This window comes from Heloderma suspectum, chromosome 1 (assembly GCF_057233095.1).
Source record: "Heloderma suspectum isolate Gila_16-S chromosome 1, 16-S_ref, whole genome shotgun sequence".
In the NCBI taxonomy this organism is placed as follows: Eukaryota; Metazoa; Chordata; class Lepidosauria; order Squamata; family Helodermatidae; genus Heloderma; species Heloderma suspectum.
In genome coordinates this window covers 214,364,351-214,436,025 of record NC_139458.1, presented here as the reverse complement: position 1 = coordinate 214,436,025, position 71,675 = coordinate 214,364,351, and the positions used below count along the sequence as shown (strand labels likewise).

At 44.0% G+C, this 71,675-nt stretch overlaps 2 protein-coding genes across 8 annotated transcripts; one reads left to right on the top strand and one right to left on the bottom strand.

Moving 5' to 3' along the window:
- Positions 1–3,679: 3,679 nt before the first annotated feature.
- On the bottom strand, positions 3,680–24,150 carry LOC146358744 (uncharacterized). Of its 7 annotated transcripts, none has more exons than XM_084818928.1 (9): positions 23,812–24,150; positions 21,529–21,686; positions 18,714–18,889; positions 17,744–17,821; positions 17,221–17,312; positions 16,063–16,352; positions 9,736–11,817; positions 5,991–6,123; positions 3,680–5,775 (listed from the first exon to the last, which is right to left on the bottom strand). In XM_084818928.1, exons 2-9 carry the CDS (start codon positions 21,671–21,673, stop codon positions 5,610–5,612), a joined length of 3,162 nt encoding a protein of 1,053 aa, XP_084675054.1. In that variant the 5' UTR covers positions 21,674–21,686; positions 23,812–24,150; the 3' UTR covers positions 3,680–5,609. The 7 variants fall into 7 exon arrangements, with proteins under 7 accessions (XP_084675054.1, XP_084675072.1, XP_084675081.1 ...); XM_084818946.1 differs by having other exon boundaries at positions 18,714–18,869; positions 23,812–24,139; XM_084818955.1 differs by having other exon boundaries at positions 18,714–18,854; positions 23,812–24,119.
- Positions 24,151–29,939: 5,789 nt separating this feature from the next.
- Positions 29,940–50,076, top strand: C1H2orf80 (chromosome 1 C2orf80 homolog). The gene is made up of 8 exons (XM_084818915.1): positions 29,940–30,342; positions 37,293–37,406; positions 37,748–37,829; positions 39,050–39,132; positions 39,844–39,931; positions 42,752–42,829; positions 47,654–47,741; positions 49,014–50,076. Exons 2-8 carry the CDS (start codon positions 37,366–37,368, stop codon positions 49,085–49,087), a joined length of 534 nt encoding a protein of 177 aa, XP_084675041.1. The 5' UTR covers positions 29,940–30,342; positions 37,293–37,365; the 3' UTR covers positions 49,088–50,076.
- Positions 50,077–71,675: the final 21,599 nt, after the last annotated feature.

Here is a 71,675-nt window from a genome sequence, read left to right as displayed (position 1 = left end):
TCAGCCTCACTGGAAAGAGCCAAGGGAGAAAGTCCTGGCTAATCGTCTAGGGGACTTTTCAGAAAGCTTAAGCAACCAGAGAGGCTATAAGGACAGAATGTGGTCAAAATAGTAAAAGAAACAGCACACACCCCACCACCACTATCCCTCAGCCACCTCCTGACACTGAACCACACTGAGAAATTTCTCCCCAAACTCTCCCCTCTTCCCACAATTTTCAGGTGCAATTTCTTGGTGCCTCTTCCCACAGTGAATGGTAAAAAAAATAGATAATTTGGCCCAGTGCTAACCAGAAGTGAAGGATAGCATCCTCTTTTAGAGAGAAAAAAGAAATCTAGGAAAACTGCTTTATCCTGCTTATATCAACAACAAAAAAGCATTGAAATGTGTTATTGTTTATTGCAAATATTTACATTGGGAAAAGAATGGTCTCATCTCTTAACCAAAAGTATTAGAAGCCTATTGACATAATCCATGGGGAACTTCTGTGCAAGTCCATGGAAAAGCACAGGGGCGCATACAGGCACTACCACAGACAGGCAAGACTTCCATGAGGCTTGTGTAAGAAAACCCGGGTGGCTTCAACCCTGTATGAAGAAGAGAGGAAGGGCTGTAGCTCAGTGGTAAAGCACATGCTTTGTGGGCAGGAGGTCCCAGTCTGCTCCCACCCTGGCATCGCCAGAGCTGTGAAGGCCTCTTGTCCGAACCCTGGAGAGCCTCGGCCAGTCAGTGTAGAGTATACTGAAGTAGATGGACCAACAGGCTGGCTCCACATAAGGTACCTTCATGTGTTCCTCATACTGTGAAGAATGTGAAATGAATGACTCTTCACAAAGAGTTTGCCACCATTTGGAACTATATGAAAGCTTTTCAGCTGCCCGCCTTTAAAGCTTTCCTGATTTTTCTGCTGCAATTTGTTTTGTTATTTTATTTACTTGTATTTCAAGCCTTTGTGAACCATTCTGAGTATACTTGTTATAAAAGTGCAGGATATAAATGACAGAAAAGTGTTTTTAACAGCAACAAAAATCTCATTTCACACTAAAACTTTGCTACTCTCCCTTTAAGCATTCTTGGCCTGTGGGGCTTGGGCAGAATACTCCCTTCATTACTATCTGCTGGCCTTACTAACAAGGCAGAGGTGTGGGGATGGGTGAATACAGAACAGCATGTTTTCCTTGCCAGCAGCCCCCTAAAAGGAGGGTCTGAAGCCCATGTCGGAGACCGGGCAGAGGTAGGTCTGTCAGAGAACGGACGCTACATCTCTCTGGACCAGAAGCCAACCCCATGAAGGAATGTAAGGTGCAGGGCCTGTCTGGAGTTTTTGTCTGTACGTTTCAGAGATGCAGGCCAAGAAAAGTGGACAGCTTATAGGTTTTGCTTCTCATTTTTAGTGTATCCTGTTTGCTTCCTTATCCTACTCGTTTTGTTAATCTGTTAATATAATAAAATGTGTTTATTTAACAATTGGGTTCTTGCCATGTAACTTGGAGGTGTCTGACAGACCTCAGGTTGGGGATTACTCCCCACATGGCTAGACCACTCAGAAGCGCTACCCAGAGTAAGATCTGAATTGTAAGAGGATGGTGAAGGATATAAAGTAGGCCCCACTCCTGAGGAAACAATTAAAGGTAAAAGGTAAAGGTGTCCCCAACCAGTCGTGTCCGACTCTAGGGTGCGGTGCTCATCCCCGTTTCTAAGCCGAAGAGCCAGCGCTGTCCGAAGACGCTTCCGTGGTCATGTGGCCGGCATGACCGAACACCGAGGTGCACGGAACGCTGTTACCTTTCCCGCCGAGGCGGTACCTATTTATCTACTTGCAATTTCTTGCTTTCAAACTGCTAGGTTGGCAGGAGCTGGGACTGAAGACGGGAGCTCACTCCGTCACACAGCACTCGGGTCTCGAACTGCTGTCCTGCCGACCTTCCGGTCTGCAGTTCAGCGTCTTAACCACTAAGCCACCGCGGCCCCAATTACAATTGGAATTGGGAAACAATTACAAGAGGAAACAATTACAGTAGCCTTAATTGTTTAAAAATGTTGTGGATAAGATCTGATTTCTACACTTCTGATAGAGAACTTAGTGAGTATGGGTATCAATCCTACATTTTCTGCTTCTTTGGAATGTGGATCATACACAGCAATTTGGTAGCAATGGGTCCCTGGGAATCCAGTGTGCATGAGTACTGTTGATTCACAGCACAGTTTCAGGGGCTGTATGTGCAATTACATATGCAGTCATTACCAGAAGCGCACCTGTATACTTAGAGGCCATCAAGAGCACAACAGGACCAGACTGGTTGATAGTCCTGGGATTAAAGTTGTTGCCCTGGGAATGAACCCCAAAGCCTGAGACTTCGCAACCCCGACAGAATGGATCCTGGCTAGTTCATGATGCCTTAAAACAGGGGTGCTGAACTCTTTGTCTGAGGGCCAAATTCCATTTTGAAGAACCTCTCAGGGGCTGCCTTCTAGTGGTGGGCAGGGGCAAGGCAAAATACCAAACATATTGGTGTATTTTAGCTTAAAGCTCTTCCTGCCAGTGTTGGCTTCTTGTGATAAATGATTGAGGATGGTATTATTATTTCTATACCACCCATAGCAGAAGCTCTCTGGGCAGTTTATAAAGATTAAATTCTTTTCTTCTCTACATCGGGCTTTATTTTTAAAACATTTAGATTGTTTAATTAACTGCTTAGGCTCAAGAGGAACCCAGTTGTGCTTATTACAGAACAGCAGCAACTCGAGAACTTCCAACAACTTTTGCCACCCAAATAAAGCAAGCAGGAAGTTAGCAAGCAGCACATCCCTGACATCAGCTGTGAAATGTGTTTGCAGTTATACATAAATAAATGTACATACAGGAGCCAAAGAGCGGCGCTTTTCAATCTGCCTTCATGCAACATTTTCTACATCAGATTGGCTCACTGAGGGGTCACTCCATGTTGCAATGGATTGTGGGTGGTGTTCAAGGGCAGCAGTGGGCAGACTTCAGGCTTGCATGATCTACTTTGGTTTTTGACATTAACCCCAACGTGCATCAACCAGAGTCAGAGGCAAAATGGCATTTCAGGGGGTGGATTGAGATTGCTTAAAACTGGCACCCTCTGAGCACATTCTCAGGCCAGGGATTTCTTTTCAGTACCACAACCAAGTTCCCATCCCTTCAAACAAAAATCCACTCCTTGTTTCCCCTCAAGCCATCTTAATTTCAGCAGGGTCATTAGTTTGTAAAACAAATCATTTAGGCTACTGTCAAGCTGGAGCTGGTGTAGTTCAATTCCTGCCCCCCTCCCTTGACATCAGTGAGATGGAAACAGTTTAAGAAAACAAACCAGAAAAGGGACCAATACCTCGCATCCCGCCCTGCCAGCCTTATTTCCTGGGGCTCCAAAAAGGGAGCACTCCATCCCAACAGGTAGAATTGCTCCATGAATTGTTGCTATCACTAAGCACAGAGGACTCAGGAGCTCCTGCAGATCTCCTGTAAATCACTGATATATCTATGGATCATGATCTACTTTCTCCCCCACCCAACCCCCGCCTTGCCTTGGCCACCTACTCCATTCACACAGAGCAGTGGCTCCACTTGCTGGGTTTCACTCATTGCCTTGAATGAATTCAGGGAGTGCATCCTTCTATACACCCCTGTCGTTTCACACTTCAGATGAAGATGGGTACTAGTAGGTAATATGTATTTCAGGGAAACATCTTCATAACTATTAATTATATACAGCATTAAAAGCAATGTTATATTAAAACAATCACAATATTTTATTACATTTCTATAACGCCCAATAGCTGAAGGTCTCTGGTGGTTAACAACAATTAAAACGATAAAATAAAACATGATAAAGTACAATATTACAGGTTAAACTACAATATAAAATTACAAACCCAAAATAAAACCTAGAAGCAGTGCAAAGATATTTTTTTAAAACAGATTTAAAACAGAAATTGAAAGACTAATATGCCTGGGAAAATAAGGTCTTCACCTGGCACCGAAAAGAGGACAAAGAAGGTGCCAGGCGCACTTCTGTAGGAAGCTCATTTCACAACCGGGGTACCGCAGCAAACAAGGCCCTCTTTTTAGTAGCCACCCACCTCACTTCCTTCGGTGGGCGCTCCTGGAGAAGGACCACTGAAGTTTATCTTAGGGTCCAGGCAGCTGTGTATGGGAAGAGATGATCTTTCAAGTAACCTGGCCCCAAGCCATTTAGGGCTTTGAATGTTAATACCAGCACTTTGAATGGGGCCCAGACATGGACTGGCAGCAAATGCAGATAGAAAAGTACTGACATAATATGACTACATTGGCCAGTCCCTGTTAGCAATCCTATTTTGGACGAGCTGAGGTTTCCAGACTGTTTTCAAAGGCAGCCCCTCGTACAATGCACTGCAGTAATCCAGACAAGAGATTACCAAAGCATGGATAACTGTAGCTAGGCTATCTCTCTCCAGATGAGGATGCAGTTGGTATATCAGCCTAAACCAATAAAAGCTGCTCTGTACTACCAAGTCCACCTGTGCCTTGAGTGACAGTTCTGAATCCAAGAGCACCAGGACAGGAAGCACCAGCACCTCTTCCCAAGAGGAAATGGTTTTCCCTGTGTAGAAGGGAAAAGGCCATTGTGGTGGAAACAGGTCCAAAAGTGAAACCCCCTCTTGGAGCCCCCAAACATCAGCCATTCCAGGTGAGGAGATGCCCAGGACTTTGGGGGCTTGATAGGGAAGGGAAAATCATCATCATGTGATTGCAGTCTTTGTGGAGCGAGTGCCATTGCTTATATAGCCAAAATGGCACGACACACGCACCTGAGAGAGGTATCAACAGGTTTTGGGGTACCCGACCGGTTGCAGAAGTAAAAATGCATTTAGGAAAAACCGGAAAAGCGGGAGCAGGGGCAAAATGGAAAAGTAGGGGGAGGTAGTAAAGAGTTAAACCTGTTACTAGAGTTTTGTCTTCACTGGCTTACCATTCATTCTATGCCCATTCCAAAGTACTGGTTCTGAACTATGGAGCACTGCATGGCTTGGGAACTTGGTATTGAAAGGAATGACTCTTCCCATACGTACTTACCCATGCCCTAATGTCATCACTGGAGACTTATCTCTGAGTGATATTATTGTGGTACTTTGTATCATATTTACAACCTGCTGAAAATCTTATGTGTACATCACCCAGAGAACTATATTATGGGGGCAATCAACAAATATAAATAAATAAATTTAGAGGAAAAAAGTTTTATTTTTGAAATGGAATAATTAAAACACACCAGCCCAGTTCACATGTAAGGACTAACTAAACAACTCATAGTTAGTTGGGGTCGTGCAGCAATAAGCACATTGCCTCCTGCCCACTCGCCACTTCGGAGTTTGAACTCATAGTGTGTTGTTGAGTTAAAACCCAGGTTGTGTGTCCTTCAACAACCCAGAATTCCAGGTTTGGACTTTTGATGCAAAGCAGATATTGTAAGCAGGTGTCAGGCAGTGTACACAGTGCTCCAGCACAGCCCTCTTATTGGTGTTACGTGCAAACCAGGTCACATTCTAACAAAGACCAGCTAATAGTGAACCTCTAGTTATACAAATAGCAATAAAATTACTTCCTAAGGAATAGCCATGAAATCTGAACAGGGCTGAACTTCCTCCTCTTCAATTTTCTTGGTTTTCCTGGGCTTTCCAGATCCTTTATCCAATTTCTTACTTTTACTTTTGTAGATAGGGGAGCTGAGGAAGTCGGTAACTGTAAATGGGTCACCACGCCTCAGTTTGCTGCAGAGCGGAGAAAGGGAGGGAGGGAGAGAAGGAATATAATGTAGTTTGTCGCATGCAAAATGTTAACTTCATATTCCAGAAAACGGCATCCCCAGTAAGCGACCACAGGCTTCTGGACATAAGATACTTGACTTGTGGCAAAGGTTGTCCACGAACCTTGTTTTGCTTGCCTCTCCTGTAAAAGGGAGCTTGGCATTAAACACAAAACTAACCTGTTGATCTTGGGCTCTGCGTAGGAAATTTCCTTTTTTCTTCGTCTACTTGGGCGTGTTGGAGAGACTGCCAGGGGGATGGAATGACATGAATCTGGGCTGGTGTTAGTCATATCTTTCAATACTTTGTTTTCTGTGAATAGAGTTACATAAGTGATTGTGCTACACCAAAGCTCTCATCATACACACACACACACACACACACACACACACAAAATTCAAAATTGGGAGTTAGTTGGTCATTCCTTTTTGATGGCCTTCCCCTGACCGATTCTCATGAAACACACTTCATTCATTGGAAAGCTCTTGGCATGCAGACTGCATGAATAATAATGGTTTTCACTATAATTCAAAATTGGGAGTTTATGTCCATAAAGCTTTTTTTTTTTTTAAGAATTAGGCTACCTTCTATAACAATGTACTGTAAAGCTTTATTTTTAATATCAAAACAATGTCAAGTATAATTAAACAAACAATTAATTGCAAACTGGAGCAAAATGAAATATGACCCCCCCCCCAAGTCTCTGTACACCTTTATAAACACAGGTGCAAGCCAAAGTACAATGATATGCCAGTAACATATGGCCTGTAAATAAATCATGAAGAGACACCTACAGTTAAAAGTAACCTAGTCAAAGTTTAGTTATTGCTCAGAAAGGAAGTCTCTTGCCGTTAAAATTAACATTTAAAAGTCTCTGTACACCTTTATAAACACAGGTGCAGGCCAAAGTACCTACGGTTAAAAGTAACCCAATCAAAGTTTAGTATTGTGCTTGCCATGCACAATAACTGTCTGCATCAGGAAGCCCTCACTGGACAAGCTAAGGGCAAGCAGATCTTCCTGCCAAGGATCAGCCTTCTAACTCATCTCTCCTCTTCCAGTTCAAGCATCACCAGTTCCCAGTTCATCTGGCCCTTGCCATTAGCATCAACAAGAGCCAGGGAACAGACTGTGGACCAATTTAGCATCTATCTGCCTACACCTGTCTTCTGCCATATACAACTCTACATTGCCATAAGTCATGTGCACTTATTGGCAAACCTCAAGATTCAAGTCGCTAATGGACCAGAACAAGAACATTATGGTGGTTACCTGGAATTTACATGAAGAACACTGTATTTAAGGATGTTTTGTAAAGATAAAAGATGTTACACTTTGAATGTTTCAATAAATGCAGTTATGTTAAACCTTTTGTTAGATCTGATTTTCTGTGAACTTTGTTCACAGATAACCAACTGGTTTAAACCTATTTCTTAACCAAACTGTCTTTAAAGATGTTTTCCAAAGAGATGTAGGAGCATGTCAGCACTCTTTCAGACAGGAATGAGCAAGGTATGATTCTCCAAATGTATTGACCTAAAACTCTAGCACAGCCAATGGTGAAGGATCATGGGAGTTGCTGGCCAAAACATCTGGAGAGCCGCAAGTTGCCCACCCCTACTTTAAGGCATTATTGGCTGCTAATGCTCTCCTGTTCCCAAAGGGGTGGATCTGTTTTCCTTGCATAGGGTACCATCCAGAGCTGTACGCACACAAAACAAATCTGAGTGATCCCCTGTCAAGCAGCAATATCCAGTTCCATCATGGCAGCTGTGCAAAGCCCACACTGATCTGCCTGCTATCCAATCATACATGAGGGGGAAAATCACGTTCCCAAACAGAAGATAAGATATTCTGAGGTGCCTGCAAAAACTTTTTATTATGTCCAGTGCATTTTGGAAAGGACTTTGCTTCCTCAGGGGCTGTAATTAAAATGTAACTGCAAAACATTATTAAGGGTTTAAAACACTCCTTACCATCTATAAACATGCATACAAAGTTACAACAAATATATTCAACTGCATCCACCATTTACAAGCCATAACCATAAAGAAATTTGTTGCTTTGAGTAATATTAGATAAAAGCTCTAATTTATTGCCTTTACCTAATGATATATTAAAATGCACCCACAGGTTGAAATAAAAAGCTTCACCAGTGTATGGCATATGGATACAGTGTACACAGGGGGTGGATGAGTGTATTGTCCCTGCAGTAGGCCTTTCAATTTAGAGGTGCCAAGATAGTGATAAACCAGATCCAGGTTTGTTTGCAAGGAGACTTTATTGAGTGCTTACAGCACACAGGTGTACCCAATGGTTGGATCAGCCAACTTCTCTGAACACAGAGCCAAGGGGCACAATGGGTCTTATACTATACACGTTAGCAGTGAGGCAGCATGACAGCAGCAAGCGTTAATTAGCATTCATCTGCAACTTTCCCAGCACAGACTAACAGTGCTTGTTCAGAAGGAAAACAATCAGAACTTTCCCAGCACAGACACCTGTAGCTTAGCATAAACACAGCCTCACTTCACAGGCGCATCCTAGGCCCTGATAAGATAGCTTATTAGTATGGAATGTGCTGAGGCAGAGATATTGACCTTTGACTCATCTCACAAGCTCAGAGGCCCACTAGCAAGGAAACTGCACTTAATAATGAACCAAAGCAAAGCATTATGGATCTCTAGGCCCCTCTAAAACTACAGGTGACTTGTTTATATGCCTGGGGCCATTACAATGAGGAGAAGGAGTAATGTTTGTGTGCAACATCTCTAGGTGCCAATCTATCTCTTTAAAGAAGTACTGCATCCTGTACTTCTGTTCTTCTCGTAAAGTAGTAAGACAGCAGCACAGGAAGCACCTGTGTGGACATCCCCTTAATAGCTAATAATGTTCAAGAACCACACTGCCTTGAAGTCAGTGTATTATTTCTGATGAAACTGATAAGAACCCAAGCAGTGGATATTACGAAGCAGCAGGACATAAACATCAGCACAATATTCTTAGCTTAAATCTGTGCTTCTCAGAACTGGGTGATGGGTGGGTACTATGAAGAAGTACAAGCAATTTTCAAGCATTTTTAATTGGACTACTGCCACCCTCAATCCATGGGAAAACCTGTTTCTTCACTTTGTGTGGACTGAAACACAGATGGGGAAAATTTCAATTTGCCTATACGCCTTTTGCTTTCCTGGGCTCTCTTTCACAGTGACCAACCATTAGACAAGGGGCAGTTAGGCGACCTGGTGCCCTCCAGACACTTTGGAGAACAACTCCTACCATTACTCCAGCAAGTAAAGGATTAGGAGTTAATCGTTCAAAACATTAGACTGTGGTCTGGCTTTCATATTACTTACATAGCAACAAAGGCTCTTAACCAGGAATTGAGAAACTCAGGGTCCAAATCCAGCCCTGCAAGTTCCACAGATGGTCACATCTCCTTTCTTTGGCCCCACCCCCTTTCCCTCAAACACCGATTATTTGGTGGTTTCCTGGCGTTTGTGCAGTCCCCCTCCCCCCTCAAAAAGGTTGAAATGCCTCTCCTAGGGCTTAGTTACTGGCAGCAAGCACTTTAAGCTAAAACAGTCTGGTATTTTGGCCCCATCTCTGTTGCCTTTGGCCACACCCCATTTATGTTTGGCCCTTCCCACCACTGGAACGCAGCCCCTGAAAGCTTCTATAAAATTGAATTTGGCCCTTGGGCTGAAAGAGGTTCTGCACCCCCAGCTCTAAACTGACCAATGTGTGAGAACCCCCTAATCTCAGCTGCAGGAGACTAGGTTCATCTACCAACAGAAAACAAGGAGTGCATTGGGAACTGCAAGGAGAGCTGGAAGCAGAGTCTACCGGAGAACTTCATGCGTGCCCACTCCAATCCACATCTTGAGCCCCACTACGTTATCAATAGCCACTTTTCTCACTCACCATTTTCTTGTGGAAATGTTTCAGGAGTTACTTGTACTGTTTGTTTCTCATGTCTGCTGGAAGTCAATTGCTTCACATCATTTTTGTTCAAGTCTGTTGAGACTTTTGGCAAAGCAGAGGATCTTTTTGCACTCCCCTGGTCTTTAGCAGCTGGAAGCACAGAGCATGAATGACCAGAGCTCCAGCAACTGGATAACACAATCTTAGAATGGCCAACTGAAGAAGAATCAGGAGTGTTGGGGCAGACGGCTACAGAATCAAACACAGGTGGTGGTGCCTCGGTAACATCCATAATAAGAGAATCTCGCTGAGTTCTGGTTCTTGGAACCCGGAGAAAGTTCCATCCTGCCTGCTCTGCTTGACTGGTTTTACATTCTTCTGGACTTTGAAGGGCGGCATCAGAAGGCACACACTCTTCTGTCACATACTTTATAGTGTATGTTCTCTTCTTTAACTTGGCCATGGAGTCTACTCTTTTCTTTAAGTCAATCACATGGCTGTCAACACCCCAATACGTCCTCTGTGAGGAGCTGCTATTTGTTTTGTTTGAAGAATTGCTGCTCTGGGTGGTTGAGGACCCCTGAACCTTTGGAATTGTCTTAGCAGAGTTCCTATGAACATTGTCAAAAGGAGTCTCTTCATCATCCAGTGAAACTGGACACGCAGATGGTGTGCTCCTTGGAGATGCAGGACAGGTTGCGTTTGTTTGACTCATGGATTTAACACTGACTTTTGAGGTCTTATTTTTCCTTTTATTGACTCTTTGAGCATTTTCACTCGGATCAAACACATCCACATCAGTTCTGCAGTGCTCTCTTAGTGCACCATCCCTGCCTGGTTTGGGTGTTTTTCCCTTGTGGCCTTTTTTGGCTTTACTTTCTTGTGGTTGAGTTTGAGAGTGCATGTTAACATCTGCACTTTGTACTTCTATCTCACCAAGCTTATGTGGTACACCAATTTCTTCAGTCCTCCTCTTTGGCTTTTTACGCTTTACGTTCAGACCCAGAGTTGCTTCTCGGCTAGGGACCTGCGTTTGGAAACTAACCGACTGTTGCATACTGACAGCATGCAATGGTGCCTTATTGCTTAATGAGCTTGACTCTGGGCTTTGGAAGCAACTTCCTAGGTCCTCAAAGTTTTTCAAGTGTGTGTTTTTTTTACTTTCTTGTTCAAAGGAGGCACAATCGTTCTCATCATCTGGAGGACATGAATCTATCACATAGGTTCTTCTGCAACCTTTGGCTTTATTAGAACACTGGGAAGTACATTTTACATCATAGCCATGGCTTTTCACATCTTGCTGTATTTTATTGCTTAATGAGCTGGTCCCTGGGCTTCGGAAATGACTTTCTAAATTCTTCATTTTTTCCAAGAATGTTCTTTTTTTTATTTCTTGGGTCAAAGGGTTACAGCCATCGACATGGTTTGGAGGAGCTGGGTCCACCAAAGAGGATCTTCTGCAACCTGTGGTTTTGTCAGAGCACTGAGAACTATACCTCTCCTTCCAACCATAGCTGTCCAACAGCACTATTTCCTCCAGAGAATCCACTGCACTTGAATCTTCAGCAGGACATGCAGGCTTGGGAATGTTTATCTTGCTATTGCTCAGTTTGTTGGTTTCAGATAGTACTGCAGTATCCATTCGTCCATTACTATAATTGTCCATATTTCTTTTTGATTGGCTGATAGAAGAATCTCTGTCCTTTGTTCCAGCACTCACTGTTTTTAGAGCGTTGGTTTCATTTGCTTTGATCTTCTGATCACTTTTATTTTTAGTGCTCAGCATAACAAGCTCACCAACCTGACTGATGTCAAGACACTCTTTAGCAGCAGGCTCAGTTTCCTTTGTCCACTGCAGGCCATCAAGTGGCGCATTATCTGACTGCCCCATCAGAGAATCACCTCCAAATGCAGCAGATAATCCTGTTCTGCGCTTCTTTCTCTTGGTCACATGCCCAAATGACAACACCACGCTGTCGCTGCATGGTCTCACAACCTCCTCACACTGCTGCACTAGAGAATTCTTATGCAGGGCGGACAGTGAGCAGCTCCTAGAGCTTGGTGGCACACTCAAAAGGTTGTCTGCAATGACAAATAACTGAACTTAGTAGGTGTATGGAAGCAGAGACACCAAACAGCCTTCTTCAATTCCATAAACGTACCATTATGCTTGTAAGAACTTGTGTAGTAAGAACATATGAAGAGATCTACTTGATCTAACTAAGCGTCTATCTAGTCCAGCATCTTGATTCCAGTAAAGACTGGCCAAATATTTCTAGGAAGCCCACAAGTAGGGTGGGAAAACAGTCCTCCCCACACCACACTGAGCGTCCCCTGCAACAGCTAGTAGCATCAAAAGAGGCATCCGTCCTATTCCCCTTATAACACCATCACCATATCTAGGGGCAGCCAATTCTATCAATTATGTTTGTATAAAGTATTTATTTTCTCTGTCCTAGATCTACTGCCTGAGTTCTAGTTTCTAGTTCTAGTCTAAAACAAACGGGGGAAATCTGACCACTTTCTCCACACCATGCATAATTTGGTGGTGCAGAGACAAATAGTGTGATCCTACTCAGAAGTCAGTCTCTCTGTAGTCAGTGGGGTTTATTCCAAGTAAGTGTTTCTAGGACTGCAAGGTTGAGGGATCTTCTTGCAGGAAGGACAAGATACAAATATAGTAAATAAACATGCATACCTTTAACTCAGGGCCAGGATGTGGAACCTCCGGCCTATGGAGGTTCCTAATCCAGCTGGCAGAGATTCCCTCCAAAGCTCCTCGCCCTTTCCCAGGCCCTGCCCCCTCTATAGGGATGCCCAGTGCTAGCCTAGCAGAGGAATCCCTTATCTCCAATCAGTGATCAGAGATAGTTTTCTCTTGCCTTTTCATCAAATCCAGGTGAAGCAGTGGCTGTTCTGAATCAGTGCCTGGGCATGGTAATGGACTTGATGAAGGCCAGCAAACTGAGACTCAATCCAAACAAGACAGAGGTACTCTTAGTGGGTGGTTCATCTGCCCAGCTAAGTGATGTTCAACCTGTTCTGGAGGGGTTTGCACTCCCCCTAAAGGATCAGGTTCGTATTTTGCGGGTGCTCTTGGATCCAGAACTGTCACTCGAGGCACAGGTGGACTCGGTGGCACGGAGCACCTTTTATCAGCTTAGGCTGATAAATCAACTACACCCTCATCTGGACAGAGATAGCCTAGCTACAGTTATCCATGCTTTGGTAACCTCTTGTCTGGATTACTGCAATGTGATATACGAAGCACTGCCTTTGAAAACAGTCTGGAAACCTCAGCTGGTCCAAAAAGGGCAGCAAGACTGTTAACGGGGACTGGCCAATATAGTCATATTATGCCAGTACTTTTCCATCTGCAATGGCTGCCAGTCCACGTCTGGGCCCTATTCAAAGTGCCGGTATTAACACTGAAAGCCCTAATTGGCTTGGGGCCAGGTTACCTGAAGGAATGTCTCCTCCCATGTGTACCTGCCCAGACCCTAAGATCACCTTCAAAGGTCCTTCTCCAGGAGCCCCCACCAAAGGAAGTGAGGCGGGTGGCTACAAAGAAGAGGGCCTTTTATACTGTGGAACCCTGGTTGTGGGATGAGCTTCCCAGAGAGGTTCACCTGGCGCCTACATTGTGCCAGGTGAAGATCTTATTTTCCCAGGTATTTTGGTTATTTAGTTCTGTTGTCTTAAACCTGTTATTATATTTTAAATCTCTGCATTGCTGCTAGGTTTTATTTTGGTTTTTATTTTTGTTTTATACTGTAGTGTTACACTTTTAAGTTTTTATAATGTATTTAATGCTGTATTTTGTGGTTTTAATTGTTGTGAACTGCCCAGAGAGCTTTGGCTATTGGGCCGTATAGAAATGTAATAAATAAATAACAGTGGGGATTCCCAGGCTAGCAGGAACCAAGTGCCATCCAAAACTATTTGCATGCCACTCGCCATCCCAAGCAAAGCAGGGCATACACAACTTGGACAGCGCTTCAAGGAGCAGGTCCTTCAAATGCTGTCCAGGTCTCTTTCTCTCCATATAGGAAGAGGCATGGAGAAAGGAAAAATGGGCATGGGGGCATGGCATACTGGATATGTCTGACCAAGGGTGTGGGGAGAATCTGGCCCAAAAAGATCCTCCAACCCTGATTTAGGGCATTTCTATCCTATAAACACAAGCTTGTTCAGCTCTCATGCCTCCAGTGCATGCCCAGAAGACCACTGAAACCTCAGAGCGACCATCAGGAACACTCAAGTAAAGCTACAGGATACAATCTTAGACAATAAAAGGTAGTATGGTCCAGCGAATTTAGTGGGATTTACTTCTGAATAACCACGAATAGGGTTGCACTGAGTTCCTTATGCTCTTTGAAGGATACCGCAACAGTTCACTTGTATTTAAAACACACAGACACATAAGCCAGTACAGCTGAGTCCTGGTCTTCCTCCACAGAACTCAAGGTGGTGTACACTGAGATAAAAAAGGATTGTTAGAATTATCCCATCAGCTGAAGGAGGGACTAGCCCAAGGTAACCTAATCACTTCAGTTCTGAGTGGAGATTTGAACCTAGGTCTCCCTAGTTCAAGTCCTGAGCTGTCCATTACACCACAATTGCCTACCAATACTTAGTACTAGTATAAATGCAATCTTTTATAGTGCAATCCTATACATGTTTACTCAGAAGTAAGTTCCACTTTTCCAATGGGACTTACTCTCAGGTAAGTGTGCACAGGAGTGCAGCCGTAGTATTTTGTGATACAAGGTTAATCTGATGCCTGAACCCAGACAGAAATCAAACACTTTCAATGGCAAACAAATATAATTACATCAGGCACCAAGACATTACTACATCAAAAAAAGCAGAGCAAAAGCGGAGGGCTGGAAGTGATGAAGGCTAGAGAAAGGCTCCCCAGGCGACAAACTATACCAACTCACCTGGAATTGTGATGGCCTGGGGGAATAAAACACACACACAAAATGTCCATTTCCTCCTTCATATCTCTACCTGTAACTGCTCCAACATTGCACTGAGTATGTTGAAGAATTTAGAAGGAGTGTTTGGTATGGAATGCAGGCAGGGTAGGCCTTTTAGCATTGCCCATATTTAGTGCAACCCTCACAGTGTGATGCAATGAGTGGGGGTTCCATCCAGAGCTCCATGATGCAGCATTGGCTGAATCTCTCTGCCGTTTTCTCACCCACAGCCCATGAGTGACTTTTGTGGAAATAAGCAACAGCCATTAATTAAACTCACTGCATGGAAGGGAAAATTCCAGGTTGGAAAGCCACTAAATGGTTAATGCATGTAGGGAGTTGGGGTGTTGGTTTGGTTTCACTTTTGCCTGCTTACTTTGCCTGTTTTAGTTGTAAGAAGATGAGTATTAAGTAAAGGTCCTGTTTAAAGCTCGCAGTTGTCTTCTGTCTCAAGTGTGGTCAAACAAAATGTACTCTGCAACAACTTTAACATGGTACCATCACTTGGATTACACAAAGCCTAAGGACAACAGAAGAGATCTGACTGTTCCACGTTTACACATGCATGGGATTTAAGGGAATAAATTAAGTGTGATGCACATTAAATCTATTGCCCGGTATTGGATAGGCAACAACAAAGAAGGAAAAGGCAGGCTCTGGTGCTCAAAAAAGGAAAAACTATTGTGCTCTACACGTTTCAGAGGTGTCTCCTTCTTCAGCAGCTGTTCGAAGCCGTTCAGTCTCTGAGACTGAATGGCTTCAAACAGATCCTGAAGGAGCATCTCCAAAAAGCAGAGAGCACAATAAATTTTCACTTTTCCAGCACCGGAGCCTGCCTCCCCCTTCTTTATTATAAGTCCATGGTGCTTCTTCCCTCTTCACTCCTGCTTTCCAGTATTGGATAGGAACAGAATTACGTTTCTCAAGTACTACATTGCCAAATATTTCTACCTGGGCAAAAAATATCAGCCCCAGACCAGACTGGGAATTACAGCCATGCCCCTAGGTTAGATTGAGCCAAGACTAATTGGAAATAGGCCTAAAATGATTCTTGACTCAGTGAGGAAGAGACTGACGGAGCACAAGTATAATCATGCATATCATACATCTGTGCTTAGAAGGAAAAAATTGCCACTGACTGTACCTAACCTCATGACACAAATACAATGTGCAGCCCAACCCTATGCATACTTACACAGAAGTAAATTCCACCAAATTGACTTACTCAATGAGTACAAGGCTGCAGCCTTGCTGTGCCATCCTTAGAATATGGCTTTCCAATTACACACATCTCCAGTCAATATAGCCTAAGTCAAAGTAATTCTAGGAATGAAGCCGTATTTACCTCCGAGAATTGTGCTCAAGTTCAGTGCCAAGGCAGTGCCATCCACTTCACTTAACTTTCGACCATTGTTTTCATTGTTTGCCAAAGACTCTTCACTGAGACAAGAAGAGGAGAGCTTTCCTGCAGCAACGGGGAGCACACTCTTTGAAGACTCAACAACACCCGATGCCGGTATACCTAAGGGAAGCATTTGCACATTTGTGGAGATGCCCATTCCTATTCCTCTGCCATTTTCATTTTCTTCATCATCTACATGAGAGAGTGGAACTCTCAGAGACTTTGGCGGAGCTCTGAAGTGGGGAAAGTTAAATAGAAAAAGGGCAAAAGGTTATTTATAAGAGCTTCAGTACAGAATGCTAAAGAAATAAAGAGGTGAGCATCTAGTTCAGCAACTGCCAGGTTATGTGGGAATTATAGTTCCTATGTCTTCTGATTCAATTAATCCTGGTTTCAAATTTTTAAATGTTTTTATGTTTTATTATATTGTTGTATTTTACAGGTTTTCAGTTTTGTGAACTGCCCAGAGAGCTTTGGCTATTGGGAAGCATGTATTAAAATGCAATAAATAGGAAAAATAATAAGAATAATAAAATTAACTGGGCTAAAAGACACAGGAAGCTACAGTTCCCATGCACCCCAGCAGGAAAGGATGTTCCTGAGCATCCCAGGGAGGATGAGGCCTAAAACGCCCTTCCCATCTCCAGCCAGCCTTCCCCACCACTGGTTCCCCATTGCAAAGATATATTTGCTTAGGAAAGAAGGAAGGGGCAGGCAGCGAGAGCTGACTGACAGCAGCAAGACCATTATAATGAGCCAGTCTCAAACATTAAGGGGGGCTGGACTCTGTTTATAATGGTTGTTCAGAACTCCTGCAATTCCAGAATTCACCACCATCACTATGCAGAAGGCTGAGCCCCCAAGCAATGACAGCCCAAAGCTAAAATAATTGTATCTTTATATCTTTTAATGCCCAGGACCCTTGGAATAAATCAGGGATCTTCCCATGCTGACAGGAGTATCTTAGGCTCTGGTTCACATTTATGTTCTCCAAGCTGTGCTAATGAAGCTGGGAAAGTAAAGAGGGGACCCAGAGTTGAGCTCATTCATACATCTCATGAGTATTCAAGCTCGGTTAATTGTTCTTGTTTCTGTTCCTACCGAAAAGGGCGGCTGTCTCCATCCTGATCGCCTGCAAAATTATCAGTCCAAGTCTGTTTCCCATCATTCAGTAACAAAGAGCAGGAACCATCCTAGAGGAAAAAAGGAACATGGAAGAAATTGGTAAGGTTTTTAGCCTTAAAAAAACTAAATTGTATTTTAAAAATTGTATTAGAGCGTTTTTAGATCTTTGTGCTGCTGCTGGCTTTCATCTTGGTTACTACTTTGGCATCATTCTGTTATAGACTTATGGTTTATATTCTGTTTTTACTATGTTAATTGTATTTTATGGTTTTAAGCTTTGTCTTGTAAACTGCCCAGAGACCTTCAGCTAATGGTCAGTATAGAAATGTAATGAATTAAATAAAGCTACCTCTTACATAATGTTCCATTCTATTTGCGACAACCCATTCTAAAATTATAAAGGAGATCTGGGAGACTTACATTTGTTTTACATCGGCTAATGAACATAGAAAAAGAGGGGCCACACTTTCTCAAGATATTAAAATGATAATTTTCTTACCTCAGAAAGTCTGCTCAGCTTGATTACATTTTGCAAGCGGCTATCCATAAATTGCTGTAGTTCATCAATATATTTGTTCTGCACCCAAAGAAAAAGGCTAACTTATCCACAGATTCAGATATATATTTTTTAAAACTGCCAAATATTCCATGGAAAATGTAGGCACAAACAATAAGAGACTTTACAGCATTTCAAAGGAGTCATTGTAACACACATCTAATTTCCCATTTTTTAATTCTCTCTAGTTTTAAATTTGACCCTATCTGTTGTAAGGTATTTTAACTTAATTATTATTGCTACACCCCCAATCTTAATCTATAAAGCAATAGTTGGAATGACGTCCTTTCAGCTTATACAATCTTTATTTTCCACACTGCAGAATTTTCATGTATTTGTGATTTTTCATCACAGTGACATTTGGAGAAATTCTCATGCAAGTATTAGAAAATACATGTCCAGTATTTCTTCTGCCATTTCCAGCAGGGTTAACAACTCATGGATTCTTATTCGGAATATGGGAGTAGCAGTAGACTCTTAACACTCATAAAGACATCCCTCATTAAATTACAGTTTCCATTTTACCTCAGGTATATTTGTAGACCTCTGGACATAGAGGCAACATATTTTAAAAGCTCTAAAAACTGACAATTACAGTAAATTAAGTGTAAACAAACAAAAAATTTTTGCAACCTTTAGAGAAACAACAGAGCTTTTAATGGCATATCCTCCAGAAACATATACATATATATATTATCTCAACAGTCTTCAAAGCCCTCACTATTTTTAGGGAGCATGCCTAACACAAACCTAAGAATGCAAGTGAACAACGCTCACCCACCCACACCGCCTCAAGAGGTATAATAGGAACATTAAGCAAAATCCCTCTTTTATACTCTGCACATTTTAAGTGACACTGAAGGAAAAGCTCCTGCTACTACAGAGACATAGAACACGGCTGCAAATACTATACCACAGAGGAGAGCTTTTGACGCAGGCAAGCAATTTCGAAGTGACACAGCTCCACTTCTTTCTGCAGTAGCATCTTGTCATTGGTAAGCCTTTGAGCGGTTATCTTCGTAGCGTTGAGGGCCATAGCCAATGCTTTGTTGTTCTGTTTTAGGGAGACCTTAATTATAGAGGAATTATCTGTATTTTTTTTTTAAAGGGAGGAAAACATTGGATTTTTTATTTGCTTCATAAGAAGCTTTTTATTGGCAAACCCTTCCCCAAGTTTTACCTCATCAAGAAAAGAACATAACAGTAGAGACCCACAGCTAGACATCTGACTGGTAAACTCCAATCAGCACGTGAAAGTCAGCCACTCCACTCCCCAAGCAGCCTATTCCTTTACACTTCCTGCCTAGAGTCCCCCAACCTCCAAACTTTTCCTTGTACACCCAGTTCCGTTCCAACAGCATTCCTTATATGGAACAGCAAACGGCACAGAACACCTACCTGCTTTCCCTAGGATGTACGCAAGGGCTTTTTTGGTGGTGGTCCGCCAGCAATCCAAGTGGACTGGTGCCCACACTGCTATCTTTTTGGTGCCAGCTAAGACTTCCCAGTTCTCCCAGACTTTTCACTCTCGGAGGGAGAAATCCTATGGCCACTAAACAGCATATGGGAGGCCATAGGATTTTTCAGATTCCTGGATCCGAGGTCAAAGACAGCACTCCGACCTCGGAGCCAAGAATCTGCACTCCCTGCCCCCTCCTCCTCACAGTAAGCGCAGAGAGAACTGTGCTGGCTGCCTCTCCAAGTTTGGGCACTTGACCTTGGAGAGGAGAGAAAGGGGGCATGACTGTTGGTGGAGCGGGGAGGGGACTGGAGATGCCAGCTTATGAAGCATCCCCAGGCCTCTCCAGCCTCCTTCCCTCCTCCAGAGCAGCACCCCAACTAGATGGGTGAAAAAGCCCATCTAGCGAAAACGCAGATGATCTCCCCCACTCCTCCCATTCTGCATTGGATGCCCATAAGCCTGAGTTTAGAGGCTTAAGAGGTTCAGCATAAGATTGCACCCTAAAAGCCTTTTTAAATATTGTAGTATTTTTGTGTTTTATTATCCTAGTCCCTGCAATGTGATTTTGCCTCTTATTCCTGATACTGTATTTTATACTGTGTTGGCACATTTATTATTTTTCTATTATTGACTTTACTGTAATTTTATCTGGAGTATTATTACTGTAAATCACCTTGAGAAATTAATTTTATGAGGCATTTAATAAATTTAAATAAACAGAAATCGAAGATTTTTCCTTCAGAACCGCCGTATGGGTGCGCCAAGTGAAACCTTTATCTAAGTCCTGGAAGTCAGTCCACAAAAGCTACTCCCGCTCAGAAACCTTTGCAAGACACTAACCTATCATAATTGTACTGTACTGCAACTTACAGTACAATTGGCAGCTTGAAAGAAAGCCAACCTTTCAGTTTACAAGAGCTTCAGTGCCTGGTTGGCTGGAGGTTACTTGCTAGGCACAGAGCATTTTAAGTGGAACTGCTACTTGCAAGCCTGCTTTATTCTGCATAACCACTCAGCAGTGTTTATCCCAGAGGTGTCTTAGTCACTTCAAGTTTGAGCATGTGGCGAGTCAGCCACATGCTCCTGATGGTGGCAAGCCAGATGTGTGAATCAATCACTACAGACAGAATTAGACTGTCAGCCACACACCATTGCAATCCTACTGTAAGTCAACACTTGTCAGGGGGTTGTGCTCATCAGCCCTCTACGAGACAAAGAATAGCATTCTATCCAAGTAGACAAAACAGTAGATTTTGAAGCCGCCTTATTCAGAGCTAAATCATTGGTCTGTCTAGCCCATTATTATGTACTATGACAGTCACCAGCTCTCAAAGTGAAGTCCTTCCCATCTGGCTGTTACCCAAACTTTTTTTTTTTAAATGGGGGTCCTGGGAACTTAGCCTAGATCTTCTGTGTGCAAAGCACATGCTCTACCATAGAGCTTTGACTGAACAACTTATATTATGAACCCAATTCTTATTGGTCTCCTCCTGGGCAATCAGGATTACCAACCTCTAACAGAGGAGCTGCCTATGCTTTTAACACCTGCGTGGCAGGGTGAGGTTCAACAGAGGCAGCATCAGCCACTATAACCATGCAGCTATTAAACCCATAAATCTATTTATTTATTTATTTATTGCATTTATACCCCGCCTTTCTCCCTCTCGCAAGGAACTCAAGGCGGCTTACATTATCCTCCTCCTCACCGGGAGGAGGATACTCCCCGGGATACTCCCCGGGATACAAAAAAAGTGCAAGAGGCAGGAAGTGTCACGTTTCACTTGACTGGGGCTGAAAACGCAGCTAAGGCCAAAGGTGAGACTTATAAATCCCTTTTCTTGAGTGGCCAGGTTTTCCCCAAACCTGCTATCCAGGGTATCCTCTCTGCTCCTCCTCTGCTTAAATAAGCACAGTGTTTTCTGACATTGCCAAGAGATGCACAGTTTCACCAAGACGGGCATTCTCTACATCAGAATCATGCAGTTTCACAACATTGTATCATTATATCGGTATAATTTGCATTTTCGTTCAGCACTATAGGAAAAAAATGTTCTGGCCATGTCCTATAGAACTCAGGGGTGGGCAAGAAGGTAGATCTCCAGATATTTTCGACTTCAGTTTCCAGAAGCCCCTGCCATCATGGCCAGTGATCAAGAATACTTGGAGTTGGTCCAAAGTATCTAGAGATCTACTTGCTACTCATCCCTGTTCCACTGAAGCCTGAGAGCTCAACTCTAGCAAATTATTTTAAAATGTTGCTACTTACTTATTGTTTTTGTTCTGATCTTTGATGCAAGAGAAGCATTCAGCTTTGCAGTCTTTAAGACACCATTTTTCTTTTCTTTCATCCGTTCCCTGACTCCACTTACAGAGAATAGGGAGGATGTCTCTGCTAGTTCCCGGAGTGACATTTTGCAGACAGTGCTGGCAATTGTTCAGAGAAAGAATCACAGAATCAGCATAACTTTCTCTTTTCCCATTCTGCTATTATCATAATTTATACAGCACTGCTTTAGTTTCCAAGACACTTAGTAGTCTTTAGCATTTTTTCTCCTCAAAGGTAGGTCACAGTTATTCTAATTTTACAGATGGGTAAGGCTGAGGGATTGATGACGAAGGAATACAGAAGCCCGTTTCAGATGTAATGTGAAACCATGGTTTGTGCTAACCATCGCTAAGAATCCATACCATAGTCTGAATTTCTGGATGTGAGGCAGAGCAATGACTGTGGTTTGTCAATTGCCCGTGAATTCAGACATTACAGCAAACCATAGTTAACATAAAATGTTGTTTGTAACCCAGCTTCAAACTGTAATCTCAGATCCCGGTTTGTTGGCCCCAAGCAAGCCATGATTCATGGGCAGGCTCAGATGTAACACGAAACCATGGTTTAGATAAACAATCCATGGGTTTGCATTACAGCTGAACCCAGCCAATGAATCTTGGTAGAGGTGAAGCTTTAAATCAAGCTCAGCTGTACCAAGACCAAAGATAGCAAAGCAAGTCCAATTTGCTATCCATTTAATACCTTTAACAATTAAAATGCAACATGTTTTTCTATCCTCATTCCTCCTTTCCCCTTGTCTTTTTAATAACAAGAGTCATCAAACTCTTGTAACAGGAGTTTCTAGTGTCATCCATTTTTCTGACCCCATATGTTCCTGGTTACTTAAGCTGCTCCTGCTTGCAGGAGGAGCCAAATGGGACCGATCAGGCAGTGTGCACCAGCATGCTTTCTTGTGAAAGATAAGCCAGAGTCTCGAAGAATCTGCCTTAGCGTTTTGTGTGAATGTGGCTTATATTTAACATAAACTCCACATCCAAATCTGTGCTGCAAAGGAAAACCCAACAGCCATACTGCCCAAACAAACAGATAATGTTACAGAGGTTAACATTACGAAACCACTGCTCCAGTTATGAAGTTAATAAGAAGGGTGATAAACACCTCTCATGCATGGGGGGGGGAGCCTGCCAGCCATGCCCCCCACCAGTTGTGCACTTGGCAACCTGAGAAGGAGCCCTACAGATGTACCAACTAATGGGCAAAGAATCATAGAATCATAGAATAGTAGGGTTGGAAGGGGCCTACAAGGCCATCGAGTCCAACCCCCAAGAGGTCCTCCATACAAGCAGGAATCCTGGACCAACCAGGCTCCACCCTCGTGCATGCCCCTGGATGCATATATGGCCCCTACATATAGTCACTGAACTTATGGCCAGCATGCATTAGCAATGGGGCTAACCAGCATAACCCCATAATTCCATCACATGTTGAAACTGTAGAGGAAATACAGTATTTTTAATACCCCCTTTGAACAAGATTCTTTGGAAGTAAAAATTAGCATATTAATGAAAGGGCAGGGCTACAACCGCTCTCCCTGATGCACTAGTTTTTTGTTTACAGATAATAAATGGGGGGGTGGGAGATAAATTAATCAAAAACTGGAGGGGCAGTCTGCTCTTCCACACCAGGGCTCTTCCACCACATCCTGCTGTACTGCATAGGCCTGGCTGAAGTACAGAGAAATCAAGTGATATATTCCTGCATTTGGGAGCCTGCCCCGACATACAATAGTCATGCAGCCCAGCTCTATGCATACTTACTGGGAAGCAAGTCCCAACTAAGTGCGTACAAGACATCCGCCATAAAAAGCAGGTTGCGTCTTTGTACAGAGGAATATAGTGGCTAGAGAGTCATATTAGGGCTCCCGGAATGACCTTGGGCCAGTTCCCATGTCTCAGCCGAACCTACCCCACAGGGTTGTTGCGAGGATGGGGGCGGGCGGAAGGACCACGTTCACTGCCTCGATTTCTTGGAAGAAATTTGAGATATAATGCAATATAGAAATAATAATGCATTGATTTCCAGGGGATCCAGGGCAGGAAAGGCATCGGAGCAGGCTCTCCCTGTATTCTGTATTTAACTGATACGGCGTTGTATCTTTCAAAGACGCAAGTAAGTGAAAAGTGGGCGGGCAAGGGTCAGTGTTTAACCCGCTCCCCCGATTAGTATCGTCAAATTAAGAGCGAACACAACTCTTAGACTTACCGGTGTTCATAAAAACTCCCCCCAGCAAGTCTTGCAGCTCAGCCCCACTTTATATTCCCCTCTAGTCCTTCAAACGGACTAGACTTCCTGCTTAACAGAATTGTGGGAAATGTAGTTTAGAGTTAATTTTGAAAGAATAACAACAGCAAAAGGGATTGCCGGGTTAACAGAGGAGTATCGACGCATGCACTGCTTTGAGCCGTCTTCCTTCCTTCCTTCCTTCAATCGCAGCGTACACCCCGGACAGCCTTCGGGTTCTGCTCCAGGTCTGCCGGTAAAGTCCACGCTCCAGAATATGACGCCTCTGTGCGGTTTTCATTTGAAATTCGTCATGTGATCCGTTCTCAACCGTCTTTCCACGTGAGGATTGCCTAGCAACAGCTGATGCCTCCGCGCCCCGGCAGGATCGGCAAAAAAAAAAAAAGTTATAAAAAAATGTTTTTAGCCAACATCGACTCTCAAAGCTTCACAAACTCCAGAATCTGCGGTTAAGGTTTAGGGGTCGTTGCCCTCTTTAACGTTCCTCCTAGAACCTTAACAGCTGCGCAACAGGCAGAAAGTCAGTGGGTTAAACTTTCCTCATTACACAGCACCTCTGGACGTGAGGGAGTGTTGAAATAGTAATAAACATTTATATACCACGTTAGCAAAGCACAACGAACATACATTATTTTCTTGTCCCCCTGACAACAATCATGTAAATATTGGTATATGGAAGGGAGCATCACTATTGCTTCCTTCCATATATCAGATGAGATGGCTGAGAGAGAGAGATTTACCCAAGACCCAGTGCAGTCCCATATATGTCTACCCAGAAATAAGACTCATTGTTTTCAGCGGGATTAATCCTTGGTAAATGTGTACAGGATTGCAGCTTTAGGACTCAATCCTATGCATATTTAGACAGAAAAACATCCTACAACTCCCAGCGTTCCCCAGCCTTCCACAGGGTGGCTGTGGGATGCTGGGAGTTGTAGGACGTTTTTCTGGCTAAACATGCATAGGATTGTACCCTAACTCTCTATGATTTGTTTGTTTATAATATAGCATTATCAGCATGACCCCTTCACTGATCACTGCCTTGTTGTGGCGAAGGGGCTTGCGCAACTCAGGGAAGCCATAAGCTATGCCGTGCAGGGCCACCCAAGACGGACAGGTCATGGCGGAGAGTTCTGACAAAATGTGGTCCACTGGAGAAGGAAATGGCAACCCACTCCAGTATCCTTGCCAAGAAAGAATATGTGATATGTTCCCCATGGAACGTATCACAAGGCTAAAAGAGATGACGCCGGAAGATGAGCCCCTCAGGTCGGAAGGTGTCCAATTTACTACTGGGGAAGAGCAGAGGGAATTTCCAAGTAGTGCCAGAAAGAGTGAAGCGGCTGGGCCAAAGCCGAAAGGACTCTCAGCTATGGATGTGTCTGGTGGTGAAAAGAAAGTCCGATGCTGTAAAGAACAATATTGTTTAGGAACCTGGAATCAATGAACCCAGGTAAGCTGGAGGTGGTCAAACATGAGATGGCAAGATTGAACATCGACATCTTGGGAATCAGCGAACTAAAATGGACAGGCGTGGGCGAATTTAATTCAGGTGACCATCATATCTACGACTGTGGGCAAGAATCCCTTAGAAGAAATGGAGTAGCATTCATAGTCAACAAAAGGGTGGGAAAAGCAGTATTGGGGTACAATCTCAAAAATGATAGAATGATCTCAGTACGAATCCAAGGCAAACCATTCAACATCACAGTAATTCAAGTCTATGCCCCAACCACTGAGGCCGAAGAAGCTGAGGTTGATCGGTTCTATGAAGACCTACAACACCTTCTAGAACTAACACCAAAAAAAGATGTCCTTTTCATCATAGGGGATTGGAATGCCAAAGGAGGAAGTCAAGAAATCACCGGGATAGCAGGCAAGCATGGCCTTGGTGTACAAAATGAAGCAGGACAAAGGCTAATAGAGTTTTGCCAAGAGAACACGCTGATCATAGCAAACACTCTTTTCCAACAGCACAAGAGGCGACTCTACACATGGACGTCACCAGATGGTCAATATCGAAATCAGATGGATTATGTCCTTTGCAGCCAAAGATGGAGAAGCTCCATACAGTCAGTAAAAACAAGACCTGGAGCTGACTGTGGCTCACATCATGAGCTTCTTATTGCATTATAGATTTAAGGGATTAGACCTGATAGACAGAGTGCCTGAGGAACTATGGACGGAGGTCCGTAACATTGTTCAGGAGGCAGCAACTCAATCCATCCCAAAGAAAAAGAAATGCAAGAAAGCCAAGTGGCTGTCTGATGAGGCTTTACAAGTAGCTGATGAAAGAAGGGAAGCGAAAAGCAAGGGAGAAAGGGGAAGATATATCCAACTGAATGCAGAGTTCCAGAGAATAGCAAGGAGAGACAAGAAGGCCTTCTTAAATGAACAGTGCAAAGAAATCAAGGAAAACAATAGAATGGGAAAGACTAGAGATCTTTTCAAGAAAATTGGAGATCTCAAGGGAACGTTTTGTGCAAAGATGGGCATGATAAAGGACAAAGAAGGCAGGGCCCTAACAGAAGCAGATGAGATTAAGAAGAGGTGGGAAGAATACACAGAAGAACTATACAGGAAAGATCTGAATGTCCCTGATAGCCATGATAGTGCAGTCACTGAACTTGAGCCGGACATCCTCGAGAGTGAAGTCAAGTGGGCCTTAGGAAGCATTACTAACAAAGCTAGCGGAGATGACAGCATTCCAGCTGACCTATTTAAAATCCTAAAAGATGATGCTGTTAAAGTGCTACACTCAATATGCCAACAAATTTGGAACACTCAGCAGTGGCCACAAGACTGGAAAAGGTCAGTTTACATTCCAATTCCAAAGAAGGGCAATGCCAAAGAGTGCTCAAACTACTGTACAATTGCGCTCATTCCACATTCCAGCAAGGTTCTGCTCAAAATCCTACAAGCTAGGCTTCAGCAGTCTTCAGCAGGCTTTAGAACCGAGAACTACCAGAAGTACAAGCAGGGTTTCGAAGAGGCAGAGGAACTAGAGATCAAGTCACCAACGTTCCCTGGATCATGGAGAAAGCAAGAGAATTCAAGAAAAACCTCTATTTCTGCTTCATTGGCTATGCTAAAGCCTTTGATTGTGTGGAACACAACAAACTGTGGCAAATTCTTAAAGAGATGGGAGTACCAGACCACCTTACCTGTCTCCTGAGAAACCTGAACGAGGGTCAAGAAGCAACAGTATGAACCGGACATGGAACAACCGATTGGTTCAAAACTGGGAAAGGAATACGACAAGGCTGTATACTGTCACCCTGCTTATTTGACTTATATGCAGAGTACATCATGAGAAGCGCTGGGTTGGATGAATCACAGGTCGGAATTAAGATTGCTGGGAGAGTTATCAACAACCTCAGATACACAGACAATACCACCCTAATGGCAGAAAGCAAAGAGGATCTCAAGAGCCTCTTGCTGAGGGTGAAAGAGGAGAGTGCAAAAGCTGGTTTGAAACTCAACATTCAAAAAACGAAGATCATGGCATCTGGCCCCATCACTTCCTGGCATATAGAAGGGGAAGAAATGGAAGCAGTGACAGATTTTAGTTTCTTGGGCTCCAAGATCACAGCAGATGGTGACTGTAGCCATGAAATTAAAAGCTATGGCAAACCTAGACAGCATAGTAAGAAGCAGAGACATCACCTTGCCAATAAAGGTTCATATCATCAAAGCTATGGTTTTCCCAGTAGTAACGTATGGCTGTGAGAGCTGGTCTATAAGGAAGGCTGAGTGCCGAAGAATTGATGCTTTTGAACTGTGGTGCTGGAGAAGACTCTTACGAGTCCCCTGGACTGCAAGGAGGTCTAATCAGTCAGTCCTAAAGGAAATCAACCCTGACTGCTCATTGGAAGGACTGATACTGAAGCTGAAGCTCAAATATTTTGGCCACCAAATGTGAAGAGAAAACTCTCTGGAAAAGACCCTGATGCTGGGAAAGATTGAAGGCAAAAGGAGAAGGGGATGGCAGAGGATGAGATGGCTGGATAGCATCACCGATGCAATGAATATGAACTTGAGCACACTCCAGGAGAGAGCGGAGGACAGGAAGGCCTGGCGTGCTATGGTCCACGGGGTCACGAAGAGTCGGACACAACTTAACGACTGCACAACAACAAATCATCAGCAGGTGTGGCATTTTACAGACATTTTACAAAAAAGACTGCCCCAAGGAGCATATAACAGAACATTTGCCACATGAGAGGCAATAGAGGGAGGGAAGATGGAGATATGGGTAAGCAAGGGAAGAATATGCCTTCAGCTCACTTAGGCATTTAATAGTTGCTCGTGCTCATTTCCTGCCTATCACTGGGTCCCTCCTCACCTCAGAGAGGCCATCAGCCCTACGTTTAGGCTGCTAATTTGGGGTGCCATGAAAGGGCAGCAAATTTTGGGTTATTTCATTGATTATAATTGTATTTTTACTGCCATGGTGGGGTTGAAGCAATTGTATAATTTTGTGTCAGGTGCCAAAATACCTTGAGCGATCCTCGGTATTATATACCCTCGGAGGGTGGTGCCATTTGCTGCTCCATCTCAGGCCCTAAAATGTCTTGGGCAAGCCCTCATTAGAACAACCTACCCATGAACAGAAGAGGAAGAAGAAGCCAACTGTTGTAACCACTACCTCTTTAAGGGCACACTCCTAGACATGTTTAGACAGAAAAAAAAAGTCCTACAACTCCTAGCATGCTGGGGGTTGTGGGACTTTTTCTGTCTAAACATACATAGGAATGAGCCCTAAATAGCCTATTTTTCCTCTTTTAATGATATGTTATGGTTCTTATTCATCTTATATAAGCTACTCGGGAAACCTTGTTGGCTGAAGTGTGGGTTAAAAATGCCTTAAATACATAAAGAAAATAATCCAAGCTGTTAAGGACTCAAGAACCGTGTCAAGGGAGGGGATAGCAATTCTGCCTACCTGTTGGGCTACAACATGGAGTATGCTGGGAGTTGTAGTTGAACACATCGGGAGGGCACAAGGAGTGTTTCTACATGAGGCTTTCATTGTGCACTCATGATTCCTCACTCACGGTAGTTTGCAGGTCTCTTACACGACATTGTCATCTTCCACAGCCTCTCTCCGCTTTGCAACCTTTATTGGTGGGGGAAGGGGGCTAAAGAAAATAGTCTGGCATTTTTTCTGAATGGCATTATAAATCCCAGTGTAATGGTGCAATTCTGCTATACCACATTGCCATCTAGTGGTTGTGTAATGGAACATATAGAAAGGCAGAGAAAGAACTCCCCTGTAAAAAAAAAAAAAACACGTGTAAAGGAGCTAGGGCACTTCTACATGAGGCTTTTATCCCGCACTTTTACTCGGGCTTCTGCTTCCAGACTCTTTGTGGGATTAAGATCAGCTCCTTTACACATACTTTTTCTGAGTGTGTGTCTTTCTCTGCCTTTCTATGTTTCATTATACACTGACTAGATGGCGCTGTGGTATAGTGGAATTGTGCAATTACATGCTATAATATAACACCATTCAGAAAAATAATGCACTTTCCTTGATCTAAAAAAACCCTGCAATAATGGTTGCAAAGCACAGGAGAGGACCTGGAGGAGGAGGATGTCATGTAAAGGACCTACAAACTACTGTGAGTGAGCAATCATGAGCACACAATAAAAGCCTCGTGTATAAAGGCTCCATATCTTAATTCCACAAAGAATCCAGAAGAAGAAGCCCTGGTAAAGGTGAGGAATAAAAGCCTCATGTAGAAACGCCTCAGGCTGACGCAAGCTGTTACAATGCAATATTTTCTTGGAAGTAAGTTCAATGGAGTTTGCTCCCATGTGAATGTGCATAGACTGCAGTCTCAGTCATCTAGTGGCTATCACAAAGGTGTTGATCAGTTTTCCCCCTGGCATTCACCATAAAGTATAATATTCTTCCATTTCAAACTCTAGCTTATGCAGTTAAGAGTCAGATTCTATGCAGAGTTAGAAACGCCTGAGCCCATTGTGTGCCTAAGTAAGTCTGCATAGAGTCAGGCTGCAAGTGTCTGTAGGAATGTATCAGTTATCTGCACTTAACCCCTTGCTTCCTTTTGATGCAAGTGGTTATTGACACAGACTGTTCACATCCACCAAGGCCTGTGGCAGAAGAGGGACCAGTTCTCATTTACCAACCAGCTGTCAGTGTTTCGGGTAAACCGTTTAGATGTGAAATCCAATGCCTTAGCATGTAAAAGAATCTCTTGGCACTCCAGGCCAGGAGCTTGGCCCAAGGGAAACTGCTTGCTGTTTTTCTTTTTCTTAAAATTTCAGCTCAGGAGTATTGTGTTTCTAAGCAACAGACAATGCTTGGTTTCCCTAACCAAGAGATTCATTCCTGTTAAGGCACAGCTGCACAAGCAAGAAGAGAATCACATCATCTGGACTGAATGCTTTTCTAACGAAACCAAGCCAGAGAAATTCCAGAACCCGAATCTTTTTCATACTCATTGCATAGAAAGCCGGAAAGAGGTAATGGGTTATTTCTCATCCATTTAAGATGCTATTGATATGTTACAATTTTCCCCTCGGTTGTTGTCAGGGGATTTACTTTCTTCACTACTAGCCAGCCAGAAGGGAGTGTACAATTTATCCCATTTTGCTTTCCAAATGAAATCCTTGTAACTGTTGAGTTTGTGTGTGTGTGTGTTATACCGAGAAGCTCCCTTGAAACCCCACATTTAATTTAGCAGTGGAAATGCAGTTTCATTAGGAATGTGTAGACCTTGCTGGACTACCACACTGATTTATGACAGTAAAGGATCTTGGACAAAAATACCCTGGGAGTTACACAGCAGTTGCTTGCAAAACCTTTAACTTTCTTTCTTTATTTTGGTTCACACATCAACTGTGTTTAAACTAAAGTTTAATGTGTATTATGTATTCCAATTTCATTTACAGATAATCTGAGGAGATTTTCTAATAGAATGCATTGTGTTTTACCAGTTTTTTTACAGGGAAATATAATCATTAGTATATAGTTTGAATTTAATCATTACATTGTTAGTATATAGTGAACATTCTTGAATCCTGGAGTGTGTGTATGTGTGCACACATGTGCACTCAGAGGAGCAGGTTTGTAAAAGCACAGAGGTAAAGAAGAATGATATATGAAACTTGTCTGTGTACAAACATGTACAAAATCACTAAAGAAGCAATCTTGTGGCCCTTAGGCATTGTCTGACGAGCCATAGGGTAGTGGGGATTCCCTCCTCTGAGGTTCTGGCTAACCTCTGGAATTTTGCATTTAATTGGGCATATCTCCCCCTATCACTGTTGCCTTTTGCTTTACTTCTTTCTTGGGCTGCTTTCAGTGTCTCAGCAGACAGCCATCTTGCCTTCTTGGTTTTCTTTTTCTTTGGGACGTTTTTTGTTGCCACCTCCTCAACAATGTTGTGAACGTCTGTCCATAGTTCTTCCAGGACCCTATCTACTAAATCTAGTCCCTTAAATCTATTCTTCACCTCCACTGCATATTCATTAGGAATATTAGTGAGCTCATATCTAACTGATCTGTTGTTGTTGTTGTTGTTGTTCAGTCGTTCAGTCGTATCCGACTCTTCGTGACCCCATGGACCATAACACGCCAGGCCTTCCTGTCCTGCGCTCTCTCCCGGAGCGTGCTCAAGTTCATATTCATCGCATCGGTGATGCTATCTAGCCATCTCATCCTCTGCCGTCCCCTTCTCCTTTTGCCTTCAGTCTTTCCCAGCATCAGGGTCTTTTCCAGAGAGTTTTGCCTTCGCATTAGGTGGCCAAAATATTTGAGCTTCAGCTTCAGTATCTGTCCCTCCAGTGAGCAGTCAGGGTTGATTTCCTTTAGGATGGACTGATTGGACCTCCTTGCAGTCCAGGGGACTCGTAACAGTCTTCTCCAGCACCACAGTTCGAAAGCATCAATTCTTCGGCGCTCAGCCTTCCTTATAGTCCAGCTTTCACAGCCATACATTACTACTGGGCAAACCATAGCTTTGATTAGACGGACCTTTGTCGGCAAGGTGATGTCTCTGCTTCTTACTATGCTGTCTAGGTTTGCCATAGCTTTCCTCCCAAGGAGCAAGCGTCTTTTAATTTCATGGCTACAGTCACCGTCTGCGGTGATCTTGGAGCCCAAGAAAGTAAAATCTGTCACAGCTTCTATTTCTTCCCCTTCTATATGCCAGGAAGTGATGGGGCCAGATGCCATGATCTTCGTTTTTTTAATGTTGAGTTTCAAACCAGTTTTTGCACTCTCCTCTTTCACCCTCAACAAGAGGCTCTTGAGATCCTCTTCGCTTTCTGCCATTAGGGTGGTATCATCTGCATATCGGAGGTTGTTGATAATTCTCCCGGCAATCTTAATTCCGACCTGTGATTCATCCAACCCAGCGTTTCTCATGATGTACTCTGCGTATAAGTTAAATAAGCAGGGTGACAATATGCAGCCTTGTCATACTCCTTTCCCAAATTTAAACCAATCGGTTGTTCCATGTCTGGTTCTTACTGTTGCTTCTTGACCCTCGTTCAGGTTTCTCAGGAGACAGGTAAGGTGGTCTGGTACTCCCATCACTTTCAGAATTTGCCACAGTTGGTTGTGATCCACACAATCAAAGGCTTTAGCGTAGTCAATGAAGCAGAAATAGACGTTTTTCTGGAATTCTCTTGCTTTCTCCATGATCCAGCGAAAGTTGGCGATTTGATCTCTAGTTCCTCTGCCTCTTTGAAACCCAGCTTGTACTTCCGGTAGTTCTCAGTTCGCATACTGCTGAAGCCTAGCTTATTTATTTATTTATTTATTATTGCATTTATATCCCGCCTTTTTTCGTCTTGCAAGGAACCCAAGGCGGCTTACATTATCCTCCTCCTCTTGTAGGATTTTGAGCATCACCTTGCTGGCATGTGAAATGAGCACAATTGTGCGGTAGTTTGAACACTCTTTGGCGTTGCCCTTCTTTGGAATTGGAATGTAAACTGACCTTTTCCAGTCTTGCGGCCACTGTTGAGTGTTCCAAATTTGTTGGCATATTGAGTGCAGCACTTTAATAGCATCATCTTTTAGGATTTTAAATAGCTCAGCTGGAAGACTGTCATCTCCGCTAGCTTTGTTGTTACTAATGCTTCCTAAGGCCCACTTGACTTCACTCTCGAGGATGTCCGGCTCAAGTTCAGTGACCGCACTATCATGGCTATCAGGGACATTCAGATCTTTCCTGTATAGTTCTTCTGTGTATTCTTCCCACCTCTTCTTAATCTCATCTGCTTCTGTTAGGGCCCTGCCTTCTTTGTCCTTTATCATGCCCGTCTTTGCACAAAACGTTCCCTTGAGATCTCCAGTTTTCTTGAAGAGATCTCTAGTCTTTCCCATTCTGTTATTTTCCTCGATTTCTTTGCATTGTTCATTTAAGAAGGCCTTCTTGTCTCTCCTTGCTATTCTCTGGAACTCTGCATTTAGTTGGATATATCTTCCCCTTTCTCCCTTGCTTTTCGCTTCCCTTCTTTCGTCAGCTACTTGTAAAGCCTCATCAGACAGCCACTTTGCTTTCTTGCATTTCTTTTTCTTTGGGATGGATTTCGTTGCTGCCTCCTGAACAATGTTACGGACCTCCATCCGTAGTTCCTCAGGCACTCTGTCTATCAGGTCTAATCCCTGAAATCTATTCCTCACCTCCACTGTATATTCATCAGGGATATGATTGAGGTCATACCTGAATGGTTTAGTGGCTTTCCCTACGTTCTTCAATTTCAGCCGAAATTTTGCAAGAAGCAGCTCATGATCTGAGCCACAGTCAGCTCCAGGTCTTGTTTTTACTGACAGTATAGAGCTTCTCCATCTTTGGCTGCAAAGGACATAATCCATCTGATTTCGATATTGACCATCTGGTGATGTCCATGTGTAGAGCCACCTCTTGTGCTGTTGGAAAAGAGTGTTTGCTATGATCAGCGTGTTCTCTTGGCAAAACTCTATTAGCCTTTGTCCTGCTTCATTTTGTACACCAAGGCCATGCTTGCCTGTTATCCCGGTGATTTCTTGACTTCCTACTTTAGCATTCCAATCCCCTATGATGAAGAGGACATCTTTTTCTGGTGTTAGTTCTAGAAGTTGTTGTAGGTCTTCATAGAACCGATCAACCTCAGCTTCTTCTGCCTCAGTGGTTGGGGCATAGACTTGAATTACTGTGATGTTGAATGGTTCGCCTTGGATTCGTACTGAGATCATTCTATCATTTTTGAGATTGTACCCCACTACTGCTTTTCCCACCCTTTTCTTGACTATGAGTGCTACTCCATTTCTTCTAAGGGATTCTTGCCCACAGTAGTAGATACGATGGTCACCTGAATTAAATTCACCCATGCCTGTCCATTTTAGTTCGCTGATTCCCAAGATGTCAATGTTTAGACTTGCCATCTCATGTTTGACTACCTCCAGCTTACCTTGATTCATTGATCTTACATTCCAGGTTCCTAGACAATATTGTGCTTTACAGCATCGGATTTTCTTTTCACCACCAGACACATCCACAGCTGAGTGTCCTTTCGGCTTTGGCCCAGCCGCTTCACTCTTTCTGGCGCTACTTGGAAATACCCTCTGCTCTTCCTCAGTAGTATATTGGACACCTTCCGACCTGAGGGGCTCATCTTCCGGCATCATCTCTTTTAGCCTTGTGATACGTTCCATGGGGTTTTCTTGGCAAGAATACTGGAGTGGGTTGCCATTTCCTTCTCCAGTGGACCACATTTTGTCAGAACTCTCTGCCATGACCTGTCCGTCTTGGGTGGCCCTGCACGGCATAGCTTATGGCTTCACTGAGTTACGCAAGCCCCTTCACCACAACAAGGCAGTGATCTTCCCTATTCTCTTTAGTCTGATTACACATGGTCATTTTATTATTTTTACTTTAAAAATACAGCATCACATATATTTTCTACAAAATGGTGCTTATTTCCAACTAAATGCGTTTAGCATCAGAGCCGCCAAAGCAAACACCATTTTATTCTTGTAGTCATAGTTAATGGGTTTTTGGGGAAATAAAAAAGTATGGAAGAAGCGGGGGTCAAGGGAATTTCAGAATAAAAGCCTCATCTTGAAGTGTAACACACATGTGTATATTTCTTTAAGAATTGTGGACATACCTGCATGTGCTCAGTAGAGAACTGATGTGTGGGTCTCTCTCTCTCTCTCTCTCTCACACACACACACACACACCATTATGGGCAGGGAGCAAGGAGTAAAAAGGAAAGTAGACACCATCCTCAGGGCAGTTAGGAGGTGATGGCTAAAGGAGAAGGTGGGCATAGGTAACTCCTTTCTGTAAGGCCCTGAATCCCTAGGAGCAGGGCTTGAAAGTTTCATTTCTGTGTGAAAATGTCTGGCAGGCACTTTCTCAAGAAGAATGTTCTGGAAAGGCAGTGATTTCAGCAAAGATCCAATCTTTCTTCATAAAGTAGCAGAGAAAGTTGCAAGAGAAAGAGAGCTGCAAGAAAAAGACTGACTTAAGCGGACAGTACTTTAAATTTGGTTTTGGACTTGTTTTTATTTTATTATATATGATGGCACTTAACATTTGAAGATTATATAAATATATATATACACACACACACACTATATTCTGTAAGAGACTGGTAAAAGTTATTTGCATTAGAATAGATACCTTTGCTGTGAGTCCCTCTAGAAATCTTGTATTAAAATCCTTGGTTTAGAGTACATAGAAAGCAGACTGAGAAGAGATAATAGTGGCTGCAAAAACACCCGTCATCTCTGACTCTGAAATAGTTATGTGATAAGCCTACATTTAGTACTGCACCTGCATGCTCTGCTGCAAACATTGATAAAGTTACTCTCATTATAATATGAATGGTTAGAAATATAGAAAACACCATTATTGTTAATGATATGGTTATTATTTGTGTTTATATTCTGCCATCAATATACATTGCACTTTACAGGGTAACATAAAGCAGACAAGACAGTTTAATTTATTTACTTTGTTTGCAACATTTCTATTCTGCCCGCCTATCAGCAAAATGCCCTCTGAGCAGTTTACAAGTAAAAGTTAAAACCATGAAAAATAAAAATAAAACAGACCTAAAATCCTAAAATAGTTAAAACAGCATCAGAAGAAAACTAGGAACAGACAACAATAGTGCAACAAACATAAAACGCACTAAAATTAGAAAGCCTGGGAAAATAAAAAGGGTTTGTAACTGCCAGGTGAGCCTCACTAGGGAGAGCATTCCACAATCAGGTGCTACTGCTAAAGAGGGCCTCTCCCTAGTGTCTGCCTGACACACCTCATTTGTTAGGGGCACCTGGAGAAGAGCCTCAGAGGATGAGCTTAGGGGCTGGGCAGATATAAATGGGAGGAGACAGTCCTTTAGGTACCCTGGCCTCAAGCAGGTGAGGGCTTTAAAGGTTAATACCAGCCTTTTGAATTGGGTCTGGAAGCTGGGTGGGATCCAGTGCACATCACAAAGCACTGGCATAATATAATAATATTACCCACTTAACAATCCCAGTTAACAATCCTAACACTGCCCTATTTTGGACTGGCTGAAGGTTCTAGACAGCTTTCAATGGCAGCTCCACATATAATACATTGTAGTAATCTCACCAGGAGATAACTGAAGTATGGTTAACTGCAGGAAGGCTATCCTTGACCAGAAAGGTTCGTAGTTGGTATATCAGCCTTAGCTGATAAAAGGTGCTCCAAGCCACTGAAGCTATCCCTGCCCAAGAGCGTCCTCAAACTATGTGCCTGATCCTTTAGGACAGTGCATCACCCTCCAAAACGAGTTGAAAATCACTCAGCTGGTCAGATAAACCACCCACTAATAATTCTTCCATCTTGTCTGGATTGGATCTCAGTTTATTGGCCCTCATCTAGACCATTACCGTGCCCTAGCACTGGTTCAGAATACCTACTGCCTCAATGTGAATTTGATAAAAAGGAGAGGTAAAGCTGGTTGTTATCTGCATATTGATCCACATCTCCAGATGATCTCACCAGCGGTTTCACGTAAATGTTAAACAGTATGGGAGTTAAAACAGAGCCTTCTGGGAGTTCTGTGGGAACCTTACACTCTAAACTTCTGGACTTGACCATCTCAGTAGGAGTGGAACCACTGCAATACAATACCTCCAACTCCAAACTCAGACAGCCTATCTAGAAGGATACCTTGGTTGATGGAATCAAAAGCTGCTGAGAGATCCAAGAGAATCAACAGGGTTGCACTCCTCCTGCCCTTCTCTTGGCCGAGGTCATCCCTCAAGGAGACCAAGGCAGTTTCCGTTCCAAAACCAGGCCTGAAACCTGACTGAATTTGAAATGGAATTTCAACCATGCCCCGAAGAGCTTACAAACCGAGGAACTTATCATGACTTCCTTCTAGTTTTCCTTTTACTGACTTGCTGTTTTCAATAACTTCCATTTGTTTTTTGTACATAGTTCTAATTCAACTGGATCTCTGAAGTTGGTTTTTACTATAATCAGTTTTGATACAGGCAGAATACTTACAGCCATGGAAAGAAGGCGCTTGAAAAAAAAGATTGAAAAACTCTTGTAAGTACTGCCTGTAACCTATTTTGTATTCTGTACTTTACTTTGATGTAGACTCATGCATAGATAATAGAATCATAGGGTTGAAAGGGGCCTACGAGACCATTGAGTCCAACCCTCTGCTCAGTGCAGGAAGCCTGAGTCCCAGGCACTCTCCCATCACAAGTACTAACCAGGGCTGACCCTGCTTAGCTTCTGAGATCAGACGAGATCAGGCACATCCAGCCTATCAGCACTAGGTATATCTAATACTTGTGCTTTATACTCTGTACATCCAACACACACAAATAAATAAGAATGCACTGGATGGCTGAGATGGCCTAATAAAAAAATTACTCTTACAGGGGAGATTATGTTGGTATCAAACTTCGGGAAAATGAATTTGACCCACAAGGAAAAAGGCAAACCACCTTTCTAGATGACCTGGTAAGCCTGATACTCTTTTCCTCTTCTGATCTCATGCTTTCTTTCCTAGCTTTATACAAGGCCTGAAATATCCTGCTCTGAGAGAAAAATACGAAGTGCTTGCCATTGCTACAGGTTACCCAAAGGAGAAGAGACAATAGGGAGAGCTCCGTTAACACAAAGCATCCATATCTATTGTCCTGACCTACCGCTCTTCTTTTCTCTTTTTCCTTCAGGAATTGAGTGTAACGAAAAAACAAAGCACATGATTACACTGCTTGTGGAGGGTACTTTGACTCTTGATTGTGTCAGCTCCCTGCTGATGGCAGACATGTTCACTGGACATGCTGGTTCACCAGCAGAGGTGACAATCTAACTGTTTCCAGAGGGGCAACGATGTTAGTCTGTTGCAGCAAAACAACAAAGAGTCTTGTGACTCCACTTAAGATTACTTTGAGACATTTGTTGGGCATATGGACTGCAAATTCAGGAGGAAGAATGTTCCACTGTTTCACATGTATTTGCTTTGATTTGTGTGTATATCAAGGATGGGAAACCTCTAACTCATGGTCCAAATTTGACCTGCCAGGCTGCCCATCTGGCCCACAGAGCCTCAGGGGAGGCCCCTCCCTGAAGCCCCTCTGTCTCTCCAAAGCCTTGCCTCCTGAAGGCTATCTGGGAAAGGAATCTCTGCTGTTATCTCTGATTAGTGATTGGAGATAACAGTGGGGATTCCCCTTAGCGTACCACTTCCCCTCCTAATTGGCAGGGCGAGTGGCGCACAAAGTGGGGGAAGGTGCAGGGCAGGCTAAACTGCCCCATCCAAGGCTCTGGATGGAGGAGCACTCCCCCAACCTGTGCATTAAACAGGACAGCTTTGCTTTCCCCCAGTTGGGGAAAGCCCCCACACAGTGAAGCCAGGTCCCTGACCCAAGCGCTGTCTAGAGGAGCTCTGGTCGGCACTTCACGCAGGGACTGGATGGTGTCAGTGGGTGTGGCCCCACCCCTGACATCATCCAGCCCACTGAGGGCTCAATGGGGAGTCATACAGCCCCCACCCCACCCCAAGATATACTTCTCCACCCCTGGTATAAATCCACTTAACCAATGCAGAAGCTGTTTGCCAAAAGCTCTCTTTGAAGAGTAGTCAGTCAAGACAATGCAAGAGTAGACAAAGCAATGCAAACCCTGTGTGTGAAGAAACCATGTTATTTGACACTTCTTCTTTTTTTTAAATTCAGGCTCACTATGACTTGGCTGTAAGTGTTGCTTTGCCTTGGCTCAGTGATCCAGAAGCCCAAATGCCTTGGGTAAAAGAAAAAAAGTAAGTGAAGGAAAAGAAAGAATTTGATCTTGTAGTGAAGCTATTAATTTGCATAGTCTAATCCACCATCTGCTTACGAATTTATGTTTAAGCCGGTTAAGCTATATTGATCTGAATGGAGTCGTGCCCACCTTAAACTCAGGTAGTTTAGATCCATTTGGGTTTGTACACTGTTGTAAGGTCATCTTACTCATCTCCACATCATCCTTGTGATGTTAAACTGGTCAGTATTATGTTGAGGGACATGAATCCACATGAATCTGCACTTCTGGGTCACATAGGTTGCCAAATAATCCTTATGGTATCTGGAGACCCTTATGCTTTGGAATAAAGGGCAATCCCTTGAAAAGCCTCTCTTCATTTATGAGAGCCTTTTAAGGGATTGCCCCTTGTTCTGAAATCGTTCTGATCCATAAATATAATGAACAATGCTTATTCCAGAATGCTACAGCTCCCCAACATAAACATGATGGCTCCTTTATTCCAAAACACAATATATCTGGAACATAAAACACAACTCCACCATTAATCCTCTTTAAAAAAGAAAAAGAAAAAAGTTGAAATGGGGTTCCTTGGCCTATGCAGGATTTGAGCATGGTACCCTCTTCCTAAGTTTCATCATATGGGTGTGAAAGGCACAAAACAGATTGCTTTTTTATATGCTAGGTAAACCTACCTAACTCCCCATTTTTTCTGATTTCATCTGGACAGGAAACTGCTACTGCATCGCCGATATACCTATCCCAACCGGATTGAGAGAGAGGCAATGATTTTATCATCTTATGCAGGGATGCTAATGGTATATCACTTTTTAAAAATACTGTTTGTTTCATAGGTAACTCTGTATCTCTGTGTGATGTGGACCTGCACCCAGAAGGGCTGTCACTTTAAGAATCCCATGCTGTTGGCCAGCATAACTAGACACCATTTTATTACACCCTCTAAATCACATACTTCTGGGCTTCCTTTAAATTCATAAGGTTGCCTCATGGAAAAGGATGAGCCACATCCTTGCCACTTCTCACCTTCTCAAGGTGATCCCCAGCACTGATTGCCTCTTTACTCTGACATTGCCTGTCTATGTGCAAGTTGCACCTATTTTAGGCACAGCGCATCCCTTTGACAGAGAGCCCCTTAGCTGTCACCCATGACCCTCCTGATTAGATGACATAAAACATGGAATATTTGCCCATATATGTTGTCAGTCATCAACCATCTCAAAAGGCTCCACAGAATGCCAAAATGACCCTGACTCTACAGAGGTGTAGAATCATAGAATAGTAGGGTTGGAAGGGGCCTACAAGACCACTGAGTCCAACCCCCTGCTCCGTGCAGGAATCCAAGTCAGAGCATCCCTGAGAGATGACTGTCCAGCCTCGTCTTGAATGCCTCCAGTGTGGGAGAGCCCACCACCTCCCTAGGTAATTGGTTCCATTGTCGTATTGCTCTAACAGTCAGGAAGTTTCTCCTGATGTTCAGCCAGAATCTGGCTTCCTGTAACTTGGGCCCATTATTCCATGTCCTGCACTCTGGGATGATCGAGAAGAGATCCTGGCCTTCCTCTCTGTGGCAACTTTTCAAGTGCTTGAAGAGTGCTATCATATCTCCCCTCAGTCTTCTCTTCTCAAGGCTAAACATGCCCAGTTCTTGCAGTCTCTCTTCATAGGGCTTTGTTTCCAGTCTCCTGATCATCTTGGTTGCCGTCCTCTGAACCCTCTCCAGCTTGTCTGCATCCTTCTTAAAGTGCAGTGCCCAGAACTCGACACAGTACTCCAGATGAGGCCTAACCAGTGCTGAGTAGAGGGGAACTAGTACTTCCCGGGATTTGGAAGCTATGCTTCTATGAATGCAGCCCAAATTAGCATTTGCCTTTTTTGCAGCCACATCACATTGTTGGCTCATATTCAGCTTGTGATTGACAACAGTTCCAAGATCCTTCTCGCTTGTAGCGTTGTTGAACCACGTATCCCCCATCTTGTAACTGTACATTGGGTTTCTTTTTCCTAGGTGCAGAACGTGGCATTTATCCCTATTAAATGTCATTCTGTTGTTTTCTGCCCAGCACTCCAGTCTATCAAGATCACTTTGAATTTTGTTTCTGTCTTCCAGAGTATTAGCTATCCCACCCAATTTTGTGTCATCTGCAAATTTGATCAGCATTCCCTGCACCTCTTCCTCCAAGTCATTAATAATAATGTTGAAGAGCACTCTGTCAGGAGCGCTCTGGCGGCTTCTCCCAGTAGATTCCAATAGCCAACTCAACACAGATGAAAGGATTTCTTTTCAAAGCTTTAATCCTTTTACAACTTAATGACTCTTTCAGATGCTAATCACCAGCGACTAAAGCAAGGAACAGCAGGGTAGCCTAAGTTTCAAGTAGTCAGTTGATCCCCGTTTGAAAGAGAGTCACTTGAAGACCCAGAACTTATGGGCTAGGGAGAGATCCTCCCTCTTTCCCTTGGGTCCATCGGAGGCAGCCGTTGCTTGCGCGCCAAATGGGTGCTATGCCTCCTTTCCGCGCCTACCATCGCTCGTCGCTCTTTGCATCTGCATTGAGTGTCTGAGAAGCCCCCCTCCCTCATTCCCTCGCTATCCAGGTCACTATCTATCTCTGGAATGCTGGCAGGAGGAATCTCTGCCAGGTGCTGAGCCTGTGAGGGATGAGCTGGCCCCTCTCCCATGGATAGCTGTTCCTCCTCAGAATCCGAACTGCTCTGAGGCTCTCTGGGCTCAGTTTCCACCCTGACATCCTGGGCCCAGGACTGAGCCCTGTGGTACCCCGCTCGTTACCTCTCCCCAGTTTGAGAAGATCCCATTGATAAGCACTCTTTATGTTTGACTGCTCATTATGGTTATATCCAATGTTAGTCCTACTTAAACTAAATTAATTGAAATGAATGAGACTTCAGTGAGACTGACAACATTGGATATAACCGTATATACTTAGGGAGACAGGTATGCTGTTTTATTTTATTGCATACTAGCAAAAGGACTCAGCTTTGCACAGGTTGGGAAGAGCCTTTAGTTTCATACAACAAAGCCTTACACACCTGTCAGAGTTGGATACAGTGAAGCCCAGTCTAATACTCTAACCACTACAGCACCTCGGGGGGGGGGGGGGGCTTGGCAGGTGATCTTTAACATGTGAACTGGGCTGTCATAAGCATGTTCCCATTTTTGTCTGTTAAAACTTGGAGGGTTTAGGGGTCAGATTCTGGAGTGGGGAGGGGATTCAGAGCCTCCCCCTGCCATAACAATGCCCAGCGTTTTACTTTTCTGCATAGAAATGGATGACAGTCATTCTTGAACTTAATCTGGGTGGTGGTGGTGGTGGTTGGGGGGAAGATTCCTGACTTCCTCCTCAAGGCTTGGAGGCCATGTTGGATTTGAGGGAAAGGGTCAAATAGCCATGTTTGGAACATCAAGTATCACTATGATGACCCTTGCACTGCCAATGGCAATTATGGATTTGGAGGATGGGGGATGGGATTGGAGAAAAGACTTGAGCTTTCTATCCCTCCCTGTCCACCACTTGAGAGGCGTGGAGGATGCTTAGCTAGTTTTATATGAAAAGAAGGATGTTAAAAAGTAAAATTAACCTGCTGGACTGTTTCTACAGAATAGCCTTCCTATTGAAGATGTCATTGGGATTTATAACACTGGACCTTCGGCAACACACTGGCAGAGTTCTGCCAAAGTAAGTTACATATGACGTATTAACTTGTCACCATTTTTATTAGGCTGTTGGTGGTAAACAGGCTTTCTCTACTTCTGGGGGCATTCATCTACTGATATTAGGTTTGATCCACCTTCCCTGCCCCTGTTATAAGTTTAATCATATTTTCATCCCACTATTTCTTCAACAAGATAAGGAATAAATGCAACCAAATGGAGTTACACATAGTATGGCTGCATTTGCCATTAATTTCAACTTCAGCTCCTGCCATCTCCAGTTGGAAGCAAAGAAGGAAGGAGTAACAGGAAAGACCTCTGCCTGAGACCCCAGTTGCTCCTAGTCAGAGAAGGCAATACTGGTTAAGATGGAGACATTGTTTGACCTAGCACAATGGAAGCTGGTGGCTCTGATTTTGGTGAGGCTGTGATTCCATTATGGATTTTAGTGAGGACCAGCCAGAATTCTAAAGGAGCTATCCAAGGTGCTGAACTCCAAAATGGCCCTGCAGAAGGCAGGTTCCTATCTTCGTTTGAGTAATATTGTCATTCATTACTTAAATGAACTCCCTTCCCTGATGACTTTTAATAAAACTTCAACAACTGTCACTAAAAATACAATTGATAATATTGCAAGTAATGTTTCACAGTCATGGAAAAGGCTGTGAAATTTGTCTGTGTAAATGGGTATGGATGTGAGAAAGAAAAAGCATAATCTCATTTTTGTAATAAATGAGACAATGTATTGTTTAGATGCTTCCCTCAAATCTTGAAAGTGGTTTGCTCTTGGTTATTGATAATTGTTCAATGAGGAATGGCTTTATTGCATTTTCCATTGAATTCTGGCAAAAATGACTTGTTTATCTTGCTTTATGCTCAGAGTGGACATGAAGAAACCAACAAAGTGTCTGTACAGCTAGCATACATACAGATGAAAAAGTTTTCTATATTTGTGTAATTGACCTTCTGGGATCCTGAGGGGAAAGTTTTATTCTTTTACTATCTCCTACATAAGCTGATATACTCCTCAGGCTAAAATGCAGAAAGGGGAAAAAGAAATGAAAAAAGACACACTTTTGCATAGAGCTTGATACCAGTGGATACTTATAATATGTAGAACAAAATATTATCTCAGGGCCGATCTACATTGCGCCCGCCATCACACCGAAGTCGGGGTCCTGTAGGGTTAAACGCATTTGCATTAAAACGTGATTATCCACACTCACCCATTTTCCCCGTTGCGGTTCTTGATTGAGAACCCCGTTGCGGTTCTTGCGTGAGCTCGGTTCACACTCGAGAACTGTGCTGTTTTCATGCTCTTAAAGACAGCGGCTCTCATTGGAGGAGCAGAAACTCTTCCTGTTTCTGCTGATTCACCGCCCACCGTCCCTCTCTTCCTCTATCCCTCTGTGTGTGTGTGTGTGTGTGTGTGTGTGTGTGTGTAGGGATGGCATGAGCATCCTGTTGGGGCTCGAAGCCCAGTGAGAGCTTGTCCCTTGCCGCCACCACTGTAGCAGGTGGGGGTGGAGGGAAGAAGGAGGCACCTATCCTCTTCTCCCCCCACACCTGCTGGAGGCCAGGGCGAGAGGCTGGGGGGTGTCTGCCGATGCTCTTTTCCCTGCACCAGCTCTTTTCCCTGTGCCAGCCCTTTGCAGCCAGCGTGAGGAAGAGGGGCAGCGGTGATGGCACCCAGCGCTCAGGTGGGGGGGGGCGCTGCCAGCATCTTCGAAGCTTCAAAGCTGCACAGCTTCGAAGACCGTGAGATGACATTGCATAGGTTCCTCAGCACTCAAAGCTTTATCACCAACAAGGAAACAGTTGGAGGTACATGTTCTTGTCTGATCTTGGAAGCTCAGCAGGGTAGGCTCTGGTCAGAATTTTGGATGGGCGACTGCCTGGGAATCAGGCTTCCTGCACTGAGCAGGCGGTTGTTCTTTCCCTTCAAATGACACTGTGACCTCCTTCTATCCCCTGCTTTGGCTTAAAAAAAAAAAAGGATCACAACTGAGTACCTTTACACAAGCTGCCTTCCCCCCTTCCCCCCCCCATTCTCCCAGTAGTTTAACTGGTGCTGTGATGTTTTCTCGCAGCCCCAATCCTGGGCACTCACTTACTTGGGAGTAAGCCATATTGAACTCAGTGGAACTTACTACTGAGTAGACATAAGATCACCCTGTAAGTCTGCAAGCCTTGAGTAAGCCTCATTGAGCCCCATAGGGTGCTCTGGAACAAAAGAGGACATTGCTTCTGAGCTTGGTGGGGTGGGGGATCAGAGGTGTCTCCCTTCATTGCAGGGAGGCATTTTACCCTCTTCTCCCTCCGACTGAGAAATGCAGAGGCAGGAGACGCTCAGGTCTGGGAGCGGGGGTTGCTTGCTTCTTCGAAGACTGCCCAGTGAAAAAGTTTATGCTTGTGTGCGGTGAAATCAGGCTGGAGAAGCCACTATTCTTCGAAGATTTGAAGATAATGCCTTAAATTAAAAAAAAAAGAAAAAAAAGATCACTTACAGGGTGATCTTATGTCTACATAGTAAGTTCCATTTTCAATGTGGCTTGCTCCTGAGTAAGTGAGTGCCCAGGATTGGGGTCGCGGGAAAACATTACAGCACCAGTTAAGCTAGAATGGGGGGGAAGGGTGAGGGAAGGCAGCATGTGTAAAGGCACTTAGTTGTGATCCTTAATTTTAAAAAAAAGCCAAAAGCAGGGGATAGAAGGAGATAAAAGTTAGTGTCATTGGAAGGGAGAGAACAACCCCCTGAAGCCTGATTCCCAGGCGGTTGCCCATCCAAAATTCTGACCAGGGATGACCCAGCTGCGCTTTCCAGATCAGGCAAGAGCCAGCACTTCCAGCCCTCTGCTGGTTGGTGATAACTTCCAGTGCTAAGGAAGCTATGCCATCAGTAGCAGGAAGACCAGATGGGGGCATCTAGAGCTGTGACTGGACAGGAGGGAAATACAAACACTGCCATATATGGACAGGTGTGGGAGGGGACTACAACCTTATAAGGTAAAGAATGGAAGAGCAGAGCACATGAATGGGAAATAATGGGATATCAGGGTATTTAAAGCGGGATCATGGAAGTGGGAAATCCCAGTCCCAATTTGAGGCAGGTCCTGTGTAGTGTGAAAGACAAACGGTGAAACCTTATTGGAAGCAAAAAAAACCTGTAAGTGTAGATTGGCCCTCACAGTGAGTGCTCCATGAAGAAGGTACTGTTTGCCTTGTCTTTGGCGGTAATTGAGATTCATTCCTTGAGAAAGTGAGACATGCCTTTCCTGCCTTTGTAAATCTACCCCAGCCAGACTGCAGTCATGGCCTCAGACCTGACTTCTAAATACTATTTAATTCATGGCACTTAGCACCTTTGTATGTGAGGCTGAATGCTTTTTTAACCAACTGGGAGGTACATCTAGGGATGTTAAAGAAATCCATTTGCATGGTGCAGTTCAATGAGTTTTCCTAGGCTCGGCCCCATGGACTTTATTTTGGTTCCTACTGCAGCAAGTCAAGCCAGTTTGCAGATTTTCTGGGAATTTTGTGCATGGGGGGGGGAGTTCTGCAGTTTGTGCAAATTACAGCCAAATTTGCACAAATTATGGCCAAGCTAGAACAAATTCTGCAAATTATGGCCAAATGTGCATAATTTGCACAAAATCAGCCATAATTTGTGCAAATTTAGCTGTAATTTATACAAATTGCTCAGAAATTTGCACAACTTGCAGAACCTCCTCCCCCCGAGGTGCAAAAATGTTCCTGGAGTTCAGGGAACAGGCCACAGCTTGGCTCACAAACGCAAAGCGAGTTGTACACACCGTGGAACTCAGGCCAGAAAAGAACAAGATTTCCCAGCAACAGACATCTCTAGGTCCGTCTAGGTACTTCCCCATTATCTGCAACACGAGGCAGACAGACAGCCTAGTTCAGCTGTATGATAGAAGAGACTACATCCTCCGTCTTTTATGCTGATCATCAAGATTGAATTATCACTTTTTTGTGTAATTTTTTGCATGTCATATTTTTGTATAATTTTTGCATACAGTGTTTTTCATAATAATGTTGATTCATATGAACCTGCCTTATATTAAGGTTATTAATCCATCAGTCTCTGCCAGAGACTGGACCTAGGACCTTCTGCATACAAAGCATGTGCTCCACCATTGAGCCATGGGCCCTTCAATCCCTTGTGCAGGGACTTCAGGTTAGCCATGAACCCTTGTATCTGTGATCCTTCTGTTTTCTTTTGATCTATGTATGCCCAGGTTATGGACAGAAAGAGAACCAATTGCATTTTATTCCAAAGAGTTGCTTCATTGAGCTGGTTTGAGGAAGCCTGTCTTCAATCAAGAGGATAAATGTCCACAATTTTGTCAAAATGTAGATACAAGTATCCAAAGCTTAAAGACCCCTAAATTAACCATCCCCTCAATGTGGCAATTTTGAATTTGTCTTATTTACTTGTATTTCAGAAGACCATTATTTGTCTAATTATGTAGTTTTTGAGGTGTGGGGCCTTAATAGAAGATCAACACAACAGAGGAAATCAGCCCTGATAAGATATTGTGAAGAGGAAAAACAGAAATGGTGGATTAGAATTATATGCTAAATAAGGGCATGTACAAGTGATTTACAAGAACCTGCTCACACTCCCATACCAAACATTTGGACTAGGGTTTCTTCTGATAACATATATATTAATGGTATAATGTGTAATATTGTATTCACACACACACACACACACACACGCTGCCTGCCCCATGTATTTCTTTGCTACCACAATAAAGCTATACGATCAGGTTATGTGAGGCAAAAGAAAGGTACCAGTTTATGTAGGATTTAATTTAACTTGCAGGGCCATTGGATTCATCCTTGTAATCTCTCACTGCATCCCTTCGCCATGTTGACAGCTCCCCAAGCTGCGGAACATGCCTGGAAGCAAAGTAAGTGAATGTTACCTCCTCTCAAGTAACTACCAGGGGTGAAAGTCTGAAGACCTAAGTTTTTACTCGGGTTTTGCAAGCAAGCAAATCCTCCTTGTCAATAATTCCCCACCAGAAACAGTAGGATAACTGAACATAGACTGCTGGGTTTTAGGATGAAGCAATCCCCCCCCCCCAATGGGTTGGATTTTGAGATCTGGAGATGAACAGTTGACCAAAACTAGTATCTACTGGAGTCACTGGTAAGACACAATGGACGGACTGATGATGAACTGCAATGATGTGGTTATGAAATGTGGATAGTATTGCTCTTCCATCAAATGCTGTAATACTAGCTCATTATTCATTTTGTTATGAGGTGGGGCTTATTGTTGAAAATTTCTTGCCCCCAGACATCATTCAATCATGATAGGAGAGAGAAAAAGAAAGAAAGAAAGAAAGAAAGAAAGAAAGAAAGAAAGAAAGAGAAAACAAAATTTGAACCACATTCATGAATCTCAGGCACTCCGTCCATTTGTGAACTCTGGGCCCTTCCGTATTGAGCCTGTGGCGCTTTCCCTATAGCTGCTGCTGAGGGCCACACATATGTGCTCACCCCTTCGCTCCTTCAGCTCAATGTGTCAGCTATTCAACGTTGTAGAGCACTCACAGTGTGCTAGGTAAATTATACTGGGCTTCGAGGAGACAAAAACAGGTTTGGGATGATGATGACGATAGATATCAATATGTCCACACACTTACAGCTTTTTCCATCTGAAGCAGGGAGAGTCTGTTGCCAAACAGGAGACCAGCACTGCTCTGGCGAGAGATATGAACATCTTGTACCTCCGCTCCTGACCCAGGAGGTGCTTCAGCACAACAAGCGGGGAGCAGGGAGGGGGCTCCCTTCCCAGCTCAGTCATATTGGGCCCCTAGCATGGTGTGATATCAGACAAGACCCTGTCCACTGCCTCTGTGGAGGAGAGCAAGATAATGGCAAGCACAAATTTTGGCTGGTTACCAAGGCCAGCCAAAATTTGTGGATCCCTGGATACATCTTCTTAGTCCTGACCACCCTGAAATTCTTGGAAATGATAAAAGAGACACTTTTGCAGTAGTAAAGCTGAGCAAGAAAAGATGGGTATGGAATTCCAGCAAAACATTTCACCTCCAATTATTGCTGAGCATAGGATTTTGGTGGAACACGTCAAGAGTTCTGGCAAAACATGCTATCCAATTTCAAGGAAAGTGATGAGGGAGAGAAAAACCCTATCCTCTGTTCTCTTTTGAAAGGTGTCAAGTTCCACAAGACAGCAGCAAACCGAAATACCACCAGCAGTTCAACAAAAAGAATGGACATCAACTAGAAAGAACCAGAACCTTTCTTTTTAAGAAAGCGACACCCTGACTTTTGTTTTTGTTTTGTTTTTTTAAGTCAAATGAGTGCAGACTCCACTGATAATCCTCATCCGGAGGACTAGTCCAGCCAGAGCATCTGGTCTCATGCAGCCTGATCCCATGCATGTTTATTAGTTGAATTCACACCGAAGTCAATGTACGTAGGATTGCAGTCTTAAGGTATGTTGGAAGCTAAGATCAGTGCCAGAGCCAAGACTCTGCTCCTCCAGCTCTTTATGTTTATCAACAGACTTCACTGTTGTAAAGGAACCGATCCATGAGTACATTTTTGGCCTCTTTTTGCTTCAGAAGTTCTGACAGATGTTCAGCTCCCCACCTCTGCTATGCACTTAAATCTCCAAAGCTCTTTGTAGATGAACTGATAGAACTCCTCCATTACTTCCCACTTTGACTCCTCTTCAGATTTCACCATGGTGGCAGAAATTGCTCTCCTGGAGATAAAAATAGGCAGAGACGTAAACAGCAATTTAATCAGTATGACCATTTTGACTGGATGTCCTTCCTATCCATGATACTCATAAGTTGCCCCAGTCCTTCTAAGGGATCCCAGTCAGAGGAGTTAAGTTATCCTTCTCTGTCCTCTCATTTCCATAGATACGCCAGATACCCTGAGATTGTACTAAAACTTGAGAGAGTTGTGAGAAATTATAGAATTTATAATTTCTAGATGTGTTACTTTAATAGCTATAACATTCACATATAGCAAGATTTTGACATTGAACTCATCTCTCATTATTACAGATATATTAACATTGTCTATCCTTGCTAATGGTTCCACTAATAACACAACAAGTAAAATGGGAATTGGTTCTTCTTTCCATGTATCCCTATCAAGTGTAAATATATTTGATAAATAGCCATTAACTTGCATGTGGTTTATTATACACAGCATCAATATATTTTAATGAAATTGTCTCCCATAATAAAATGATGGTGGAAGAATCCTGCTGGACATAAACTCATTGTAGTTGTGAAGATCTCATGAAAAGTCATATAATGCTCTATCTTGTCCCTGTACGGTTGAAACTACTTGTCTCTCCCCAAAATGTCATTAGGTCACCACAAGCAAGAAGAAAACTTGGGATGTTCTCTCGCTGCTAAATTTGGGGTTAATTTCTTAACAGAGAAGTGCTATGGCTCAGATCTGGCTAAATGTCATTCCCTAATTCCAAATGTTGTATGGGCTGGTTATAATTATTCAGTGGTGAGGAAGTGGCAGTCTGCAGATGCTCAGATGTACTTTATGGTTCTTTCACATGCAGCAGGACTGGCACTGAGAACAGATTCTGGGGCTAGGCCAGCTTTCCCCATCCTGGTGCCCTCCAGATGTTTTGGATGTCAACTCCCACCACCTCCAGCTAGCATGGCTAATGTTCATAAATACTGGGAGTTGTAGTCTAAAACATCTGGAGGGCACCAGTTTGAGGAAGACTGGGCTAGGTCCTGGTGAGTCCTGGCTCAAACGAAGCCTTGGCTGCACGATATTCATTATATTTGAAAATATTCAGCTTATTTTATCTTCTGTAGTGTAGCACAGGATACTGTCCAGTCCTGGCAAGGATGAGCCCATGGTGGAGTCTGGTCAGGCAGGAGTTTGGAGCAGATAGCCAGAGCAGGGGATGAATAAACAAGGAGCTTGTATCCCAGCCTTCCCCAATCTGGTGTCCTCCAGATGTTGTGGACCATAATCCCCAGCATTCCTGACCCTTGGCATGCTAGGTGGGACTGATGAGAGTTGAAATCCAAAACACCTGGAGGGCATTAGCTCAGGGAAAGGCTGGTATATCCACTCAAAGGTTGGGAAATAAGTGTTGTCTGAGGTAAGTCCTTCAGGACAGATCCAAGGGGAAAGACAACAAGAACCAATTGCTGGCTGAGGTCCTACCCTTCCCAGGCTTGAGGCTAAGGGTGGAACTACACATTATGAATCAAGCCTGGGGCTCCCAACACCATGTTTGCCTTGTGATGCTAATGCAAGGACCAAAGTGAGGCATTTGCTGGGGAGACTTGGTGGACAGGTTGTTGGTGCTCAACCTGGAGCTCATCTGAGCCTGGAGCTCATTCCCCCCCCCAAAAAAAGCCGCTCCTCTGGTGGAAGGATCCTCCAAGATAGGGTCGGATGTGATGTCAGTGTTGCAATGGGGGCAAATCAGTGCCAGTTTTTTGGGGGCGGAGGGACCTTGCATGAGCAGAAGTGCCATCTGTTTGTGCAAAGGATTTTTGCACAACCATGGTCCCTGAGTGCTGCTATATGTGGCTCAACAACACTACAGGCGAGAAGGATCTTGGTATTGTTATAGATCACAAGCTGAATATGAGCCAACAATGTGATGTGGCTGCACAAAAGGCAAATGCTAATTTGGACTGCATTAATAGTAGTATAGCTTCCAAATCCTGTGAAGTACTAGTTCCAATCTACTCAGCACTGGTTAGGCCTCATCTTGAATACTGTGCCCAGTTCTGGGCACCACACTGTAAGAAGGATGCAGACAAACTAGAGAGGGTTCAGAGGAGGGCAACAAAGGTGATCAGGGGACTGGAAACAAAGCCCTATGAGGAGAGACTGAAAGAACTGGGCATATTTAGCCTTGAGAAGAGAAGACTGAGGGGAGATATGATAGCACTCTTCAAGAACTTGAAAGGTTGTCACAGAGAAGAAGGCCAGGATCTCTTCTCAATCCTCCCAGACTGCAGGACACAGAAGAATGGGCTCAAGTTACAGGAAGCCAGATTTTGGCTGAACATCAGGAAAAAATTCCTGACTGTTAGAGCAATACGACAATGGAGGTAGTGGGCCCTCCCACACTGGAGGCATTCAAGAAGTGACCGGAGAGCCATCTGTCAGGGATGCTTTGAAATAGATTCCTGCATTAAGCAGGGGGTTGGACTCGATGGTATTATAGGCCCCTTCCAACCCTGCTATCCTATGATTCTATGAACCCTTTCTACGCCGGCCAAACCTCCTCTGCAAATGCTCTCCTGCCAGATTTGTAGTACTTTTCCTCCAACCAGGCTCCAAGACTAGAAGAAGCTCTGCTGTGTGGAATAACAGTCAGGAGTGCATTTGCAGGTGGGAAGGGCTCAGCACCAACCATTCTGTGAGCCATTTAATTCATGTTAACCAACAAGCACTTTGGGGATAGATACATTGTTGATATAATGTATAGTTCTGCTCTAACATCACAATCCTAAACCTTTATCTTCCCTTGCTTTCTCTCCATTCTCCTTGGCAAATATGATGATGATCCCACAACAGGCAAGTCTATATTTTGCCTGGATCGTTTTGTAAAGTTTTATTTTTCACTGTGAAATAACGCAAGCAAAAGCACTTCGGAGGACGGCAGAAACCAAACCCTTATTGGTGGGGCCAAGGTGGAGTGAACCTGGGACAGGGGGAACTCCACTGTCACTGTAAGTTCCGCAGTCTAAAAACAACAGACACTTCACTAACAAACACACCCTACAAGGTTATACTGTGAATTCGAGCTGCAGTGTAGTCATGTTCTTACAGTAGGGGTAGGTAGGCAGTGGCTGGAGGGCGAAGGGTCCTAGCCAACCCGTCTAACCCCAAGCATGGTCCCTGATCCCCAAACACCCACCCCATGTGCATTTTGGCTCCTTCCTCTTCTAGCTGAGGCACAGGAAAGGGGTTCATTACCCCGCTTCCTCTAGCTGATGAAAGGGGCTCCTGGCTGAGGACAGGAACACACTTTCCTGCCGAATTTTCCAAATTACATCCACATTTTCCTCTGGCTGAGGAAAGCGCTTCATTAACCCACTTCCCTGCAGGGAGAACAGCAACCAAGGATTTGCCACAGAGTCCTGTAATGCACCTCAAGCGCCTACCCTTATGAAGGAGCCAAGACAGCCGCAAAAGGAAATGAGCAGCTGGCATGCGTGTCAGAGAGGGGAGGGCTCTGCCAAAGCCTGGACAGAAGGGGGTTAAAGAGCCCTGCACCTCTGGCTTGGGCTTGGGCTTGGCTTAAGTGTCTAGAGGAGCCTGCCCCAACCTGGAGTCCTCCCAGTGTTCTGGACTTCAACTCCCATCAGCCCCACCCAACATGGCCAATGGTCAAGAATGCTGGGCATTGTCCAAGACATCTGGAGGCTGGGGAAAGCTGGGCTACAGCAGCCTGTGTTTCTGGTCTCTCCAGTCCTTGCTCACATCAAACACTGCTGACAAAAATGCCCGAAAGATTACTTGAGAAAAAAGGACACCAGCAGTGTCTAGCTATGTCAAACTTGCTGGTAGTTCCAACCCCATTAATGAAAGCACTTAAGCACCATTGGAATCTATGAATCTGGGTCATTATAACCTGAGGCTTATTTTTATAGTTTATTTCTTTATAGCATACTATATATCCTGACTTCCTAAGCAAAAGTCAAGACAGCATATGACAAATTAAATAATGGCCTCCCATTTACCTCTCCTATTTAAAGGGAGTGGTTGCAGGGAACAGAAGGTTGCTGACACCCTGTGATTCTTACCTTGCACACACTAAAGGTCCAAACTTTAAGTATTGTTTAAATCATAAATCTGTCAGTGCAGACAATTATCCTATGATTACATAGCTAGATTGCCTTACGGGCAGTTGTGTAACTATGCTGTCCCCTTCTGGCATTTGAGGACAGTTTGCTGTTCAAAAGGATTGTTTTTCAAAAAGCTTTAGAAGGAAAAAAGTTCTCTATTAAGCAAAAATAGATGTCTGACATCTATTTATGGATTGCGAAGCTAACATCTTGTGACATTTAGAGCCATGAAAGATTCACATTTGCTGTGAATTTAAAGAGATACAGATTAGTTTAAGTTGATACCCTGGCAGCTCAATCAATCCCATATGAACCTTGCAGGGAAGAGGCTCTGCTCCACAAAACATCTGGCTGAGAAATTAAATCTAGCATTCAGAATAGTCCTATTCAGGCATTCTGAAATTGTATCCACGGAGGGGCTGTGTGTGCTGCCCTTCCATCCCCCAATCTTGCTATGTTGTATGAGAAGTTCTGAAGGCAGACTGTAAGCATGTTTGCACAATCAGGGTTCCTGACTGCGGGAAGGACTGAAACCAGGTTCAGCCCAAACACGCTTACAGTCTCCCTTCAGACCTTCCCGCCCAATGTAGAAGGTCAGGGGTGGAGGGGAAGGAGCCAGCGCATGTGACCCCTGTAGCCCCTCTGTAGATACAATTTCAAAATGCCTTAAGAGGGCTAATGTTTTGGGCTACATGGGACCAAATTTCAACTTTCTGTTTGTTTTGATACCTCTGTTAGTGAGTTGGGCGAGTGAAGCTCGGGTGTCTTTTGCTAGATTAGATTAGATTCTGGCTCAATTCAGTCACCCTACCAAACCATGTATTGCACTAATCATAGTTTAGGACTCAAGATCAGCTTCCAAACATAATAAGAACAATTTGGTTTAGAGCTGCTTTTCTGCTTCTATTTTCCATGTGCTCAGCACTCTTGTTTCTAAAGTGCAGGGGCATATCAGTGGCTAAAAGTATGGTTTGTCTAGGTATGATTTTGGGGTCTACTTTGTTGGCTGATCACAATTTGGAGATCATGTCAAACCAGAGTTAAACTTCTATAATCATAATTTGGTGTGGTGTCTGAATTGAGCCACTGGCTTGGTTAGGATGTGACACTAAGGGCTCAATCCTTTCCAGATAGGCGGCCGCCTCCAAACTCAGAGGCGACCGACTGCCTATCCCTCCATGTTCCTCCTGCCCTGCATTTTCTGCTAGACAGCCGATTGCGGGCTGAGCAGGGAAGGAGGCTGCTGCACGACACATTGGATGTGTCGTACAGGCATTTCCACCCTCCCCACCCCAGAACGCCCCTAGCCGTGCCCCTTTTCGGCCGCTCTGCACCCCTCTTGTGAGCACAGAGGACGGGGCTGTTCCGTTCTACCTCCGAGGCAGCGCAGAAGTGGGGGGAGGTCAGTTCCCGGAAAACCAGATATCCTATGGCCGTCTAGCCGCTGTCTAGCGGCCATAGGATTGCTCCCTCCACCACAGTTTTAAATTAGTACTTGGTTTTAATAAATCTACGAAATGTACAAATCTAACATACATCCACATAATATCATTTAGATACACTTTTACAAACTAAGCATCATAAAGAAACACAAATGCTAACAATCATACTAAGGCAAACTACCCTGTTCCAGAGATCCCATATTACATACCAATAATTACATCAACTGTGAAAAATTTTATCATTGTGTATATAAATATCAAAATTTTGATTCAGATATTCAGGGAATGGTGCCTACGAACACTCAAAAGGCTCTCTTTTTGGTCTGTCTTCCCTTAGGTGCACCAGTTCTGTAAGCTTGGACATTGTGACTATGTGCCAGGCCTTATTCAGCAATTACTTTTCTGACCACACACTGGCTGAACCATAGTTTAGTGTTATATGAGCATGTGCTCCTCCCTCTCCTCTCCTTCTCTGGTGCAGCTGTGAGGAGGAGATTGGAGGATCTGCTTCCTGGTTTAAACAAACCACGGTTTCTCTCACCATGTATCCTCGATCAGACATGTACGCAAACACGCATCTGTACATGTGTACCTGATAGACACAAAAATACCAGGATTTGGGGCAGAGGCATGGCACATACACAACACATTATGCACTGTGCTAGACTCAAGTGGGCAAATTCGCTCACATACACTGACAAAACTCCAGCTGGCACCAAAGAGGTTTTAATTTGATTTGAATTTTTTTTACCAATTTTTACAGAAAGAAAGAACTGCTTAGAATATTGCCCCCTGGCACTGGACTGAAAGACTACTTACTAGTAGCAGTGATAAGGCAAGAGAAAATGGAAGCAGGGAGTAATGGTTTGCCAAATGAGTGGAGAGGGCACTAGGGATACGGCAAGGTAGTCTGTGGAGGCCTAAGCACAAAGGGGAAGCTTGAGTTTCCATGGCATAGGCTTGGCCATACGAGGGGCAGATTGTGAATCACATCAGGAGAAATAAAGTCAAAGCGGGTATATTCACCTGTTTCAGAGAAAGGGGGTACACAGGGAGCTTCATTTCTTGGAAATTCACAGGGGGTACTGAGTACCCTATGTTCTCTGGGATTCTAGACATGATGGGATAATCGCCTCTGTCCAGAAGATCACCACACATCATGGCCTTCATTCCTATGCAGACCAAGGCTGATATAGGCAATGATGGGGGACTGGTGAGAGGCTAAGCCATTATTAAGACGATGTGGAATGCAGTTGCAAAAGTAGAATTGAGGGGGGGGGGAGCGCCTCTTCCTAGACCCTGACAGGCCTGAAGAAAATAACAAACATGGAGAGAAGCAAGGGAACTGGGGGAAGGAGGGAGGGAAACTACCTAAGTGTTGGATGCCCCTGGTCTGAGATCCAACAAAAGCCTAGCGCACCACCTTTGGCTCTTTGCTTGGCCACAAGAAGGGCAAACCATTGAGCTTAAAGCCAATAACCCCCAACAGTCCCACTGCTTACTTCCACTCTGAGTGTGGGCTTCCAGGATCTCAGAGTAACACGCAAAGGTCTCTAGCCCCAAATATTGTGGCTGTGCCTATAGTGTGGAGATCCTTCAAGCTTCTCAGGCAGTAGATTGAACTCCAAGTGTGGATGGGCAGCACCACTGAAATGGGCCTTGCCCGAATGCAATAACTGGTGCTTCACAGGGTGTGAGGCTGACGCGTTATCTGGGTAAACCAGGCAGCAAGGTAGCACAAGCAAGGTAGAAAGCTCTAAGCCTGGAAATGTGGAAGGAGGAATACTGCTTAGGAGTGGATCATGAGGAACAGGGAGCTTGCCAGGGGGCCACTGGGAGGATATTAGAGCAAAGCAACCATTGGGTCCTGCAAAAAACTCTCCTCAAAGAGGGCTTAAACTTCAGGGCAGTTATAGGGTACAGGCAAAGAGGACAAAGGAGACAACTATGGACATACTCAGAATGGGGCTAACCAAAATATTAAATCCTGGCTCCTAGGATGAATGGGAGTCTTCCTGAGACTCTTAGTGTCTTGAATGAATGTGAGCCGGTTGATTACACTTAACAAAAGCTTGTTTCTGAGGAACAAACAGGTAAACGTTCCCAAGAGACCGTTTGCCTCATGGTGCTTTAATCTGCTATCTGGACATTAAGCTGCTTCAGGATTGGACCATATTTCCCACCAAGACTTTAGATTAGCCAGTTTATGCTGCCCTCATGAGTTGCTTGGCTACCGTGGTAATTTGAAGACCAAGATGGCATTTGCATATTTCTTGAGTTCCCATTGTTTGTATACCCACATGAGAACAACTCCTATTAATTTTGTCACAGTAGAGGATATGCAGGTCATGCATGTGCTAGTAGCTTGCACATTACCATCCGAACCCTTTTGCTCCTAGCTGCCATGGTTCCCTTGCCCATGCAGCCTTTCAAGAGCAAACACATATATTAGACAAGGTACTAAGGTGATGCCTACGAACAACATATGTACAAGTCGTCATGCCTGGGTGTCTCAGTAAGTTTCTTGTTACATTTGAAAAGGACAAATTGTGCTTAGTTTAAATTATGGTTCATTGAAACAAGCTAGGATCAAACTGTGATTTATGACACTTGTTAAACTAACCAGAGCTCCCCATTCAGTCATAACAAGAAACTCCTGTTAGCTTAAACCAGGAAGAGAATGCTTATAATTTCCTTGAGGCTGCACCAGAGTTAGCATGGAGAGAACACGCAAGGCTGAATCTTGTTCATGTAAAGCTAAATCAGCCTTCCCCAACCTGGCACCTTCCAGATGTGTTGGACTACAACTCCCATCATCCCAGCCAGCACGGCTTAAGCCTGAGTGTCGTGTTCAAACCAGGCCATTGAATCTCACCCATTCTTTCTGGTTCTTTTGACATAGCCTGTAATTTCCATTGTTGTCACTAGAGGCCACTGAAACACTTGCTTATATGGGCAGCCATTCTGCGAGAAGAGAATTTTGTCAGGCAGTTCATAACATAATTTTCTTCTGGACTGGCCAGCACAAATTTCAGTAGATTTGCATGGATTTATTCACTCTTTGGAATAGTTCATTGATTATGGCTCTACAAAGCTACCTGCAGATGGGTTGAACCCAGTTGTTTGGCCTGAGATGAGGATGTCAACTAAACCCTTCATAAGACCAGCCTCTTAGCTGACGAACTTTTAAAAAGTTAACTTTTACTGACTTCAGCTCAGAAGAAATGGTTTTGCCTTTTCGGCTGCATTGCCATTCAGTGATGCTGTACACTTTCTTCCTGGTAACAGAAGGTGTTTCTTCCATTTTATAAAATGTGTTCTTTACTGAAATTAAATCAGTTGAGAGGCTATTTCCCTCTAATTGTAGATGATAAACAACAATTGCTATTTGAACAATAGATAGCTCGATGCCCCTATTTTAAGTATGAATCGTACCCTTTAGTATGAAGAAAAATAAATATGACCCACTCTTAACAAATCTCAGAATCATAATCTTCTTTTCTCCTCCTCCTCCTCTTCCTTCTCTCTCTCTCTGTCTCTTTGGAAACATTGTTCCCAGAGTAGAACAATTTTTCAGTATGAATATACTGTTAAATCTAGGGTCTGCACCATTGGGAGAAGCCCATGTACAGGAGAAGCCCTGAACACCTTACATTAAGAGTTAGTGTATTTCCTCTTTTATAGGATGGTGTTAGAGGCTATACTTTAGCTCTGTTTCTTTGTTACTGTTAAGAGAAGGTGGTGCCTTTCACAATCAAAAAGGACACTGAACATCTTCAGAAACAGTGGCTTTTTTATGACCATTTTTGAAAGGAGATGCTGGTTACCTTAATAAGGTGAGGCATTCTGCTTATGCTCAGAGGCACTGTGAGCCTACAGAGCAATCCGTTACAGGTTTTCTTAGAAGCAAGCCCCACTGAGGTCAATAGGACTTACTCCCAGGTTAGGACCAGAGCCTAAATCTTTTGGGGAGCGGGGGGGGGGACCTTTGTTAGTCTTCAGATAACAGCGCTTTCCCCAGGGTGCATGCATTTTTGAAACCAACGCTTGCCATTTTATACAGCCCCAGAACCTATGTTCAATTTCCTGGGCTCAGCCTTGGAACATGTAAAGTCCTTGCAATTAATGCAGCACCTCTGAGCATCTGCAGAGTCCCCTTCCTTCCTTAATGACTAAGCACAACCCATACACCAAGATTGTGCCTTTCCACTGCATTATAGGCCAGTCACTAATCAGAATAAGTCCACATATGTTGGGAATTCTGAATTATGGGTGCCAGGGAAGAGGGTATGATGCCTATCCCAGTATGTCCCTAGAGCCTCTCATTTTAAAAATTAAACACTGCAGCAAATTACAACAGTACATTATTAGACTAAAAGGTCATATGTTCATGCTTTCCATCTACAATAGTAGGCAATTGTTGTTGTTCAGTCGTTAAGTCGTGTCCGACTCTTCGTGACACCATGGACCATAGCACGCCAGGCCTTCCTGTCCTCTGCTCTCTCCTGGAGTGTGCTCAAGTTCATATTCATTGCATCGGTGATGCTATCTACCCATCTCATCCTCTGCCGTCCCCTTCTCCTTTTGCCTTCAATCTTTCCCAGCATCAGGGTCTTTTCCAGGGAGTTTTCTCTTCGCATTAGGTGGCCAAAATATTTGAGCTTCAGCTTCACTATCTGTCCTTCCAATGAGCACTCAGGGTTGATTTCCTTTAGGATTGACTGATTGGACCTCCTTGCAGTCCAGGGGACTTGTAAGAGTCTTCTCCAGCACCACAGTTCGAAGGCATCGATTCTTCGGCACTCAGCCTTCCTTATAGTCCAGCTCTCACAGCCATACATTACTACTGGGAAAACCATAGCTTTGATTAGACGGACCTTTGTTGGCAAGGTGATGTCTCTGCTTCTTACTATGCTGTCTAGGTGTGCCATAGCTTTCCTCCCAAGGAGCAAGCGTCTTTTAATTTCATGGCTACGGTCACCGTCTGCGGTGATCTTGGAGCCCAAGAAAGTAAAATCTGTCACTGCTTCCATTTCTTCCCCTTCTATAAGCCAGGAAGTGATGGGGCCAGATGCCATGATCTTCGTTTTTTTAATGTTGAGTTTCAAACCGGCTTTTGCACTCTCCTCTTTCACCCTCAAGAAGAGGCTCTTTAGATACTCTTCGCTTTCTGCCATTAGGGTGGATACATCTGCATATCTGAGGTTGTTGATAATTCTCCCAGCAATTTTAATTCCAACCTGTGATTCATCCAACCCGGTGTTTCTCATTATGTACTCTGCATATAAATTAAATAAGCAGGGCGACAATATACAGCCTTGTCATACTCCTTCCCCAATTTTGAACCGATTGGTTGTTCCATGTCCGGTTCTTACTGTTGCTTCTTGACCCTCGTACAGGTTTCTCAGGAGACAGGTAAGGTGGTCTGGTACTCCCATCTCTTTAAGAATTTGCCACAGTTGGTTGTGATCCACACAATCAAAGGCTTTAGCATAGTCAATGAAGCAGAAATAGACGTTTTTCTGGAATTCTCTTGCTTTCTCCATGATCCAGCGAATGTTGGCGATTTGATCTCTAGTTCCTCTGCCTCTTTGAAACCCCGCTTCTACTTCCGGTAGTTCTCAGTTCACATACTGCTGAAGCCTAGCTTGTAGGATTTTGAGCAGAACCTTGCTGATAAGCGCAATTGTGCGGTAGTTTGAACACTCTTTGGTGTTGCCCTTCATTGGAATTGAAATGTAAACTGACCTTTTCTAGTTTTGTGGCCACTGTGGAGTGTTCCAAATTTGTTGGCATATTAAGTGCAGCACTTTAACAGCATCATCTTTTAGGATTTTAAATAGCTCAGCTGAAATAATGTCATCTCCGCTAGCTTTGTTGTTACTAATGCTTCCTAAGGCCCACTTGACTTCACTCTCGAGGATGTCCGGCTCAAGTTCACTGACCACACTATCATGGCTATCGGGGATATTCAGATCTTTCCTGTATAGTTCTTCTGTGTATTCTTTCCACCTCTTCTTAATCTCATCTGCTTCTGTGAGGTCCCTGCCTTCTTTGTCCTTTATCATGCCCATCTTTGCACAAAATGTTCCCTTGATATCCCCGATTTTCTTGAAAAGATCTCTAGTCTTTCCCATTCTATTGTTTTCCTCCATTTCTTTGCATTGTTCATTTAAGAAGGCCTTCTTGTCTCTCCTTGCTATTCTCTGGAACTCTGCATTCAGTTGGATATATCTTCCCCTTTCTCCCTTGCTTTTCGCTTCCCTTCTTTCGTCAGCTACTTGTAAAGCCTCATCAGACAGCCACTTTGCTTTCTTGCATTTCTTTTTCTTTGGGATGGATTTAGTTGCTGCCTCCTGAACAATGTTACGGATCTCTGTCCATAGTTCCGCAGGCACTCTGTCTATCAGGTCTAATCCCTTAAATCTATTCTTCACCTCCACTATATATTCATAAGGGATATGATTTAGGTCATACCTGAATGGTTTAGTGGCTTTCCCTACATTCTTCCATTTAAGCCGAAATTTTGCAATAAGAAGCTCATAATCTGAGCCACAGTCAGCTCCAGGTCTTGTTTTTACTGACTGTATAGAGCTTCTCCATCTTTGGCTGCAAAGGACATAATCCATCTGATTTCGATATTGACCATCTGGTGATGTCCATGTGTAGAGTCGCCTCTTGTGCTGTTGGAAAAGAGTGTTTGCTATGATCAGCGTGTTCTCTTGGCAAAACTCTATTAGCCTTTGTCCTGCTTCATTTTGTACACCAAAACCATGCTTGCCTCTTATCCCGGTGATTTCTTGACTTCCTACTTTGGCATTCCAATCCCCTATGATGAAAAGGACATCTTTTTCTGGTGTTAGTTCTAGAAGGTGTTGTAGGTCTTCATAGAACTGATCAACCTCAGCTTCTTCGGCCTCAGTGGTTGGGGCATAGACTTGAATTACTGTGATGTTGAATGGTTCGCCTTGGATTCATACTAAGATAATTCTATCGTTTTTGAGATTGTACCCCAGTACTGCTTTTCCCACCCTTTTCTTGACTATGAGTGCTACTCCATTTCTTCTAAGGGATTCTTGCCACAGTAGTAGATCTAATGGTCACCTGAATTAAATTCACCCATGCCTGTCCATTTTAGTTTGCTGATTCCCAAGATGTCTATGTTCAATCTTGCCATCTCATGTTTGACCACCTCCAGCTTACCTTGATTCATTGATTTGAATACCAGGTTCCTAAACAGTACTGTTCTTTACAGCATCAGACTTTCTTTTCACCACCAAACACATCCACAGCTGAGTGTCCTTTCGGCTTTGGCCCAGCCGCTTCACTCTTTCTGGCGCTACTTGGAAATACCCTCTGCTCTTCCTCAGTAGTATATTGGACACCTTCCGACCTGAGGGGCTCATCTTCCGGCATCATCTCTTTTAGCCTTGTGATACGTTCCATGGGGTTTTCTTGGCAAGAATACTGGAGTGGGTTGCCATTTCCTTCTCCAGTGGACCACATTTTGTCAGAACTCTCCGCCATGACCTGTCCATCTTGGGTGGCCCTGCATGGCATAGCTTATGGCTTCACTGAGGTATGCAAGCCCCTTCGCCACAACAAGGCAGTGATCCGTGAAGGGGATACAATAGTAGGCAAACCTAATAGTTAAACAGAGGCATTTAGAACTAGCCTAGCTTGGCCAGGCTTTAATTGCTGCTGATCACTGTTGGATCCAGATTTGGGGGTGGGGGTGGAAAGCTGAGATGCCCTGAGTGAGCCCAACTCCTTGCTTCTGTCACCTCTGCTTATTTGTTACCTTCTCCCTCTATTCCCACTCTGTACCACAGCCCAAAACAAGAAACTAAGTAAGCAAAGGCTGCTACCTCTGCCCCTCTTTACCTGTGCCACTGCTCAGACACTTGGAGAGGGCAAGTGAACAGGCATCCACAGCAAGGAGCAAAAGGGCTGCAAGGGGCTTTTGGGATCAGCAGTAAGACCAGTGGAGGCTGGTGGCTCTGATGTCAGTGGGGCACTAAATCCGCCCTGTGGTTCAGTCAGAACCAGCCAGAGCTCTAAAGGAGCTATTCAAAGTGCAGAATCTTATCCCTACAATTGGTGAGCACCATGGAGAGCTCCTTTAGAGTTCTGACTGGTTCTGGCTGAAAGCCAGAGCTGATTCCCCGCCCCACTGACATCGGAGCCATCAGCCCCCACTGAGTGAGAACCCTGCTGGGCGATGCGTCCTAGCAGGCGCCTTACAATGTTGATCCCTGATGCCACCCTGGTGTCAAAATCTGGGGCAAGATGTCAGATGACCCTAACAGGACTTGTATGTGTGTTGTGCCTTTATGCCTTCTGTGTTTGTGGCCACATCCAGCACAGTAATGACAGTAAAACAGTTTCAAGTAAAGAGGGAGAGGCCAGGTTTTATAGAAAATCGTCTTTCTTTGAAGACTAGATCTATTTACACTACCAATTTGTTTCCACATATTCCTTTAGAGGGTTTTAAGCATGCAGCCTAAATCTCCACAGCATCACAAGTACAGGTGGGGGGAGAGGCGCATCACCATGGAGATAGGGAAGAGCAAATGGTTGCACCATCAAAAGGAAGGAAGAAAGCGAGGAGAAGCCACAAATAAAAGGAGAGATCTCATTAAACCAACACTAATTTTGTAATCAGAGGAATAAAGGTACCCTTGAAAGCCTCCAGCCTGAAGATACCGCACAACAAAGAAGCACAAAAGGTTGCTAGCCGCCAGGTGTGGAGTACATTTGGACATGCAGGGCTCTGCTTTTCCTCGGCTTTCTTCCCAGATTGGCCCACATAATGCTGGGTTGCAGTCACCTATCTAATCGTGATATGCAGCAGCAGGAAACAGTGTGAACTGCCTTCCCCGATTTTGTTAGGATGCTGAAAGAAAGGCAGTATGGATTGGTTTCTGAAGGAGAGATGTACAAACATTTTTTTAACTCCCCAAAGATCAAACTGAATGTGTGTGTTGGAGGGGGGTGGAATCCCAAGGGCTTAAACAATTGTATCTCTCCCCCCCCCTTCCCCTCTAACATTCTCTCTCTCTCTCTTTCCAGATACACACACACACCTCCCCCAAGACCTTAAAAAAATTTTTTATTTGCAATATAACAACAAAAGGGGGGAGGACAGCAATGAAAAAGAAAGAAAAGAAAGGACATGACACAAAAGCATATCCATTCACAATAATTGTTTTCTTTAATAAAAAGCAAAGAAAAAAATATTCGACTCTGCTATTTCAAGTATATACATTAATTTAAGCAATCCATAAATCTAATTAAGCATCCAAATGAAATTGACAGCTGTAGGATATGTGCTCAAATGTAGCAAGAACAGTAAGATCTTCAGACCATTGAATGATAAGTAGTGAGTATTTATTCTTCTAGGCTTGGACTTCTTCTTCTTCTTCTTCTTCTTCTTCTTCTTCTTATTATTATTATTATTATTAATTTTTATATCGCCCCAAAGCTGAAGCTTTCTGGGCAGTTCACAACAATTCACAAGATAAAACACAGCATAAAAATTTAAATATACAAAATTTAAAACCAATTTAAACAGCTAAAAATAATTTCAATAAAATACTAGATCTGTTCAAATAGCTGTCATAAATGCCCTATCATATGCCATTAAACGCCTAGGAGTAGAGGAAAGTCTTCCTCTACTGGCACTGAAAAGATGACGGTGTTGGCGCCAGGTGGGCCTCAGTGGGGAGATCATTCCAAAATTGGGGGGCCACTACTGAAAAGACCCTCTCTCTTGTTGCCACCTTCTGAGCCTCCCTTAGAGGTGGCAGTCGGAGGAAGGCTGGTTGATTGTAGTGTCTGGGTAGGTTTAGATCGGGAGAGATGCTTCAGCACACACATCCCTGGAGACCATGAGTCATGTGTCTTCTCACCCCTTGTGCCCCATGACATATCTTAGGGCTCTTCAGCCAGCAGTGTCCAAGCAAGTCCACTTCCTGGCTGGCTTTTCCTGTCCCAGAGCAGGAAAGCGTGGATGGGTGGTAGTTTGCCAGTTTGGCCCTGCATTGCCAAGGCACTCCAGCCACTGTGACCATGCTGCTGCCAAATAACGTCCACCTTGACTCCCATCTTTAGAACTGAGGAGAGGTCAGGGTTTGCTACACAACTGCCAGTTTGATCCCCTACCACATCCACCGATCTAAAGATGGGAGGAAGGCCCGTCACTCATCACACCCACCAGAAGACGGCACTACATTTGCCATGGCGAGGAGTATGGCAAGTGGAACTGTTGAAACCTGGCCTCAGCATCCCTGGCATCTCTAGGTACAAGCTGGGAAAGACTCCTGCCTGGAACACTGGAGAGCTGCTGCCAGTCACAGAAGATCAGCTTGGAATGATGGGCGTTGCAGTCCAACATATCCAGAGGGCACCAGGTTGGAGAAGGCTGTCGCAGAAAATTCGGAGTGTTATGGACCAACGCTGTGACTTGGTATCAGACAGCTTTAAATGTTCTTCCTGACTTGGGCATGCATTTCACTATCTTTGGGTGATGAGGGGACCTAAGCTGCCTGGGAGCTGATGTATGGCTGGTGACGGATGGGGGGACAAGGTACATGAAGTGAAAGAACACACCAAGGTCCTCAGAAGCAGACTCCATCAGCACAGGCCCAACCAGATTGAAGGCAGCACCTGACAAGTCTTACCTCACTGGCCCTCACCTAAACTTAGAGCGTATCCCAGGGTCCTTTGAGCTGCCATAGGGGAATCTGGGGTGCACTCCTACTTTGGCTAGGGCATAGTACCAATCAACATGAAAGTAAAAATAGCATCATGCTGACCCTTGATAGGGATATTAAGGGGCAGGAACCTGGAAAGGATTTGACCCTGACAATTACTGCTTCCAACCATGTCAGCGTAACCAGAAACAGTGTTTAAATCAGGCAGGCAACACATAGCTCATAGGCTGCCTGGCCCCACAGCCATTCTTCTGCCCTCTTGCCCTGGTTGCTGAATTTGCTGCAACGGCAGCAGAAAACAAAGCAAAACATACACCCCTCCCCCAGCAATGTTTCAAGGAAACTAGATATGCAGGGAGCACGTACTGCATTTGCAAGCAGAATTGCTCTCCCAGAAGCATCCTGGGAGCACGATTCTGTTACATATGAGCTGGGTTCTCTCCACACCCTTTTTCCCCTTGCAGAAGTGCTGCTTTTTATTCAGCAGCAATTGTGGCAGTGGCAGCAAGCTGCGGGAGGGGCAACCCCCCCCTGACCTCAAGAATGTGCCCACCCCTGAATGTTACCACTGGATATTTCACTGTGATGGTCCAGTCTATGATGTGGAAGTGAAGGAGTATGCCAGAAAATGACAAATCGCTCCAATCTATAATGGGGTGGCTTTGAAAGAAAAGAAATAGAACAGAAAGTGCAGAAGAACGAAATGAGACTTGGGTTAGATCTACACTACTGCTTTATAGCAGTATCGAAGCTCACTGATAACTGTTGGGGCACATTACACATTTGATATACTGCTTTTGTGGTGTTATTTCCTGTTTTTTATGCCAGATTACCCAAAATACTGCAACAAATGTCATGGTGTGTCCTACAAGGTGTAAATGTGCAAGAGCATTATAGTGTTACCATGATGGGATTATAATGATATGACACAACGTGTAGATCTGGCCTTATTCTAAAGTCATGATCTCTGAGAACAGAAGGGACAATGCTGCACTGGGTTTGGTGCGTTCTTCCCATGCGAGGTCTGCGCTATCCACATTGCTACTATGACTCTCCCACAATTATTCTGGTTTGAAGGCTACCAGAGCATGTTGTGGCGAAGGGGCTTGCGTAACTCAGTGAAGCCATAAGCTATGCCGTGCAGGGCCACCCAAGACGGACAGGTCATGGCAGAGAGTTCTGACAAAATGTGGTCCACTGGAGAAGGAAATGGCAACCCACTCCAGTATTCTTGCCAAGAAAACCCCATGGAACGTATCACAAGGCTAAAAGAGATGACGCCGGAAGATGAGCCCCTCAGGTTGGAAGGTGTCCAATATACTACTGGGGAAGAGCAGAGGGAATTTCCAAGTAGCGCCAGAAAGAGTGAAGCGGCTGGGCCAAAGCCAAAAGGACACTCAGCTGTGGATGTGTTTGGTGGTGAAAAGAAAATCCGATGCTGTAAAGAACAATATTGTTTAGGAACCTGGAATGTTAGATCAATGAATCAAGGTAAGCTGGAGGTGGTCAAACATGAGATGGCAAGATTGAACATCGACATCTTGGGAATCAGCAAACTAAAATGGACAAGCATGGGCGAATTTAATACAGGTGACCATTAGATATACTACTTTGGGCAAGAATCCCTTAGAAGAAATAGAGTAGCACTCATAGTCAACAAAAGGGTGGGAAAAGCAGTACTGGGGTACAATCTTAAAAATGATAGAATGATCTCAGTACGAATCCAAGGCAAACCATTCAACATCACAGTAATTCAAGTCTATGCCCCAACCACTGATGCCGAAGAAGCTGAGGTTGATCAGTTCTATGAAGACCTACAACACCTTCTAGAACTAACACCAAAAAAAGATGTCCTCTTCATCATAGGGGACTGGAATGCTAAAGTAGGAAGTCAAGAAATCACCGGGATAACAGGCAGGCATGGCCTTTGTGTACAAAATGAAGCAGGACAAAAGCTAATAGAGTTTTGCCAAGAGAACACGCTGATCATAGCAAACACTCTTTTCCAACAGCACAAGAGACGACTCTACACATGGACATCACCAGATGGTCAATATCGAAATCATATTGATTATGTCCTTTGCAGCCAAAGATGGAGAAGCTCCATACAGTCAGTAAAAACAAGACCTGGAGCTGACTGTGGCTCAGATCATGAGCTGCTTCTTGCAAAATTTCAGCTGAAATTGAAGAACGTAGGGAAAACCACTAAACCATTCAGGTATGACCTAAATCATATCCCTTATGAATATACAGTGGAGGTGAGGAATAGATTTCAGGGATTAGACCTGATAGACAGAGTGCCTGAGGAACTATGGACGGAGGTCCGTAACATTGTTCAGGAGGCAGCAACTCAATCCATCCCAAAGAAAAAGAAATGCAAGAAAGCCAAGTGGCTTTCTGATGCGGCTTTACAAGTAGCTGAGGAAAGAAGGGAAGCAAAAAGCAAGGGAGAAAGGGCAAGATATATCCAATTGAATGCAGAGTTCCAGAGAATAGCAAGGAGAGACCAGAAGGCCTTCTTAAATGAACAATGCAAGGAAATCGAGGAAAACAACAGAATGGGAAAGACTACAGATCTCTTCAAGAAAATTGGAGATCACAAGGGAATGTTTTGCGCAAAGACAGGCATGATAAAGGACAAAGAAGGCAGGGACCTCACAGAAGCAGAGGAGATTAAGAAGAGGTGGAAAGAATACACAAAAGAACTATACAGGAAAGATCTTAATGTCCTTGATAGCCATGATAGTAATGTCCTTGATAGCCATGATAGTGCGGTCACTGAACTTGAGCCGGACATCCTCGAGAGTGAAGTCAAGTGGGCCTTAGGAAGCATTAGTAACAACAAAGCTAGCGGAGATGACAGTATTCCAGCTGAGCTATTTAAAATCCTAAAAGATGATGCTGTTAAAGTGCTGCATTCAATATGCCAACAAATTTGGAACACTCAGCAATGGCCGCAAGACTGGAAAAGGTCAGTTTACATTCCAATTCCAAAGAAGGGCAACGCCAAAGAGTGTTCAAACTACCGCACAATTGCGCTCATTTCACATGCCAGCAAGGTGATGCTCAAAATCCTACAAGCTAGGCTTCAGCAGTATGCGAACCGAGAACTACCGGAAGTACAAACTGGGTTTCAAAGAGGCAGAGGAACTAGAGAGCAAATCGCCAACATTCGCTGCATCATGGAGAAAGCAAGAGAATTCCAGAAAAACGTCTATTTCTGCTTCATTGACTACGCTAAAGCCTTTGATTGTGTGGATCACAACAAACTGTGGCAAATTCTTAAAGTGATGGGAGTACCAGACCACCTTACCTGTCTCCTGAGAAACCTGTACGAGGGTCAAGAAGTAACAGTAAGAACCAGACATGGAACAACCGAGTGGTTCAAAATTGGGAAAGGAGTACGACAAGGCTGCATACTGTCACCCTGCTTATTTAACTTATATGCAGAGTACATCATGAGAAATGCCGGGTTGGATGAATCACAGGTCGGAATTAAGATTGCTGGGAGAATTATCAACAACCTCCGATATGCAGACGATACCACCCTAATGGCAGAAAGCGAAGAGGATCTAAAGAGCCTCTTGTTGAGGGTGAAAGAGGAGAGTGCAAAAGCTGGTTTGAAACTCAACATTAAAAAACTAAGATCATGGCATCTGGCCCTATCACTTCCTGGCATATAGAAGGGGAAGAATTGGAAGCAGTGACAGATTTTAGTTTCTTGGGCTCCAAGATCACTGCAGATGGTGACTGTAGCCATGAAATTAAAAGACGCTTGCTCCTTGGGAGGAAAGCTATGGCAAACCTAGACAGCATAGTAAGAAGCAGAGACATCACCTTGCCGACAAAGGTCCGTATAATCAAAGCTATGGTTTTCCCAGTAGTAATGTATGGCTATGAGAGCTGGACTATAAGGAAGGCTGAGCGCCGAAGAATTGATGCTTTCGAACTGTGGTGCTGGAGAAGACTCTTACGAGTCCCCTGGACTGCAAGGAGGTCCAATCAGTCAATCCTAAAGGAAATCAACCCTGAGTGCTCATTGGAAGGACAGATACTGAAGCTGAAGCTCAAATATTTTGGCCACCTAATGCGAAGAGAAAACTCTCTGGAAAAGACCCTGATGCTGGGAAAGACTGAAGGCAAAAGGAGAAGGGGACGGCAGAGGATGAGATGGTTAGATAGCATCACCGATGCAATGAATATGAACTTGAGCATGCTCCGGGAGAGAGCGCAGGACAGGAAGGCCTGGCGTGCTATGGTCCATGGGGTCACTAAGAGTCGGACACGACTGAACGACTGAACAAAAGAGCATCAGTACAAGACAGTGGGAGCTTGTAGCTCCAATGTCAGTGATGCTGTGCCTCCACCCTGGGTTTCAGTCAGAACCTTCAGAACTCTGAATGAGCTGTCCAAGGTGCTGAAACAATTTGGAGGACTGGGTTCAGCACCTAGGTCAGCTCCTTTAGACTTCTGACTGGCTCTAACTAAAATCCAGAGCAGATTGACAGCCCCACTGAAATTGAAGCCGCCAGCCTCCATTGGTGCAAGCTCTTACGAGCAAAAAAAAATCTACATCCTGGCTGGTTACCTGTATCAGGGACTGTAAAGCCAGGAATCTTCAGAACAACCTGACAAGGGATTGTTGTTATTTTTTGCTCTTGACTTGGATGTCCTGGTCCTACCAGGCACTGACCTACCAGATTCTCCGTTGGACACTGCCTATTCAGAAGGAAGGAGTATTTTTTAAATCCAAAGCTGCCAACCATATCCACACCACTTCCAGAGTTTTCCTCTGGAAGAACCAGCTCCTACAATTTTATCATAATACCAGTCTTCCTTACTCACCTTAGAGATGGTCCTTGGATCTAATAGCTCTGTAAGGTGCATGCCGGGGCATGAAGCATTAAAAGGAAGAAGAGTAACCAAACAATGTCAGTGGAGTAACGAACATCAATGATGTGTCAAGGCCGCTGCATGTTGTGTAGCTAGACAAAAGTTGAGAAAGTACAGAGACAAAGCTGGTAAGCACGTGTTTACTGAAACCCTTGCAAAGCTTAATGGCCTTTTCCTATCCAATATTTCATTCATTCATTCATCCATTCACAATAGCTTGCAAACAAACACATTGCTGATTGGCAAAATGCCATTCCTTGGCACTGTTTGCTTTTGCTGGGTTTCAGTGCATAAAAGCAATAGGGGCACACACACAAAATCCACTCTGTTTTGTGTAACATTTAATGAACTTTTGGCACTGTTCTTATAGGCAGAACTCTGCAAAGTCTGGGGAAGACATTCCGTTGGTTTGTGTCTTTGGAGAGGAGTTGTTTTTCTTTCTTGGCAATGGTAAGTGCATTGTGAGGCAGACACACACAAAATAATATTTAGGAAACGGACCATAAAATCTTCAGCTTAACATTACAGCCTTGTGTGTTTTGCACTTCCCTAAGTGGCTGGACCCCTTCATGGATTACTGCCTTGTGGCAAAGGGGCTTGCATAACTCAGTGAAGCCATAAGCTATGCCATGCAGGGCCACCCAAGATGGACAGGTCATGGCGGAGAGTTCTGACAAAATGTGGTCCACTGGAGAAGGAAATGGCAACCCACTCCAGTATTCTTGCCAAGAAAACCCCATGGAACGTATCACAAGGCTAAAAGAGATGACGCCAGAAGATGAGCCCCTCAGGTCGGAAGGTGTCCAATATACTACTAGGGAAGAGCAGAGGGAATTTCCAAGTAGCGCCAGAAAGAGTGAAGCGGCTGGGCTAAAGCCAAAAGGACACTCAGCTGCGGATGTGTTTGGTGGTGAAAAGAAAGTCTGATGCTGTAAAGAACAGTACTGTTTAGGAAC

Excerpts from the sequence above, each read along its gene's own strand:
- LOC146358744 (XM_084818928.1), bottom strand. The coding sequence starts at position 21,673 with ATGTCACTCCGGGAACTAGCAGAGACATCCTCCCTATTCTCTGTAAGT. Across the intron at positions 18,890-21,528 it reads GATCAGAACAAAAACAATAA|ATAATTCCTCTATAATTAAG; the intron begins GTAAGTAGCAAC and ends AAAAAAATACAG. Across the intron at positions 17,822-18,713 it reads GTCAAAAGCTCTCCTCTGTG|AACAAATATATTGATGAACT; the intron begins GTATAGTATTTG and ends CTTTGGGTGCAG.
- C1H2orf80 (XM_084818915.1), top strand. The coding sequence starts at position 37,366 with ATGGAAAGAAGGCGCTTGAAAAAAAAGATTGAAAAACTCTT. Across the intron at positions 39,932-42,751 it reads CTTATGCAGGGATGCTAATG|AATAGCCTTCCTATTGAAGA; the intron begins GTATATCACTTT and ends CTGTTTCTACAG. Across the intron at positions 42,830-47,653 it reads ACTGGCAGAGTTCTGCCAAA|GGCCATTGGATTCATCCTTG; the intron begins GTAAGTTACATA and ends TTTAACTTGCAG.